Here is a 72,089-nt window from a genome sequence, read left to right as displayed (position 1 = left end):
AAAGAAGATCCAGGTAATTGGAAAGACATTACATTCATGGATTACAAGAATTGGTATTGTTAAAATTTCAAAACTGTCTAAATTGATCTACAGATTCAGTGTAATCCCTATTGAAAATTTAATGGCATTCAAACAGAAATAGAAAAAAATAATCTAAAATTCATATGGAATCACAAAAGATCTCAAATAGTCAAAGCAATATTGAGTAAGAACAAAGATGGAGGTATCTCACTTCCTGATTTCAAAATATATTACAAAGCTATAGTAATCAAATGGAGAAGGCAATGGCAACCCACTCCAGTACTCTTGCCTGGAAACTCCCATGAATGGAGGAGCCTGGTAGGCTGCAGTCCATGGGGTCACTAAGAGAGTCGGACATGACAGAGTGACTTCACTTTCACTTTTCACTTTCATGCAGTGGAGAAGGAAATAGCAACCCACTCCAAAGTTCTTGCCTGGAGAATCCCAGGGACGGGGGAGCCTGGTGGGCTACCATCTATGGGGTCGCACAGAGTTAGACACAACTGAAGCGACTTAGCAGCAGCAGCAGCAGCATAGTAATCAAAACAGTATGGAACTGGCATAAAGTCAGAGAAAGCAGATCAATGTAACAGATAACACAGCCTAGAAATAAACCTATACAGTCTACAAGGGTGCCAGAACACAATGGCAAAAGGATATTCTCTTCAATAAATGGTTGGGAAAACTGGACACCCACGTGCAGAAGAATGAAATTAGAGCTCTATCTGGCATCATACAAAAAATGAAGTAAAATAAATTAAAGTCCTGAAACCATAAAACTCCTAGAAGAAAATGGAGGGAAAAGGCTTCTTCACATTTGTCTGGGCAATGATGTTTTAGATATGGCATCAAAAATTAGCCAGCAAAGCAAAAATAATCAAATGGGTTTGTGTGGAACTAAAAAGATTCTGTCCTGTTAAAAGGAAACAATCAACAGAATAAACAATAATCTATGGAATAGGAAGAAATATTTACAAGCCATGGAGTTGTTTAGGGGTTAGGATCCAAAATATATGAGGAATTCATATAGTTCATGTAACTCAGTGCAGCAACAATAAAGTAACTCCATTAGAAATTAGGCAAGTGACCTGAAGAGATGTTTCTCAAAAGAAGACATGAATGGCTAATATTTATATGAAAAAGGTGTTCAACATCACTAATCATAAGGGAAATGCAAATCAAAGTCACAATGGATATCACCTATTATGAAGGTTAGTGTGAAAAAAAGACAACAGCAACAAATTTTGGACAGACTGTGAAGAAACAGAAATCCCTGTACTCTGTGAGAATACATATTAGTGCAGTAATGATGGGACACAGTATGGAGTTTCCTCAAAAATTTAAACAAAGCAAAACACAGAAGTGCCATATTATTCAGTAACTGCACTTTTAGGAATATATCCAAAGGAAATCGAGTCACTCACTCTTGTTTCAAGTTGTAATTAAACTGTGTTAATCAAAGGAATAAACAATATGTTATTTGCCTTTTTGACCTTTTTCAGGATTTCAGGTCCTGTTAAGTGGTTGACATTAAATAATATCATATTTTTGTAGAATGGCTACATGTGTCACTAAAATCAGAGGAAATACAGAAATAAACTGCTAGCTCTCAAATTATGTAGATTATCAATTACTTCAAGTACACAAAATAGTCTACCTTCTGGCACTAATTCCATAGGGACCCCTTTGTGACAAATGTAATTCTTGCTTATCCTCTGAGAATATTATATTGAGGCTGCTACATATAAAAGCTAGGTCTTTGAGTTTCTTGTTGGCTCTAAATCAGTTTCTTGTATAAGCGACTTAGGGTTGTCATGAAAGTAGAGAAGGGTGGAGAAAAGGGTGATCTCAGTATAACTTTATAAGACATGAGGTTCTGTAAAACACACCATCTTATTTTATGAACTACCTAAATTCAAAGAAGGAGAAATAGTCTTTGAGCAGAGGAAATACACACTTACTCTCAGTGGATGAAATTTTGAAAGAACCAGATGTTAGGAGACATAGATCTTTTCTAAGGATATCATAGAAGTAAGGATTATCTCTCTTTTTAAAATTATTTTGTTGCATAATTTATTCAAAGAAATAAAACATGGGTAACAAGAAAATGGATACCTTGTGTCATCTGGACTCACAGGTTGGTATTTTCAAGCAGATGTCATCCTAGTGATCATATCATGCATGCTTGTAGACAAAAGCACTTTGAAAACTGATGTGTGTATCCATCAGTGTGTGTACTTTTCATCTTTTGCAGTGTTCTATTTTGTGTTTATGCATACAACATATATGAATAAGTCAAAGACACTGTTGTAAACATTGGATAATAAAATTCTCTGTAGGTTATACAATATATGTATTCATGTGCTTTATTGCCCATAGAATCTCATCTGTTGTGTACTCATTGAATCCAAATTACATAAAATTTTCAGTTCATTGTGTTATGATTGCTCTTTCTAATGGAACTTTGTGCTCTTTTTTGATATCTATACCTGTATCTATACCTATGTCTATGTTTTGTATATATTTATATATACACACACACAAATATATATATATATCAGTTCCCAAGACCAGAAGTAATATGTTATTTAGATACCATTCTAGGTACCACTTAAGGAGACTTTCCTTTAGGCACATCTGATCTGATCTGATTGCCATTATTGCTATAGAATTCATATCCCACTCGATAGTTTACTGCATTACAACTTGCTTCTTTATGGTGTGCTTTATAAGGTAAATCGTTCAAAAAGCCACATATGTGCAGTTCAAGAGTTTTTCACTAGAATAAAGTCTTGGTAAATGTAGATGCCTAGAAAACAATTCTTCAGTTAGTGGTATTTGGACCACTTAAGTGCATTTACATGATTTTGGTAAGCATATTAAGGGATAATTATTTGCTTCTTTATGAGTTCACATTATCTTCAGAATAACTTGTTTGAGAACATAAGAACTTGATTGAGAAATCATATTTCTCCTCAAGAGCTGATGGTTGTACAACTCAGGGTAGCTGCCTTGATGGGAGATGGGGGAGAACAGATAACTAGTAACCAAGGGTTTCTCTACAACAAAATAATTTGTAATGGTATAAAGAGTCCTTCTTTTCCTTAACCTTCTTAGCCCCCACCTCCACACCCATCACCTTTATCTGGAGGAGATCCCAAAGGCTTCTTTGCCATGTAGGCTTAGCCCTCCACTAGAACTATGAGAAGCATAAAGCAGTATGATGTATTCAATAACTGATACTTTGGACATCATTAGGGCAATTTACAGAGAGCTTCCCAGGTGGCTCAGTGGTAAAGAATTCCCCCCGCAAGGCAAGAGACACGGGAGATGCAAGTTTGATCCCTGGGTTGGAAGAGCCCCTGGAAGAGGAAATGACAACCCACTCAAGTATTCTTGCCTGGAGAATTCCATGAACAGACAGTCCACAGGGTCGCAAAGAGTCAGACACAACTGAGTGAGTGAGCATGCACACAGGCAGGTCAATTTACCAATCAAGTATGAACAGCTCTGCTTGTATTAGAATGTGGGTTTCTGGAGGAATAAATGAAGGAGCACAAGAGAGCCTATCTCTACAGTGAAATAGCCTGTTTGAAATACTGAGTATGGGAAAATATTGAAAAGCATTAACCTTAATAGACATTCATATATATTCATATACATATATATTTCATGTATATACGTGTGCATATATATTTATAGGCTTCCCAGGTGGCTCTAGTAAAGAACCAGCCTGTCCATGCAGGAGACTTAAGAAACCTGACTTTTATCTCTGGGGTTGGGAATATCCCCTGGAAGAGGATATGGCAACCCACCCCAGCATTCTTACCTGGAGAATCCCATGGACAGAATAGCCTGGCAGGCTACAATCCATAGGGTGGCACAGAGTTGGACATGACTGAAGTGATGTAGCACACACATACACATATACATATATATTCACATATGTATATATATATGTATAGTCCTTGTTTATTTTTTTTCCAAATAACATATAATAATGTCTTTATTTAAAGGGTATACAGTAGAAAAAAACAGGAAAAATCTGACATCATAATACACCATGCTTCATATTAGACACATAGGCAGTGTGACAAATGAGATCCAGAGGTATGGGATATATTATTGTCATTTAAGAAGCCAACCCAAAGGTGTCAAGATCATTCTCTCATTTGGAAATACTCCAACTGATATCACATTTTTACTGCATGTAGCCCTGTGAATTTTTAGTTATCCAGGTTTAATGTGTAACTCCAGAAGCTTGATTGCCTGCATTTTATCTTTCTTTATCTTAAAACAGGAGGTGGAGATTGTTTATTTCTACTACTTAAATCACCTAGGCTGTGGGTTATGCAGTCTTCTAGTGAAACAAGAATTTTCAATAACTCCCAAAAAGTTTTACAGTGTCTCCATTTAATGAATTACAGCCATGGAAAGTCTTCTCACTTGAGAGAAATACTGATTGAGAGATTAAGGAGGACTTTTCTAAGTCTTGCTCCAAAGAACATAGTTTCTGTTTATCACTGACATAAAATCAGCTTGAAGAGGGAAGTCAAAACCCAAGATGGCTTTGGAAGATACTTCTGCATTCTGAGGAATAATATCTTGTATTATTCACCTTGGGGAATCTGAGCATGCTCTTCTTAGACTCCACTTTATCAAGTCATAAATCCATAGTTTAAATATTAACTGTGCACTTTTCACATTGTGATACTGCATTTGGAAAAGTGTGAATATGTTAGCAATATAATTTTCAGGCAACTATCACAGGAAGGAGTGGAAAGGAAATATAAATCCTATGGAACTTGTGGTATGGAGAACTTACGAGTGACAGATGAAAATACACCAAGTCAGGTTATCTACAACAAATTTGGAACCATATAATCATTGGAAAATAAAATATCTTTCATAAAGGTTTTACAGAGGAAACTGAAGCAGATAATTTTAGAATATTCTCAACACAGTCACTTATAAAATTGATGTTTTGCTAAAATGGACAGTGGGGAAGTGAAGATTAAGTCATTGATGTGGAAAAATTGCCTTCATCGCCTCCTGCTTTCTCTTTTGATTTTTAAGTTCCCACCACTGACACTCTTATCTGTTTGCTCCTGCTTCACAGTAATTTTTCTTGCTATTTCCATTCCAAGAATGTCTGATATCCTAGATAGAGTGTGAGCTCCAAAATTTAGATATCAGCTTACATAACTTTTTTATCACCATCCTATTGTGATGTTTTTCTAGTGGAGTGTAATCTCCTTGAGAAGAATGTCTGATGTGTGTTACTTTATTCCCAGTGCCTAGGACATGGCTTGTTACACAGTAACTGCTTAACAAATAGTTGTTGAATTAAATAAATAGAGAAAACTTTTGTTGGAAATAAATGGATAAGATGACCTATATGCACCTATGAAAATATGCAGTGACACATGAATGATCTTTATGTATTTGCAAACACAGTATTTGGTATGATATTACACATTTTATTTCTCTGATCCTAGTGAATTAAAATTCATGTGGTTATGAATTTGAATTGTTTTAGAAACAGATCATTAAGGGTCATCCTCAACTAAATCTCCCATATTTCCACCTTCTGGTTGTGATCATCTTGGCATGGCAACTTTATCTTTAGAAGAACTGATAAAAATCAAGGAAAAAACCATCATGCCTCCTCTCAACACTTCTCATCCCTCTCCTGTCACCTTCTCGCTGATGGGCATCCCAGGACTGGAGCACCTGCATGTCTGGATTGGGATTCCCTTCTGCTCCATGTATGTGGTGGCGGTGGTGGGGAATGTGACCATTCTGGCCGTGGTGAGGACAGAGCGAAGCCTCCACGAGCCTATGTTTCTCTTTCTGTGCATGCTCTCAGTCACTGACCTGGTCCTCTCCACGTCTACACTGCCTCGCATGCTCTGTCTCTTCTGGCTTGGAGCCCAGGACATTGCCTTTGATGCCTGTCTGACCCAAATGTTCTTCATTCATAGTTTTACTGCTATGGAATCAGGCTTCTTTTTGTCCATGGCCATTGACCGTTATGTGGCCATTTGCCATCCACTGCGCCACACCACCATTCTCACCCACACTTGCATCGCTAAAATGGGAGCTTCTGTGGTACTGCGGGGAGTGGCCTTCTTTTCCCCACATCCTGTCCTGCTCAGACAGCTGCCCTACTGCAGGACTCGAATCATTGCCCACACCTACTGTGAGTTCATGGCTGTGGTGAAGCTGGCGTGTGTAGACACAGGGCCCACCAAGCGTTACAGCCTCAGTATGGCCTTTGTCATTGGTTCCTGTGATGGGTTATTCATTGCTGTGTCTTATGTCCTAATCCTTCGTGCAGTCTTTCATCTTCCATCGCGGGAAGCAAGTCTTAAAGCCCTAGGCACTTGTGTCTCCCATGTCTGTGTCATTCTCGTTTTCTACTCCACAGCTGTCTTTACCTTCCTCACTCACCGTTTTGGCCACAGTGTGGCCCCCCATATTCATATCTTCATTGCCAATATATACCTGCTGGTACCACCTTTTCTTAACCCCATTGTTTATGGTATAAGGACCAAGAAAATTCGAGACCATGTTCTTAGTTCTCTAAGGGTAAAGGTTGCTTGATTATACTGAAATTGTTTGCACAGATGGTGTAAGAATAAGGAGGGAAGAATATAAATGACTTATCCCTTTTTCATAACTGACATGATGCCTTTTCCACTGGTATCAGACATCTTATCAGATTTTAATGGGGAAGAATGACCATACATGATAGAAATTTCTCAATTCTAATTAAACTAGTACACTTAATATATTCTGTGTGCCTTTGAATTTTGGGGAGCTTACTTAGAACCTGATGAACTTAAAGGGACTCTCTTCTTTTTATGTTGCTAGTGATCATTTATGGTGTTAACTGGGGTAGTAGTTTATTTTCAAATAGGGAATGATTTTAAAAGGAAGGAAATCCATGAGAACCTCAAAGAATTCCACATAAAGTATCAGTTCAGTTCAGTTCAGTCACTCAGTTGTGTCCGACTCTTCGCAACCCCATGAATCTCAGCATGCCAGGCCTCCCTGTCCATCACCAACTCCCGAAGTTCACTCAGACTCATGTCCATTGAGTCAGTGATGCCATCCAGCCATCTCATCCTCTGTCATCCCCTTCTCCTCCTGCCCCCAATCCCTCCCAGCATCAGTCTTTTCCAATGACTGTAAATATCCATAGAAGAGGCAATATATCAGGGCTGATGTCCTCTGAATACAACAAGTAATTGTGTTTTATTCCTACAAATTGACAAACTGGACAAGCTGTCAAATAGAAATGCGGAAAAGTTCAAAACTGCTATAAATAATCAAGTCCACAGATCTGTAAGCATTGTATTGATCATAGAGTATTCTCTCTCCACCAAGAGTAACATGTGTCTGCAATTATTTTGTTACCTGAACCAACATGGGATTTCTAAACCTTTATCCTGAAAACAAAATTGCTTTATGTTTGATGTTACATACTTGGGAGTTTGCCCAGGGCATTGGCAGCCCACTGAGCTAGATTCAGGTATGCTGGTATTTATATGTAACAAGTCCTTGTTCAGAGACGAAGTCTATTATTACAAATAACTCAATTTAAATTTGTAGTGATTATGCTACTGCTGACATTGAAAATGAAATTATTAAAAGGAATATAAATATTTTACTGGAAAAAATCAAATATTTGTTACTTTTCATTCCTTCACTTCTTGGCTTACAGAAAAAAATGGAAATTACTCTAGAGGTGTAACTGAGCAGTACCTTGTGGGGCCTTCTGGGGTAGACCCTTCCCCCATACCCTCTACTTTAGATCCTCTCAGAAGTACCTAGATAACAGTATCTAATGCACATTTCCTGAATTGCTTTGCTGATGTTAAAACCCCCACCAAATGGAAGAAATTAACTACTTGATGACCACAGGTATTAGCCTCCAGACCTACCAGAGCCTGAGGACTGATAATGTTAACCCTTGTGCCACTGCCCTGTTACCTCACCATCAAGTAGTGAGAGAATTGCTCATGAGCTAACCAAAATCCCTGCAGCTTCTCTCCCTCATCTTGCCTTTGAAAATGGTCTGCAGAAACCCACTGGGGAGTTTTGAACGTTAACTATCCCAGACTCCTGTTTGGTGCCCTAAAATAAATGCTTTCTTCTCCACAACCTGGTGTCTGTAGATTGGCTTTACTGCTTGTGTGTAAGCTGACTCGAGTTTGGTTTGGTAACAGAGGTACTTAGAGTTACATGCTGAACTTCCCTGACCTGGTTTCTCTGTGTGATTTACTACTAAAGTATTATTTGTACTTTTTTTCTTTTCTCACTATTTGCCATCTCTTTAGTCTCAGAGCTTCATAGAGGTTAACATCTAAGTTCTCTATTCCTCTCCATTCCTCTTTGACTCTATTAAGTGCCATTGTTTAAACTTTTATCATTTCCATTATAACATTTCAACAGTTTCCACTGATATCTTCAAGGAACTAACTTTTGATTACTATGTTCAGTACATTCTCTACATTGAGACCATAGTTACCCTCCTAACAATTTAAAACAAGCGAGTAATTGTGTCAGACCCATGGAAGCTCCAGGATGGCAAAGCAGACCTTTATAAATTACCTTTTCTACTGTTTCTTTTATCCTTCTTATATATCACGTATACTCTTTATACTGTTCATTAAAATTCTCACTTTTATTCAAACAGTAGCTTTCGTCATATCTTTGTGTTTTTGCTTCTCTGTCCCATCCTATTTCTCTCTGGAGAGAATGTTTCTCTCTGTCCCATCCTACTTCTTACCTGGAGAGGATTCAGTTATCCTTCAAGATACAGCTTGTGTTTAAAGTCCTCAGAAAGATTGTTTCCTTGACTCAAACTAAACAGAAATTCTTCCTGTCATTATTGTAAAAAATGAAATGATATGTTGTACTTTTGCCACTTCAACTTACAGTATAGTTGGAGGTTAAATGCACTGACTCTAGAATGAGAGGGCCTGGGTTCATGTTTCAGCTTTACCACTTGCTATCTTCATATACCCAGACACTTTGCTAAAACTTTCTGGGCTTTGTTTTCATAATAAAACAGGATCATGACATTGCCTTCTCCATAAAGTTTTAAGGATTGGATGAGTGAAAGCATGTAAGATACATTAAATAATACCACACAGTAAGCTTTCAATAAACATACGTTAGTTAACATTGTGAATTATACAGACATGTATAATTTTTGTATATTGAATGCCTGACTTTGTGAGACATATATGTCTCATTTAAATATATGTATATATACATACACACACACACACACACACACACACACACACGCTTCCCTAATGGCTCAGTGGTAAAAATACAAGAGATGTGGGTTCGATTTCTGGGTCAGGAAGATCGCTTGGAGAAGGAAATATTTTATATATTTTATATATATATTTATATATATATTTAATATAATATATTAAATATATTTATATTATATTTATATTATATATTTATTTAATATATAATATATATTAAATATAAAATTATATAATATTTATATAATATTAATATATATTTACATGTTTGCACACATATATGTAATTAGAATTATATAATTATCACTATAATCATCAGAATGTTAGTCTGATTTCACAAATGAGGAATTTAGACTTAGATTAAGTAATTTTCTCAACATCACCTGTTGATAAAGTGGTGAAGTATATATTTTTAAAAAAATGCAAGTAGTTAATCCCATGGTTAAAGACTATTCTTTATTTACTTTTTATCTCTAACACCTCTCAGTATCCTATGAACAGGTGTGTTCAATGAATGCTTCTTCATCAATGAAGCCATAAGATGTGGAATTCACTTGTCATGTTTCAGAGCTCCTAGTTTTGTGATAGTTATAATTAAAGTACTGAATTAAAAACATAAAGATAGGTTTTAATGATATTTTTGTAAGATAATGGAGAAAAATTCAATGACAAAGGGATCTCTCCCAGGCTTAAGAGAATCTCTAGGGAAATTTAATCTTTAAGAATGTTTGTGATTATGTTGGATGTTTCCAGAAGGTAAATTTCAAAGTCTGGACCTTCAAGTTGTATTTTTTTTAATTAAATTTTATAGTGTAATGGATCATTGAATCTAATTAAAAAATATTTCCTGACAAGGTAATATATTTCTTATATGTTAAACAAGATTGTTTATATGTTAGATTGGGACATATGAACTAAGCAGCTAGCTTTTATAGGTTATCTACCAATGGCTCTCAAATTGCAGATGGTCAACGATAATTGAAAGAGGAAAGGAACAGGCCAAACTGACTCCATCTTGAAAAAGAAGGAAATTCCATCTTGCACTTTCAGTGAACTTTGGACTACATGCCTGGTAGCCATGGGGACAGCATACCTATGGCCGAACTGGCCTCCTGGACTGATCAACACCAGATTCCATACCAAGATTTCCTGTCGCCAAAAAGAATGTAATAATCTCCTATATAGTCAATCACCTTTGTAATCTTTATGGCTCCTATTGGTGTAGGCTACAATATATAACCAGCTGACCCTTCTGATTATGAATCATGGCTGTAACCTGATTGAATCTCCCTTTAACACTTTCCAGCCTAGGTTTAAGGAATTTGGGGATGTGGGCTTGCGCAGTACACTTAAAGTATATAAGGTTTTCACAAAAGTCAATCGGGGTCCCTGGCTAAAGAGGAAACTCTGCCTTGGACCCATCGGTGTAATAAACTGTACTCCACTATCCTCACTGTCTTTCTGAGTGAGGTTGTTTCCTGGGGCGTGTGTCTATAAGATAATAACAACCACACAATTATACAGCCAGGATCCCTGCATTAAATTCTAGTCAATGGGGAGAAGATATACATCTTATTCATATATTCATACAACAAAAGAATATTTATGGAGTAGCTAAAATGTGCCAGGTTGTGATAGATCCTAATGAGAGGTGAGCAAAAAAGAAATCCATATGTCAGGGAGTTTATATTCTGGTTGAGGTGACATGACTTAAGTAAGTAATGTTCAAATGCATAGCTGCATTGGATATCAAGTGCTATCAAGTAGAAACATGGATTTTTATAAAGGCAACTAACATCAGTTTTGATCTGGTCTGGAGAAGGCAATGGCACCCCACTCCAGTACTCTTGCCTGGAAAATCCCATCGACAGAGGAGCCTGGTAGGCTGCAGTCCATGGGGTTGCTAAGAGTCGGACACGACTGAGCGACTTCACTTTCACTTTTCACTTTTCACTTTCATGCATTGGAGAAGGAAATGGAAACCCACTCCAGTGTTCTTGCCTGGAGAATCCCAGGGACTGGGGAGCCTGGTGGGCTGCGGTCTATGGGGTCACACAGAGTCAGACATGATTGAAGCGATTTAGCAGGGAATCAAGGAAAGTTTCCTTTAACAAGACATTTATGTGAGTTTGAATGGGAGATAACTAACTGAGGGAAGCAAGAGAAAATGTTGGGGTGGTGTTAAAGAAAGAGAGAACAGTATATGTGAACATGTGTGGATTTAAGGTAGACTTTAAGATAAGTATTTAGATAGGCAGATTCATCTTACATTTGAAGAACTGAAGGAGGTCCATTCATGGGATGCAGTACAGAGTGGAATGAAGAGTGCTGAGGACAGCTAAGAGAGTTTCATGAGAGCATGGGGTAGGCATACTGAGAATTCACAATTTTATCCTAAAAACAAAAGGAAGACAATGGAAATTTTATGCACGGGAGTGACATAATCAGGTTTGTGTTTTAAAATGATCATTGTGTCTGCAATGAAGAAAATGGATTGAGAGAGAGTAGAAGGAATGACTTGAGAAAAACTTTTAGGAGTTTATTAAGTTTTCAAGGACAATATGATGATAACTTGATCCATGTTAATGGTCATCATGATGAAAAGAATTAAATTGATTTGAGTACCCCGAATATACTTTAGGACTTGGCTTGATGAAGACTTTGACAAGCTCACACATTTTATGACTGTTGCTTACCCTAAGCCTGAAGTTTATAGAGTGGATGATTGATGAAGAACCTTTGTGTATTTATGTGTCTTTGTGTGTGTGTGTGTGGTGCATTAACTGATTTAAAAAATATTTGAAGACTTATGCAATTTGCCAGGCAGTGGGGAAATAGTGAACAAACAGCGCCCCAGTCATTGTCTCCAGGATATTTACATTTGACTGCATCCTGCAACAAAATAGTTGTTAGCAATTTCCTCCACTTTTATATTTACTCTCAAGTTGAGCTTTTGACTTCTGCCAAGAGTTTTTCTGAAACTCAGTCTCTCCTAAACCTAGTATTGTGCATTTTTTTAATAAAGCTCATCTCTTTCTTCTACTTGAATCTACTTTTCTATGTTATTTTTCTTTTTACATATCTCATTTACCAAACAATGTTCTTAATTTAGTCAATTAAATATTTTATTTACTGCATACTTTTTTGCCAGAATTTTATGGATCCCTTTTGTATCTAGGGAATCAAGACTTCTAATTTCAGTTTCAGTTTTGTCTGTGGAGGTCCCAGTGCCACTGGAAATTAAAATGATTTAAACTGTAGGTTTTGAAGCAAGCCATAGTAATTTATATATAATTATAGTTGCATTTGGCCCTGCTTATTGTTGCCCCAGGTGTTCTTTAATTTTCATTCTAAATAATTCTTCAATCCTTACTCCTCCCTGGGCTTCCTAAACCATACCATACCACATGCCACAACACACCGGCAATTAGTTTTACAGTGCTCCTGAACAATTCTTATCCATCTGTACTCTCCTCACTAATTAGCTCTAGGATTTGTTCTCCAGAATAGCAAAGCTAAATAATGTCCCTTGCTTAACAGAGAGACCACTAAGGACTCAGGAGGGCCAGGACAAACCAGCATAAATCTGCCTGTAGCTCAGATGGTCGTCTTGTTCTGGACATCAACAGATCTTCCTCACACCTCAAGAGGACAGTGGCTTTGCTGGTCCCAGTCCCCCTGTGACCAAATTCTCAACCATCTACAGGTACTATGCTAGGAAAAGAGAGAAAAACGGGGCGGGAAAAGAGTACAAAGTCCTGAGATGCACAAAGTCATATAGGATAAAGAGATTCTCAAATCTTTTCATCTAAATACCATAGTCACTAACCCTTGTACAGTTATGGTTGAGATCTGTAATCTTTAGATTGCCCAGTGACATTCATTAGAAAATAATAAGTAGTATCTTCCTAATTTTTAAATCTAAATTTATGCTTCCTTTACTCAGATTAATATTTATATAGTTGTTGCTGGCAGTACTTAAAGCTCAAATAATATCCTAATGCCACCACCACATGGATAATTTTTATTTATACTATTCCTGATAGATGACCATCTAAATTCTACCTGAAAACTCACACTGATACTGAGCTTCTAATTTCACAGGGCTCTCTTTTCTTTTCAGTTTGTGGTAGGTTTCTTTCCCCTACTGAACTAAAATGCACCTTTAAAAATATTTTAGCCTCCTTTATTTGGCCAGGTATCTACGTCTGGTGACACTAAATATATATTTTTCCCCATAGCAGGTAATGAATCAAAAAATCATGGGGGACTATACTCAGTATTTTATAATAAATACTGAGTATTATATATATATTTTATTTTATATATATATATTACATTTAAATGTAAGTGTATAAAATAAAAGTATAATACATATATATAAAATATATATATATATATACTGAAAATATTTATATATATTCAGTTATATATATAACTGAATCACTTTGCTGTACACTTGAAACTAAACAATATAAATCAACTATACTTCAATTTTAAAAAAGGCAAACTCTTTAATATCATTTTGCGTAGAAAATGTCTGTTTCAATTTTTTTATCTGTGTACTTTTAAAACCACCAATGCACTTTCAAAAGATGTTTTTCAATAACACTGAGTAGAGACCTAGAATGCACAGTTCTTGTTTTGAACACATCAAACCTGACAGATTTATGAAAAGTTGTTAGAGGAGGCTACTTTGGGGCAGTTCTATGAAATGTTTAATGCTGACCTCAGTGGCCATAAGCAAAATGAAAACTTTCAAATTACCTTCTCTTGGATGCTGATAAATTGACATGGTGCTTAAAGTACACCGTCTTTTCTATTATCACTGCTAGATTTCTGGGTTCTGGCTTTCTAGTGTACTCAAGCCTTCAGATGAGGTCTCCTATTGTATTAGAGATGGATTGCTGAGATAAGGAAGAAATGACTTTCTGGTAAGGATCCATAAAGTACTGATTAAAGGTTATTTATGGAAACACACGATGGTAAAAAAGTACAGAGGTTGAACATAAGTTTATGGCCCTTCCAACCTTTTCTAAAACGCTTTTTTAGAAAGATGGCTTAGAAATGGAATTTTACAGGCTGCCAAATTATTTGTACTTCATTAGAACCTAGTGATAATAGCTATGGTAAAATAAATACACTTCTAAGGGAAAAAAAAGATTAAGGATAAAATTACAAATTTTATCAGGACCATCACGTATTCCTTCTTCTGGTATCCGTTCAAGACTAGTTATTATCCTTATAATAGTTATTATCCTTATAAACACAAAGCAAAAAGGACTTTATTTTGGGCGCATCTCACTTAATCTTTGTACTTTATTAGAAAAGAAGAAAATTGCATTTGTAGAGCACAGAAACATTAAAAGAATTAGGCCAGAAACATGGTGCATTTTATACAATGTTGGGATTTAATGATGGATTTAATTCTCACAAAAGTTTTGCAAGGTAAAGCTCATCTCATTTTTGGTCACATAGAATCAGTGGCAGGGTTGAAATTGTATCACAGCCACATTTATCTAAAGACCATATTATTTTTACTATACCAAGTTACCTGCTAGGAGACCTGCCTGCCATTTGGCTGTGGCTTGCCTTTTACCAAAGGTGGTTGATACATGAAATACTTAAAGCTTCATAACTCAATTTATGATGTATAAAAGTTGTGTATTTTTTTGCCACTGTGTTTTGGGATCCTAAATATTTAGAGTAAATTAATTGGCAAAAAGACAAATAATCCAAGTTTGTGAAAACAAAAAAAGGACACAGTGTTAATATTACTGTACTTTTTTATTGTGGTATAGTTGTTCTACAATGTTGTGTTGGCTTCCACTGTGCCTCAGTATGTATCAGCTATATGTGTACATGGGCTTCCCTGATCGCTCAGTTAGTAATGAATTGACCTGCAGTGCAGGAGACCTCGGTTCAATTCCTGGGTCAGAAAGATCTGCTGCAGAAGGAATAGGCTACCCACTCCAGTATGCTGGCTTGGAGAATTTCATGGACTGTATATATACATATATCCCTTCCTCTAGAGCCTCCCTCCGACTCCCCCTTGCCATGTACTTTTATTTTTTAAAGCAACTTTGTGCTATGTTTTTTCATCTCTGTATTTTAAGTGTCTGTTGAAGCTTCTATTTTTTCTGTGATTGCCTTTTAAATATTATATAATTGGAATATTTCTAATAAAATGTGAAGTCCAGACCTTAATAGTGAAATTTAGTATTGTATGATTTTTAACCTATAGCTATCATCAAATAATTTGTAAATATGTATTTCTATTTGTTATGTACATTAACATATTTAACAAATATAATCTTATTTATATAAAAATATGTTACCATTAACTTCTTTTTTTAATTTAATTTTATTTTATTTTTAAACTTTACATAATTGTATTAGTTTTGCCAAATATCAAAATGAATCCAATTATGGTTGCTATACAAAAACACATAAATACATATATATATATATAAAATCTTAATATGAAATTATTATCTATTGAGGTATTTTTTACTCTACCTTTGTCCTTCAAAATATCAGTTATTCCTCCAGAAAACCATATTTTTCACATGTAAGATCAGCAAATTTGCTAGGTTATTGGTCAAAAGAAAAAAAAAAAAACACTCCAGAGAAGAATTCTGAAGCACGAAGGCCAGTCTCAAGAAATGAGGACCTTCGGATGATGAAATTCAACTTCTTGAGTGAAAACCATGCTTTCTAGCTCATCCACATCCCCACATCATGCCTGTAAATGAATATATTGGGTCTCCTTTCAGGTCCTGTTCTCTGAGGGGAAAAAAAAAACTCTCCTACAAGTTTATATACATTGAATATTAAACAGGATCAGGTCAACAGGAGAATTTACACAGCTGAGTTGGTATGTTTTTATTGAGAATTTTTGCCTGAGACTGCTTCTCTCTCCTGCAGAGAAAGTAACTGAGAATTATCTCCCTCCTTAACTCCATTAGCTGCAACATTTATTTGTTCATTAGCTGGTAAATTTTGCTTATCGCCATAAACTACTATAGTACCCAGCATTTTAGCTTCAAATGATGCAGTGATTTCAAAATGTCCCTCCTTTCTTTCTCTCTAGGAATTAGACCTTGAGGAGGTCTGGAGAGGGATGTCCTCTTGCAACAACTCCATCCCTCAGCCCTTGATATTTGTCCTGGCTGGAATTCCTGGCCTGGAATCTTCCCATGGCTGGTTCTCTGTGCCTTTTTTCTTGGTGTTTGTTGTTGCTGTCATTGGCAATGCCACCATTTTATGTATCATCAGGGTGGAGAAGAGTCTTCACGAGCCCATGTTTCTCCTCTTGGCCATGCTGTCAGTTGTTGACCTGTCTCTTGTCAGTGTCACTGTGCCCCGCATGCTGGGCATCTTCTGGATGAATGCCAAGGAAATCAGCTTTAATGCCTGCCTCACACAGATGTTTTTCATCCCATCATTTTATGTCATGGAGTCTGGGGTCCTTCTGGCTATGGCTTTTGACAGATTTGTGGCTATCTGGCACCCTCTGAGATATACAACTGTCCTTAGTAACAGCCTGCTTGTGAAGATGGCACTGGCTGTCCTGGCAAGGGCAGTGGCAGTGCTGACCCCAGCACCCATCCTGGTGAAAAGACTGGAAAGCTTCCAAACTCACATCATTGCGTACTCATACTGTGCCTACATGGCTGTGGTGCACATAGCCTGTGGAGACCTCTCTGACCACATTGTCTATGGCCTTATGGTTATTGTAGCATCTGTGGGATTTGATCTGTTTTTTATCATTCTGTCATATGGGCTGATCCTTCATGCTGTCTTTCGGATACCCTCTTGGGAGGCACGGGGCAAAGCTTTCAGCACATGTGGCTCTCATCTTTGTGTCATTGCTCTCTTTTATTCCCCTGTTATCTTTTCTGTCTTGGCCCAGATTTTACGCTATCGTATGGCTCCCCACCTACAGATTATCATTGACAATCTCTACTTCTTGGTGCCTCCCATGATCAACCCTTTGATTTATGGGGCTCGGACCAAGCAAATGCGGGAGTGGGTGCTACGAATCTTCCATTGTGAAGGAGATTGATGTTGGTACCTATAGAGCTGGAAATCATGTTACATTGTAGGTAGAGATAATTCCTGTCAGAATTGGGCTTAGTGAGGAAAAGTATAAACCAAGGCAAGAGAAGGACTTGGTCAGTGTGGGAATGTAGAGGGGCATGTCCTTTCCATCAAGATGTAGTTGTTATGAAACCTTCATGACAAGCAATCCTTCCTAAATGCTTATGTGTAATAAAACAGGAGAACATTTTGTAATTAATTTTACTGTTTATCTACTTCCATCATATAACATAAATTGGAAATTTTTTTTCAAATGAGGTAAACTGAATTTAGGCATGTATCTTAAGACCTATGGATAAAAACAATTATCCAAAGTTTTTGTTGATATAATGATTTTTCTTCCACATTTATGTTTCAGATATTTCACCAACAGAATTATATATCATTGAAAATAATCCTAATTGAAATAAACATGTATAAGTATATCCATGACCATATCAATAAATACTGAGCCCCTTTTTTTGTCTGAAAGGTTTTAATAGAGAAGTGTAATCCTTAGAGAGTTACTCAGTGTCAGAACATAGCACCAATATACAGTAGATTGGACTTGATAGGTAAGATTTTACAAATGGAAAAAAAAAAAAAAAAAAAGACAGCCTTAGTTTTTTTTAGTAACCTTCATTTCCATACTGTTTTTCATAGTGTTCCACCAATTTATATTCCCACCAGCAGTGTATGAGGGTTATCTTTTCTTCATATCCTCACCAACACTTATTATCTCTTGCCTTTTTGATAATAGACATTCTGATTGGTATGAGGTAGTGTCTTTCATTATGGTTTTGACTCATATTCCCCATAGAATTAGTGATGCTGAACATCTTTTCATGTGCCTGTTGGCCATCTGCCATGTGGTCCAGCCATTATAGGTATTTATCAAAGAAATATGAAAATGCTAATTAAAAGCTGCATATGTATCCCATGTTCATCACAGCATTATTTACAATAACCAAGACATGGAAGCAGCCTAAGTGTCTATCAGCAGATGAATGGATAAAGATATGGTGTGTATATATATACATATATATGCATACACATGTACACACATACCTAAAATCAAACACTTTTCAGTTAAAAAAAAAAGGTGAAATCTTTTTATTTGTGACAACATGGATGGATCTTGAAGGTATGCTCAGCGAAATAAGGCAAAGAAAAAAAGAAAAATATCATATTGTTTCATTCATATGAGGAATATAGATGAATAAATGAGTAAATAAAATGAAAACAAAAAGAAACAGAAATACAGAGAACAGAGTAGTGGTTACCAGAAGGAAGAAGGGTGGGTGAAGGGTGAAATGGGCAAAGGTCAACTGTATGATGATGGGCAGAAAATAAGTATTAAGTGGTGAGCACATTGTAGTGTATACAGAACATGAAATATAATATTGTACATGCACATCTTATATAGTGTTATAAACCAATTTTTAAAGAACTCAAAGAAGCTATTTTTTTCTCTAACTTCACTTTTTTCCTTCCACCTATCCAACCTCACAAGTTTTCACAAACCGGAACACCCAGATCTATGTCTTAAACCCTAAGTTATAGTTGTGTCCCAGAAAACATTGCAACAATGTTGTGAACCACTCTTCTCTTCATATGCACCTTAAAAGTAAGTCTTTCCAAAATAATTCCTTATCTCCTTGTCAGCTAGATTGTTCCTCTGTAGCCTTCACTTCTTTTGTTCTTTTGACCCGAGTTAAATACACAACCTTTGAATTACTTATTTCCTACCTTTTATCCAACCAATGACCAATATTTCTTTGCACATCTCCTTTGTCTTTTTTCTGTCTTATATTTTCATTACTTTCAATCTCTGTGCTACAAAATTCTAACTAACCTGCCTATATTCAATTTCTCTCATATTCAAAATTTTCATTGACTCTGCACCCACCTGGAGTCATCTTTTTCAAACAGACGTCTCATTTTGTCCAGATAAAATCTTCAACAGCCTGTTGCTTAAGATAATGGCTTAACTCCATAGCATAGCATTCAAGTTCTACATGACTTGGTTTCAAACTCCATGCCAGGTGCTCTACTTTCACTAAATCACTGAACAGGCATCAGTCTAGCCAGATCTGACTCTTTATTTGTAAAGAAATAACACATTACTGCTGTTTTAGCTCATTCTCTGGCTACTTAGAAAGCATTTTCCTTGATCTTAGTCAAAATTCTTCCCACCTCAAGAGACTTTCTTCAGTTTGTTTTCCTTAATGCTTATCTTCAAACAATATGTGCCAGTCTGTACTGCCAGTTTCTTTGGCGTTCAGTCATCTGCGATTTGTTCTATAGTTCAGTTTTAGTCTGCACTCTTTACCTTTATTTTTAATTAATTTATTTAATTGAAGGATAATTGCTTTATGATATTGTGATGGTTTTTGCCGTATGTCAACAGGAATCAGCCACAGGTATACATATGTCCCTCCCATCCTGAACTCACGTCCCTCCCCACCCTATCCCTCTTACATTGACATTTCTTTAAGGGCAATGGCATGCCCAGAAATTGAACTTTTCACCTCATGCAAACCAGTTCTAAACCCTTGTCTTAGCTTTTTAAAAAACATTATTAAACACCAATTCATAAGCCAAGGGACCTATACATGCAAATCATACCCATCTTCATACCTCTAATGTTTATAATATAGACACCCTCAAATCTGTTTAGAACAAATATCACACAGATGATATTTACTCACATAAGTATATACAAATAGACATGCTATTTCCTTCATATACAGCCTTGCAATCATCTTATTTGTCTATAAACTCTTTTTTTCCTGGAATATGATAACATATGCATATTTGTATTCACCTATACACCTCATCTGAGATATGCATACATTCACAGGAACTTCTGTATACACATATATCTGATGTACACACCAATTACATCATCAGTAGATATGCAAAACCACTATTAACTGCCTATCAAAGCTTCGATGTTATGGTCCCAAACATTTTTAGCATTGTCTCCAATGATTATTTTCAGTGCTTCCCACATTAATCTCATACATGTAGTCTACTCTCAGTTTTTGAATTTTTTTTTTTCTATAGAGATTCCAAGGTAGTCAATACACCTTCACTTTATGTATACAGGAATTAATAGGAATTGATGAGAGAGCCAGGACACACCAACACATCTGTTCCTTTCCCAGACAACACACCTTATTCTGCACAACAGCAATTTTCTCCTCTCTCAATTTAAGAAATTAGGTTCTCGTCTGGCCCATGCTCCACTGTGAAAAAACTTAATCCATTCCAGGTAGTATACCAGAAAAAAAAAGTGGATTGGGAACAGGTATGGAATGGTAAGTTATATAGAAGAAAGAAGCACTTTTCTCTAACTAAATACCCCTCAAACCATCCATTTACAAAAAATAATTATAACCATTGTTGGAATCTGCCAATAATAACATTCTGTAGAATGTGATATATTTCCACTCTATATATTATGACAGACAGTGTCTTTAGAATTAATAAAAGTAAATTAATTGCTGGCAATCATTTCTGATACTTTTGACTCAACCCAGCTAGTGGTAATACTTTTAAAGCTTCTGTGTTTTTCTTATATGGAGAGTTTAGTTCAGTTCAGTCCAGTCGCTTAATCGTGTCTGACTCTTTGCAACCCCATGAATCGTAGCATGCCAGGCCTCCTTGTCCATCACCAACTCCCGGAGTTTACCCAAACTCATGTCCATGGAGTCAGTGATGCTATCCAGCCATCTCATCTTCTGTAACCCCCTTCTCCTCCTTCCCCCAAACCCTCACAGCATCAGGATCTTTTCCAATGAGTCAACCCTTCGCATGAGGTGGCCAAAGTACTGGAGTTTCAGCTTTAGCATCAGTCCTTCCAATGAATATTCAGAACCGATTTCCTTTAGGATGGCCTGGTTGGATCTCCTTGCAGTCCAAGGGAATCTCAAGAGTCTTCTCCAACATCGCAGTTCAAGAGCATCAATTCTTCGGCACTGAGCTTTCTTCACAGTCCAACTCTCACATCCATACATGACCACTGGAAAAACCAAAGCCTTGACTAGACGGACCTTTGTTGGCAAAGTTAATGTCTCTGCTTTTGAATATGCTATCTAGGTTGGTCATAACTTTCCTTCCAAGGAGTAAGCGTCTTTTAATTTCATGGCTGCAATCACCATCTGCAGTGATTTTGGAGCCCCAAAAAATAGTCTGACACTGTTTCCACTGTTTCCCCATCTATTTCCCATGAAGCGATGGGAGCAGATGCCATGATCTACGTTTTCTGACTGCTGAGCTTTAAGCCAACTTTTTCACTCTCCTCTTTCACTTTCATTAAGAGGCTTTTTAGTTCCTCTTCACTTTCTGCCATAAGGGTGGTGTCATCTGCATATCTGAGGTTATTGATATTTCTCCCCACAATCTTTGATTCCAGCTTGTGCTTCTTCCAGCCCAGCATTTCTCATGAAGTACTCTGCATAGAAATTAAATAAGCAGGGCACAATATACAGCCTTGACATACTCCTTTTCCTATGTGGAACCAGTTGGCGATTGTTAAATAAATATCCCATGTTTCTGGTCCCCCATGGGAACAATTTGTAGGTGTGTTTCTTGCATTTTTCCAGTATTCCTAGCAGGAAAAAGCTCTGGTAATCTACAGCAGTAATCTCAGTCATGATTACTTTATTAGCTTCTTCTCTTCACTGTCTTACTTGCTTCCTCTCTCGCAAGATTTTTCATGTATCAATCCCCAGTTATACCACATACACTAAAATTCTAGCTTTGGTTTGCTTTGGGGAGAACTCTTGACAGGGCCATTCTAATGTCATACTTACCTGTTTATTGTTTGAGCCCATCATGAGGTAATAAAACTTTGATCTTTTATTCCTTCTCTAAGAAATAGTATAGGTCATTACTTTGATCAATATGAATAACCTCAGATATGCAGATGACACCACACTTATGGCAGAAAGTGAAGAAGAACTAAAGAACCTCTTGATGAAAGTGAAAGAAGAGAGTGAAAAACTTGGCTTGAAACTCAACATTCAGAAAACTAAGATCATGGCATCTGGTCCCATCATGTCATGGCAAATAGATGGGTAACAGTGGAAACAATGACAGACTTTATCCTTTTGGGCTCCAAAATCACTGCAGATGGTGACTTCAGCCATGAAATTAAAGACGCTTGTTCCTTGGAAGAAAAGTTATGACCAACATAGACAACATATTAAAAAACAAAGAAATTACTTTGCCAACATAGGTCCATCTAGTCAAAGCTATGGTTTTTCCAGTAGTTGTGTATGGATAGGAGAGTTGGGCTATAAAGAAAGCTGAGCACCAAAGAATTGATGCTTTTGAACTGTGGTGTTGGAGAAGACTCTTGAGAGTCCTTGGACTGCAAAAAAATCCAACCAGTCCATCCTAAAGGAAATCAGTTATGAATATACATTGGAAGGATGATGCTGAAGCTGAAACTCCAATATTTTGGCCACTGATACAAAGAACTGAATCATTGGAAAAGATCCTGATGCTGGGAAAGATTGAAGGCAGGAGGAGAAGGGGATGATAGAGGATGAGATGGTCAGATGGTATCACCGACTCAATGGACATGAGTTTGAGTAAACTCCAGGAGTCAGTGATGGACAGGGAGCCCTGGTGTGCTGCAGTCCATGGGGTTGCAAAGAGTCAGATATGACTGAACAACTGAACTGAACTTACCTTGGTCATCAAGGGGAAGGACACAAACAGCTGTGGTCGATGACAAACCTGAGCTAAGACTTATTGGTGTTCATGTGGTGGCATATATGCTCTCAAGCTGTAGACACTGGACAGGAAGGTCTGATGTGAAAATGAGACTAAGGGAGAGATGGCTTAAACATCAGAGTATTAGGTTTTCTTGTAATATTTTTTGAGCTGTATGGATAAAAAGAGTGGGGAAAAAAGAACATGTTCCATGTGCATCATCAGAGAACTGGCTCAGATTAATGGACAGTATCTCAAAATTTGTCAGGGTCTCCTAATGACCTTTTGGAAAAAAATAAGTTCATAATGAGTTGCAACAATACAGACAGAAAATGAACTCCTTCTAAAGCCATGACAAGCAATGCTAGTCAATGGGAACTTTGAAAAGAGGAACTGTTCACCTACCCAATAATAAGGACTGTGTTTGGGCTGTTAAATGGTGTCAAGTATCATATTACTTGGATATTAATATATAACTTCATAATGCAGAATAATTTGTATAATTTTGATCACCCCTGAGGGGCTTCCCTAGTAGCTCAGCTGGTAAAGAATCCACCTGCATTGCGGGAGACCTGGGTTTGATCCCTGGGTTGGGAAGATCCCCTGGAGAAGGGAATGGCTACCCACTTCAGTTTTCTGGCCTGAAGAACTGGTGAAGGCGTATTTGATTCTGCTTTTCATGAATCAAATGCTCAAGGAAGTTAGATTCACACATATCTGCACATACTCCTCCATAACTACCTAAGTTATAGTGTTTTAAAAACTAAGTTATGTTTAACACAATTTCATCATTTTAAATGAAACATTATTCAAATCTCACATTTGCCATGACTGTCTATATGAGATCCTCTCTGATTCCCTAAAAAAATCTAAAGTAGTTGCTTCTCACATGTGAACCGAAATCTTTTGTTCTTGTCTTAACATAGCTTAAGTAAAATTAAATTAGATTTATTCTTTTTAAATAATGGATATATCTGGGTCAATCTTGCACATCCAAAAGATTAAATGCCTATTGATATTACAGGAAGATACAAGGAATCTTATGTCTTGTTTCCTTGTAAACAATAAAAGAAAGGGAAAAAAGAGAAAAGAATAATGGAAGGAAGGCAAAAAGATAAAGGAAGAGAGGAAGGGAGAGATGAAGGGTTGATAAGAAGTTATGAGATACATATATATATTTTTTTTACCTAAGTTTATCTCATAGTCTGATTGTTCCTCTTTTGGGAATATGCATTCTTTAGTGGAGATCATTATGATGTAAAAATCTCATCAAAATAGACATGGTATAAGAAGTTTTCATCTTAAACCTAAAAATATATTTTTTCCTGTATAATATTATTTTTGGATTACTACCGGGAGTCATGCTTCATAATACAAATCTGAGCAACTTATTTGCGGATCTCCATGGTCTTCACACCATAGACAATGGGGTTAAGGGCAGGGGGAACAAGCAGATAGATGGTAGATAAGAATTTATGAATATAGGTGATACATGTCCAAAACGGTGGCTGAAGAAGGAAAAAAAAGCAAGGATGTAAAACTCTAGATGACAATATGGGAAGTGCAGGTATTGAATGCTTTGAGTCGTGCCTCCTTCTGATGAAAACAAGAAACAGCTCGAAAAATAAGAATGTAGGAAATGAAGACAAAAATCAGGTCAAAACCCAGAATTGCAAAGGCCACAAAAAGCCCATATGATCTGTTAATGTGCGCATCTTCCACAGCCAACTTGACCACAGCCATGTGCTCACAGTAGGAATGGGCAATAACCACCGATTGGAAAATTTGCAGTCGTTTTAGTAGAATGAGTAAAATCCCAACAAGCACTGTTGTCCAAATTGCCACCATCAGTACCATCTGGACTAGAAAGAGAGGTGTGAGGATGGATGCATGCCTCAAAGGATCACAGATGGCAATATAGTGGTCAAAGGCCATGGCTAACAGTATGCCAGATTCCAAGCCCTGCAAAGTGTGGATGAAGAAGAGTTGGGTGAGGCAAACATCAAAAGCCGTGGAAGAGGAGCCAAACCAGAAGATAGCCAACATCTTGGGAGCAATGGCTACACAGAGTCCTAGATTGGTGGCTGCCAACACTGCCAAGAGGATGTACATGGGTTGGTGAAAACTGTGTTCTGTTGCAATAATGATTATTAAAACAATGTTCCCCAGCAGGGCCACCAGGCACACACTAAAGAAGGGAAATCCAATCCAAAACTGTACATGCTATAGTCCAGGGATCCCAATCAGGATCACTGTCTTCGGGTTCAGATATGACATGTTAATAGATCCCATAAGGCTCATGAATCCTTTCCTCACCACTGATCCTGATACCTCTTCACAGACAAATTATGGATGGGAAGGAAGAAGGGGGTTCTCTTTGTCGTTCCTTGTAGATCATGAAAAAAATGGATGGAAATATGGGCACATGGCATTAAATATTTGGAAATCAGCTTAAATCAGCATGATAATAGGATTCTTGAATACATTTTCCAAATGCCAGTATGATATTTATGGAAAAGGAAGATGAGTCCAGTGTTTCTCACCTAGAAATTGTAGAAGTCAAAATTATGATTCTTAGAGCATTCACCTTACTAGTTTTTTTTTTCTGTTTCTTTTTTTTTTATTTATTTTATTTTATTTTTAAACTTTACATAATTGTATTAGATTTGCCAAAAACTAGTTTTTGAAGTGGTCTCAGATGGTGCTACAGATGACAACATTAATTTTTTTGTCTATATCCACTTCTAAACTCCAGACATCTTTCAGATTAGGTGAAATTCCTCTCTGACAATTGAAGTCGTAGACTAGCTCCTCAAACTCATAGCCCCGTCTATTTTGTTTAAAACTAGAATCTCCAGAAAGTGGCAGTTTTTCCCAGGTTTCACATTTACTGTGGTTTAGGGAGTAAACTTGGAGAAGGCAATGGTAACCCACTCCAGTACTCTTGCCTGAAGAATCCCATGGACAAAGGGGCCTGGAAGGCTGCAGCCCATGGGGTCGCTGAGGGTCGGACAGGACTGAGCTACTTCACTTTCACTTTCATGCATTGGAGAAGGAAATGGCAACCCACTCCAGTGTTCTTGCCTGGAGAATCCCAGGGATGGCAGAGCCTGGTGGGCTGCCGTCTCTGGGGTCGCACAGAGTCGGACACGACTGAAGCGACTTAGCAGCAGCAGCAGCAGGAAGTGAAATACCTACTCACAAACCTTGGAATTGACTCTCAGGTGAGACAGTGAGGAGGTTTGTTCTCTCCAGAAAAAAATGGTTGGCCCTTGGGCCGGTTCTTATCCAGTTTTGGAATTTATGGAAGTGGTGTCCTTTTATCAGTAGTGGAGGAAAACTTGAGTTACTGAAAAAATTCTGGCCCATTAGCTTCAAAATGGATGTGTAAGCAGACTGGGATAGAAGATGATGTAAATCCTTACAGATCTTAAAGAAAACAAAGTTGAGATGATAAATGAAAAGTCAGTTGAATAAAAGGCACCGTAAATTAGGATATGATGGTAACATATAAAAATTGACCTATTGGGTAACCCCTGTAGCTTAAATATTTTAGTTATGATCATCTGTTTCAGATGTAAAAGGACAGAGTTGCCTGTGGGCCACTCTACTGTTTATAATGGAGCTCAGCCTAACCTAGATATTTTCTGTCATTTTAGTATTTTCTGTTGGCAATGAAAATCATTTCTGATATTTTTGATCAAATTACCTTGCTTCACACCCAACCCAAACTTCTGGTATTTTTATAATTTCCCTCTTCTCTTTCTTTAGAAATCTACTCAAAAAACTTAAGGCGACTTTATATACCCTTTTTTCTTTTTCATTAATTATTATACAAACTTAAAATCATCCACAAGTTTTATTCTGTGTATGATTTTTGTCATAGGCAAATACACTGAATAGAGAATACCACTCTGAATGGGATTTTATATATTTTTATTTGATAGGAAACTAGAGGTATTACTGCTGTAATATACAAATATATTTATTTATACTTTGTAAGTATAAAAATGTAACATGTGGTTTTCTATATATTATATACATACAATTTATGCTTGATGTTTATGCATATTATGTTTGGACATCTTAAAAAAAACCTTTCCGGTTGGGGAGAGGCTGTCTCTGTCTGTCTGGGTGATAGCAAAATGCCTAGCCAGGAGCAAATCTTTGGTCTGCAAATTAACTAGTCCATGCTTCCTTTCTCTGGCCCACAAACTCCAGGAGGCAGTATTTTTCTGTGTTGAACAACCAGGGGCAACAGAGATCATCTCTATATTCAGAATCCAGAAAAATTTTTCAAAGCAGTGAATCCTAACCTGTTCACCCTTCCCTGTCATGACTTCCCCATGGGAATCCCAATTAAAGCCTTGTTTTAAGCACCCAAGTTCTTCCCTGCCCCCCACTTCCTCCTCCTGTTTTTTGCCTCCCACTTACCCTGATTACTCTCCATTTGGCTCTGCAAGACCTGCTATGCCTCTTGTCTCTATTAGGACCTATTAGTATAATAACTATTGCTTTCCTGAGCCTGTCTCTTTTCTCTTGTGGCCATACCTGGTTGACTATCTCATAAAAATATAAAATATAATATGTAAAACATGGTATAGAAATTCAGAAATATGACATAGTATCTAAAATGCTGATTCTAACATTTACCTCAAGAGGAATCTTATCTAGTTCTTTAAGATAACTCAACTATAAACAGAAATAATGTGCGTGAGTGCTAAGCACTTCAGTCGTGTCCAACTGTTTGTAACCCATGGACTGTAGCCGCCAAGCTCCTCTGTCCATGGGATTCTCAAGGCAAGAATACTGGAGTGGGTTGCCATGCCTTCCTCCAGGGGATCTTCCTGATATAGGGATTGAACATGCATCTCTTAGGTCTCCTGCATTGGCAGGTGGGTTCTTTACCATTACTGCCTTGGGAAGCCCAAATAGAAATAATAATATTGCTTAATTCATTGAATTAGTGGGAAGGCTAAATGAATTTATATACATAAAAAATTCAACACCAAAGGGGGAGAAAATAAACACTCAGTCTCTGGTAGTTCATGCTGTCAGAACCTGTAGAGAACTTCTGTGTGACAGAGACAATTTACTGATTCTTGAGGAAGTGTAAAATTAAAATACACAAATAAGGAAAAATTATAAATAAAGAATTGACTAAAATTTCTTGAGACAATAAATTTTCTGGAGCTGAATAACCTTCCTCAAGTCAGTCCATAAGATTGGACATTTATGTAAGCAAGTAAAATGATCATGGTTACAATAGAAAAATTACTTCCCATTGATGTATAGAACTAGGTGGAGTCAATAAATTTCACTTATTTAAATTGATGTTTCCACTTCATTGGAGAAATAATCGTATCCTCCTTTAAATTATTCCAAGTAGATGGAAAACACAATTAGGAAAACCAGTTTTCTAAAAAAGTTTATATTAAAAATGCTTCTAGGACAGCAAAGGCATGCATTCTATGCAATTTTCTCTCTATGATAATCAAAGCAGACAATGTTCATTCCTGATCTCTAAATGAAAGAGAAAGAAAAAGGAATAGGAAGATACCTTCAATGAAAGTAGTATAAAGTCTAAGAAACAAGAGTCAAAAATATGAGACTTCAATGCACTCAGATAAAGAGAAGACTGTATTTCAGGGGATAGGATATGAGCTGTGGTTACAATGAGAAGACCAGACATCAAAGCTATTAAAGGTAACAGGATGCCTCTATCTTTCACCGTCTCTTCACATCTTATAAACTTTGCTGCTTAAATTGAAAATATACATGCATGCACACACACACACAGACAACTTTCCAAACCATAAACTATATCTTCTTATTTTAATAAAACAAGCAGTGTTAGAGTGCTTGTAGGTAAACATTGGTTGAGGAGTGTGAAACCGTATTTTGATGTTGTCCTGACACTAAGTAACTGGTACGTGTCAGTTCTGAGTTTTCCTCACATGTAGTTAAGAGGCTGATACTAGATTACTGTTTCATCTCTTATGTCTCTAAATGACATGAATCTCTTTCATTTCTCCTATCAATGATTAAAAAACAAATGAACAAAAAAACTTGGATCAGAGTGGGGGAAAAGTGGCATGCCAAAAGAAAGTTTGTTACTGAGAGATATAGTATTAAGATCACCTGATTCTCTTTTCCACTTCGTTTTAAAATTTTCTAAAGTTGAAAACAATGAACAATACATAGATTCCAATTCATGGAGAAGAAACTCACCAGGAAAAACAGATAGCTGGCTAGTATGTAAATCAGTGGAACAGCTCTTTTCTGACAGGATTTGAACTTGGAAATGTATTAATAGCTATCCACTCACCCAATGAGAATTGTGGCCAATGGAGAATCACCTGAGAATTTCTGTGTGCCCATCTGAGTGCCCAGAGTTTCTGGAGAGTAGCTAAACTTCAATAACAGCTTCAGTAATGGTAGTGGAGTTCAATCTAGGCGATGTTCTAGGGGCTACAAGGGTAACGTCAATGCAACAGCACACTCAATATGGTAATATCCATGCACCCACACCACAGCATCTTTGGCTACAACTGTTGCACAACTCTACCCAGTATTAGAATGTAACCAGAGTTCTTTGCTGTCACCTAATAAGAACTATTGGGAATACAGATTCACAAAACTTCCAAAATGGGAGACCCTAATGTGGAGATTTAAAAGTTCCAGGTGCAAGATATGCATCACACTTTACTATTTTATGACTGAAATATGACTGTGTTATAAGACTTGATAAAACCCTGATTTTAATAATGGTATCAGTACATGTTACTTATTCTAAAAGTGATAAAAATGATATTGTTCTATGATTTGATGTATTAAATTCTTTTTTAATACTCCTAGGGAACTTGCTTGTGATACTTGATATTAAAATCTGCTGAGGACTTAGATGAATTATTTGGGCAAAGCAACAGCCTGATTGTTAAGGTTATAGAGAGGATATCAGTGGCCTTCTAAATGATACAAATGTTTTTCATCAAATACATGATCTGTTATTATTTATAAGATTATGACCAAAGGACACAAGATATAAGAAGGCATTTTCCTTAGGTTAACTTTATAAATCTAAACTTTTAGAGAATTCTACAGATGGACCCACAGCTGCATTGAAAGAAAGAAAAAAAGGAAAGAGAGAGAAAAAAAGGAAGGTATGGAGGAAGGAAGGAGAAAAGACAAAAGGGGAAAAACACAATCCTGATTGGTAAATTACACTGGGAGTAGACCTTCTCTAAAGAAATTTTAGTTATGTGGTAAACAGGGCCTTGGGCTTTTCTTGTTTAGTATCTGTAGTAACTCAACTCCTCCTTCCTTTCCCTGAAAGCTATTCTCATGCGATCTGAAAAAATATATTGGATATTGTGGATTATAGAGTGTCAAAACTATAGTGAATCTGTATTTACCATACTATTCTTTCTCCTTGTAGAGCATTTACTTTAGAAAATTGTTAACCATTAAATTATTTTCTTTCTCTTTTGAGATCTAAGTTATTTAAAAGTCTCTGAGAGTTTGACAGCATAGAAATGTCTTTCTCAAGGACCTGGTAACCATCCCCTTTGAAATATATTCCTCAAGGAAGGCAGTGCATCTCACACCTAGTCTCTATGGGGAGGTAGGAACCTAACCTTGGTATGTCTGTGCTCTAAACTGTAAAACAGCCTCTAGTCATGGAGACAGCAGAAGATTTACTTTTTGTGATCGATACCCAATTAATAAATGCAGTTCCCTTGCAGTACCCCAACCCCAAATTTTCAAATTCTCTCACCTTGGATTTCAAGGCTATTGAGTATTCACTTTTGGTCTGTACTTCCTCTCCCTATTGCTGGCAATAGTATCAGAACAAAATGAACTTCTGTTTGTCTATTCCATCTTCTGGGATTTTTTAAAACAGATATTAAAGAGAATTTTAGGGGATCATCTATGTAGGTAAGGACACTTTGAGCACTGCACTCACTGAAGACGTGACCCTGCTTGTATGCTCTGTTTATAGTTGCACATGCCCACCACTTTATTCATGTCATGCAGCCTGTGCTACAATTAAGAATTGTCTTAATTCAGCTCTAAATTTACTTTTCCTTGTTTGTGAAAATGTGCCATGGCTTCCCCATCCCACCCCCACCCTCCCCCTCCCCCGCCCCCGCCTTTTTTTCCCTTTTTACCAGCCGGTACAGTGATAAACTTTGTCAGTTGAGGGCACTAGTGAGGCACTGTGGGAAAAGAGAGTTTTGCTTCTAGATTCAGAGTCAGATATGACTGAGCGACTAACACACACACAAATTCAGATATCCTGGCAGATGGAGATTTAGTTCTTAACTCTAATCCTTTGAGTTTCCCTGCTGCTTCAGACGGTAAAGAATTTGCCTGCAAAGCAGGAGACCCAGGTTTGATCCCTGGGTAGCAAAGATCCCCTGGAGAAGGGAATGATAACCCACTCTAGTATTCTTGCCTGGAGAATTCCATGGACACAGGAGCCTGGCGGGCTACAGTCCATATGATTACAAAGAGTTGGACATGACTGAGTGACTAACAACATCTTATGTACTCATTTCAAAGACATAGTTTGGTTGCCATCTCTAGTCTCCAACAGGCTCCTGCAACTCTTGCCAACTGTTCCAGGGCCCAGGTTCTACAGTGCATGAAGTAAGCAGCACCTAGCAGCCGGCAGCTTCCTCAGGAACCCATGAGCAGCTTTTCCAGGCACCCTCTAGAAGATGGATATCTGGCAGGTTCCACTGGATCAGCATCACAGGAACATTCAGTGATCTAAGTCTGTGCCTTCTCTAATGAGGTCTGAATTTCAGATCAGAAAAGGGAGGCTCCCCTCTTAGGTACTCTATCTCAGTCCTTCCTAGGGGTAGTGGCAGTCTTATATCTGCTGTTTCTACATCCTTTAGAATTCTCTTCCTTTCTTACTAGCCTGTCCCTGATTAGTTCAATCCCCAGTTAAAGTGAATAATTATTTAAATTAAACTTTCTCTGTCAAACACTGTGTGGTTTTTTGCTTATGATCAGGCTCAGAAAGATACATAGACAAAGCTGCACTGTGAGGAGATAGAATTTGATATGTGTGTGCATCTTTTATGGCTAATTTGGAATATTTACAAAATGGTGTTAAATTATATTAGTAGTTGAATTCAAGTCACTGCCACTTGATATTTGCAATGAATTAAATCCTTCAAATTTGCAAATTTGTCCTGTTTAAGTATCACCTCACACTGTATTTATTCAAGTGACTGGTTAGAACAGCATGATATTCTCTTTCCAAATAGATTTCTAGAGTATTTAAGTTTTTATAATGAAATGGTCAGTATAGTTTTTTGCTTATTGCCTGTTTGTTAACTCATATTTATTATGTTATTGCATTGCTTGATCAAAAATTGAAAAATACAAAAAAAAACCATGAATCACTTTTAGAATTAGGCTGCTTTTCAGGATATAAATACACATTTGCCTGGAAACTCATGGATAATTTTCATCATCAGTTCAGTTCAGTCACTCAGTGGTGTCTGACCCTGCACTGCAGCATGCTAGGCTTCCCTGGCTCAAACTCATATCCATCGAGCTGGTGATGCCATCCAACCATCTCATCCTCTGTCATCCCCTTCTCCTCCTCCATTCAATTTTTCCCAGCATAAGGGTCTTTTCCAATGAATAAGTTCTTTGAATCAGGTGGCCAAATTATTGGAGTTTCAGCTTTAGCATCAGCCCTTACAATGAATATTCAGGACTGATTTCCATTAGCATTGACTGGTTTGATCTCCTTGCAGTCCAGGGGACTCTCAATAATCTTCTCCAACACCACAGTTCAAAAGCATCAATTCTTTGGCTCTCAGCTTTCTTTATAGTTCAACTCTCACATCCATACATGATTCCTGGAAAAACCATTGCTTTGACTAGATGGACTTTTGTCGGCAAAGTAATGTCTCTGCTTTTTAATATGCTGTCTAGTTGGTCATAGCTCTTCTTTTTTTTTAATTTTTTTCTTTTTTTAATATAAATTTATTTATTTTAATTGGATGCTAATTACTTTACAATATTGTATTGGTTTTGCCATACATCAACATGAATCCGCCACGGCATCTTTTAATTTCATGGCTGCAGTCACCATCTTCAGTGCTTTTGGAGCCAAAAAAGATAAAGTCTGTCACTGTTTCCACTGTTTCCCCATCTATTCGCCATGAAGTGATGGGACCGGATGCCATGATCTTAGTTTTCTGAATGTTGAGTTTTAAGAAAACTTTTAAGCAAAAAGTGTGATTTTTGTCATATATAGCACAAAGAATTGCAACATTGAAAAGATTTATAAAACCCAGTAGTAGCTTCCTTAAGCTGATTTGGGATAGATAGTTATACTGAAGGATTTGATTATTATTAAAATGGATATAAGGATATGCATTTGGTATTTCTTCATTAATGGTTTGCTATGTAACTGAATAATCTTTTATAAACATCAATTAAAGACAAGGACTAAGAATTACGTCATGGAAAATGATGGAGTAAGAAACTCAGAGAATCAAGCTACTCTACTCAAACAACTATGAACTTTCAAAAACTGACAGAATAAACATTTTTTAGAATGTCAAGATCTAATCAAAATATGACAACCACCAGGGACCTGCTTAATGAGGAGGGGAGAAAAGCAGCTGAATTGTGGAAGAAAGTTTTATGGCATTTTTGGTCATTCACTTACCATCTTCCATTTCACAGTTCAGCAGTAGCTGTGGGAATGGGGGCCCAAATTTCTGGTGCACCTTGCAAGTGCCAGGAGATAATATAATACTTCTAAAAACACTGTAAGTGTGCATGTTGACCTATCTGTTGGTTCACTGAAAAACCAGCACAGAGCATCACTTTTTTTCCCAGCCACTTAGACTAGAGTAGCTTTATGGGAGGAAGTGGAGCTTGTCAAAAAGATTTAAAGACAAACACTGCCTTATGTCCACCTAGAGTAAAGGACAGGAGTTAAGACAAACAGCAGACAGTTCCAACACCCCAGAAGGATATGAAGGAAAATGTTTCTTGGGGTTATATTGGCAGGCTCACAAGGACCACTGTATATATCATGGAATGTGGTAGGTAACACGTGTTCAGGACTGGATACTCAGTCTGTGTGGCTGGACTTAGACTATCAAAGCTGAATAAAAATATAACAAGAATAAAATTTCAGACCAATATCCTTAATTAATATAGATGCAAAATTTCTCAGCAAAATACTAGCTAACTGAATCCAGTAGCATAATAAAAGATACACCATGACCAAGTTGGGATATATTTCAGGAATGCAAGTGTGGCTCAACAACAAAAATCAGTATGAAACACCACATTAATGGAAAAAAGAAGCAAGCAAACAAACAGAGAAAAACTACACAAAAAACAAAAACACATGGGCATCTTAGCTTGTGCAGAAAAACATTTAACAAAGTCTAACACCCTCTCATGATAAAAGTGCTCAGAAAGCTAGAAGTAGAGGGAAAATTCTATGGCTAACTTTATGCACAATGATAAAACACTGAAAAATTTTCCCCTAAGATAAGGATACATGAAAAGGCATTCACCATCACTAATCACTAGTGAAATGCAAATCAAAACCACAATTATCATTATCTCACATCTGTTAGAAGAGCTATTATCAGAAAGTCTAAAGATTACAAGTGTTGGTGAGGATGTGGAGAAAAGGGAACCCGTGTGCACTGTTTGTGAGAATGTAAGTTGGTATTGCCATTATGAAAAAAAATATGGTGGTATTTTTTTAAAAAATTAAAAATAGAGCTACCATATAATTCAGCAGTCCTTCTTCTGGGTACATATTCCAAGGAAATAATATCTGTATCTCATGGAGCTATCTGTACTCCCATGTTTATTGTGTCATTATTCATAGTAACCAGGATATGGAAGTAACCTAAGTGTCTATTGAAAGATAAATGTGTATATAAAAATATGATACATAACTATGTATTATGCCTTAAAAAAAGAAGGAAATCCTGCCATTTGTTACAACATAAATGTAGCTGGAGTACTTTACTCTAAGTGAAATAAGCCAAATACAGAAAGACAGATATGATCTCATTTATATATTGAATGTTTTAAAAAAATCAAACCCATAAACTCATAGTAACAGAGAAAAGAATGATGGTCACCAGAGGCTGTACCAAAGTGGGAAAAGAGAGCTTTCGATCAAAGGGTATAAACTTGCAGTTGTAAGACGAATACATTTGAGAAACCTAATGCACAACATGGTGAACTATAGTCAATAATAATGTGTTGTACACTTGATTGTTAATAAGGTAGCTCTTCAGTGTTCTCCCCTCACACACACAAAGTAACTGTATGAGAAGATGGATATGTTACTTTTCTTGTGGTAATATTTTCAGTGTGTGTGTGTATGTGTATGATTTTTAAATTGCATGTGTTTGTATATTTAACATCTATTCTATATATACAATTTTTCAAAAATAATTGAGAAAAATTATAAACATTCAGTTGTTTTACAGATATAAAATTGCATATCTTTACAGATACTCAGGTTTTGTATGTTTTGCTTTACAATTTTTGTAATTTATATCTTTCAAGAATTGGGCTTATTTTGTTTACATAGTCAAATTCATTGGTAGTAATTTATTTTCAGTATTTCATTATTAATATTTTAATGTACATAGCATGTAGAAATAAGACTTTGTTCTTTCCTTGTGTTGGTGATTTATATTCTCTCTCTCTGGCTTTTTTCCTGTAATTTGCTTCATGTTTTATTAATTCATTTTCTATCATAATAATTTCCATCTTTCAACTTATTTATGTTTAATTTGTTCTTGTTTTTCTCACTTTTCAATAATTATATAATGCACATTCATTTCAGAATATACAAAATAGACCTTAAACTGGGCCATAATTCAAGTCTTAACACATTTCAAATGTTTAATATTGTGAAAAGCATATTCTCTGAATACAATATAGCTAAATTAAGACTTAAGCATATTATTCAAGGTTTTAAATATTTGGAAATCATGCAGCTCATATCTTCACATGCTAACAAGATTATGCTCAGAATTCTTCAAGCTAGATTTTAGCAGTGAACCAAGAACTTCTGGATGTAAAAACTGGACTTATAAAAGGCAGAGGAACCAGATATCAAATTGCCAGCATCCATTGTTTCATACAAAAATCAAGGCAATTCAGAAAAAAAAAAAAAGAAAAGAGAAAAATCTACTTCTGCTTCATTGACTACATTAAATACTTGGTGTGGATGACAACAAACTGAAAAATTCTTAAAGAGATGGAAATACCAGACCACCTTACCTGTCTCCCAAGAAACCTGTATGCAGGACAAGAGGCAACAGTTAGAACCTTGTATGGAACAACAGGATGGTTCAAAATTGGGAAAGGAGTATGTCAAGGCTGTATATTGTCACTGTATATTATATATTGTACATCATGAGAAATGCCAGGCTGGATGACTCACAAAACAAAATCAAGATTGACAGGAGAACTATCAGTAACCTCAGATATGCAGATGATGCAACTTAAATGGCAGAAAGAGAAGAGGAACTAAAGAGCCTGGATGCTTGGGGCTAGTGCACTGGGACAACCCAGAGGGATGGTATGGGGAGGGAGGAGGGAGGAGGGTTCAGGATGGGGAACACATGTATACCTGTGGCGGATTCATTTTGATATTTGGCAAAACTAATACAATTATGTAAAGTTTAAAAATAAAATAAATTAGGGAAAAAAAATTTTACAAAAAAAAAAAAAAAGCCTCTTGAAGGTGAAAGAGGAGAGTGAAAAAATTGGCTTAAAACTCAACATGCCAAAAACTAAAATCATGGTATCCAATCTCATCACTTCATGGCAAATTGTTGGAGAAAAAGTGGAAACGGTGGAAGATTTTATTGTTTTGGACTCCAAAATCACTATGAATGGTCACAAAATTAAAAGATGCTTGCTCCTTGGAAGAAAAGCTATAACAAATCTAGACAGCTATCAAAAAGTTGAGATATCACTTTGTGACAAAGTTCCAAATAGTCTAAGCTATTGTTTTTCTAGTATTCATGTACAAATGTGAGAGTTGAACCATAAAGAAGGCTGAGAACTAAAGAATTGATGCTTTCCAGCTGTGGTGCTGGAGAAGACTCTTGAGAGTCCCTTGAACAGCAGGGAGATCAAACCAGTCAATCCTAAAGGAAGTCAGCTCTGAATATTCACTGGAGGACTGGTGCCAAAGTTGAAGCTCCAGTACTTTGGCCACCTGGTTTGAAGAGCTGACTCATTGGAAAAGACCCTGATGCTGGGAAAGATTGAAGGCAGGAGAAGAAGGGGATGACAGAGGATGAAATGGTTGGATGGTATTCCAGTACCAAAAGTTCAAAAACTAAAATCAAAGAATGATCTCTTATGAAGAACTAAATTAACTACAAATTAAAAATAAGGAAAGGAAAAGGAAAGATTATATTAGAAGAGAAATATATTAGAGATAGAGAGATAATATCAGTGTTAACCTGAACACTTTGTATGTCAACTTAGCTGTCTTGGAAATAAATGCTTTGAAGTTAGAGCATGATGATATAAAACCCCAACAGTTAACAAGAAGAGTCTGAACTCTTTCCCTTTGTAGGAAATAAAAATATTCTCTACATGTCCAGAGGCATTTGATAGATCACTGCTGGGATCCATGATTCAGAAGCAAAACCTGTGTCACATGCTTACAAATTACCTTATTTTTTACCCCATAGACAATAGGGTTCAGTGCAGGTGGTACAAGAAGGTAGATGGTAGACAGAAGAATATGAGTAGAAGGGACAACGTGTCCAAAACGATGGCTGAAGAAGGAGAAGAAGGCAAGAATATAAAACTCAAGGAAAACAAAAATGTGAGCTGTGCATGTGTTGAATGCTTTGAGCCGTGCCTCCTTTTGGTGTAGATGTAAAACAGCCTGGAAAATAAGGGTATAGGAAATGAGGATGAAAATCATATCAAATCCCAGAATTGTAAAACCTACCAAAAGACCACATGTATTATTGACACGGATGTCTTCTGCAGCCAGCTTAACTACAGCCATGTGCTCACAGTAGGAGTGGGCAATTACAGTGGAATGGAAATGGTGCAATCTTTTGATTAGAATGGGTAAGCGACCCACCAACACTGTAGCTCGAATTGCCACTATCACCATCATGCGACCCAGAACTGAAGGTGTGAGAATGGATGTGTGCCTCAGAGGATCACAGATGGCAATATAGCGGTCCAGTGCCATGGCCAACAGAATACCAGACTCCATGCACTGCAAGGCATGAATGAAGAACAGCTGGGCTAAGCAAGTGTCAAAGGCCATGGAGTAAGACCTGAACCAGAAGATAGCCAACATCTTGGGAGCAATGGCTGCACAGAGTCCTATGTCAGTGGCTGCCAACACTGCCAGGAAGATGTACATGGACTGGTGTAGGCTGCATTCCATAGGGATTATGATCAGTAAAATGATGTTTCCCAAAAGAGCCACCAGGCACACAGCAAAAAAAGGAAACCCAATCCAAAACTGCATATGCTGTAGTCCAGGAATTCCAATCAAGATTACAGTTCTGGGGTTCAAATATGACATGTTAATGGATGCCATAGAGGTTGGTATTCTGTCTTCTCACCACTGATTATGATAAGTGCAGAAGAAAACTTGGATAGGAAGTCAGAATTTTTCAGGCTTCACTTTCGTTCAATCTTTATCATTCAACCATACCAAGCATTCGTTCAGTGCTTTGGATAGCAGTTTGGAGAGAATTTTTTGAGGTTCTATAATACATACACATGACAGAAGCAAGCAATCATACAGCAGCTTTATCAGAACTGGAAAATGCAAGGTTCAGTATTCTTGATATAGCTCTTAGCTCTTGTGGAAATGAAAATTATGAAATGGAGATCACCAATCTTTGGCATCTTCCTTGAGTTCTCATCTTGTTTGCCTGAAAAGTCAGCATTCAGAGTTCCTTCTTTATCTTCTTCCAAATGCCATCCTATTTTCACAGCAGTTGGTTATTCTTCTGGGTGGCTTGGAGTCCCAGAATAAATCTTGTTTCTGTTGTCCTTTGAGTGTTAGTACTTAATCCTATGGGAACCTTCAGTATTAGCCACCCTGCTTCTGGTCCCAGTGAGTGAGTTGTTTATTCCTAGAGTTGGTTCTCAAATGGAATTTGTCAGAATAGATTTCACCTTCCTTAAATTATCTCATTCAATAAATATCAAGCAAACTACTGTTTTGGGGGACACTAAATGTGACCTGGTAGGCAAATTTGAAGACAATGGTCTTCTCTCAGACACAGACAGGTAAAGTTGGTTCTCTAAGTAAATTAAGGCTCATTTATGTTTAGGGTTGATCTGTTGAGCAGAATAAGGAAGAATAGAAGTGTGGAATAGGCTGTTTTTTGTTGTTATATTACATAATATTATTTTTTATTATACATTATATGTACATGCAGGATCTGGCTAGTTTAGACACACTCTGAAGTTAGATTAGCAAAATAATGGTTTGTTCCTAAGGTTCAGGATCAGTGGATCCCTAGATTTCTTGAGCTCTAAAATCACATATCCTGCTTTACATATTAGACTTTCTAGAGTGCTCCAGTCCATGGAGTTGCAAAGAGTTGGACAGGACTGAGTTACTGAACAACAACAATATATTAATGACTATAAGGGACAAAAATAGTAGGAGATCCTTGATTATGATTCTTTATAGAGCTGGCTGCTGCTAAATATAACAATATTCTCTATCTTATGAGACCATTGTTTAGAACTTGTATCTCATGACTGATACTTGAAGGAGAGGAAAGGGGATTTGATTTACCTACTGGTTCCCATTTGCAATTTGTAGAAGGATCACCTCCAATTATACTTTCTGATTAATGGTGTTGATAGTTATTACCCTGGGAATGCGGTTTGAAGGATGGCATAATTTGAAGCTCTACAAGGTTGTGCTTGAATGAATTTATCCAGTCTACCAGGGATTGATCATGTCAGATCAGTTGGAACAAGGGACATATGAGGGACAGTGGTTCTGGAGGATGCTAAAGAAGCACAAAATATAGTTTTATTTTCTAGGTTTTAAAAAATTCTGAACTTGTAATATATTTGTGGGTTATTTTCGTCTCCAAACCTAAGTTCTCTGAGTGTCTTAAATTGAGACACTTGACTGCCAAGTATTGGCAATTTTGTCTTTAAATTTATATATGAAAAGATACAGAGAAATTAAGCAAACACTTACCTTTACAGGTAATAAATTACAGGTAAATGTACCTTTACAGGTACCTTTGAGCTTCCCTGGTGGCTCAGACAGTAAAGAGTCTGCCTGCAGTGCAGGAGACCTGGCTTCGATCCCTGGGTTGGGAAGATCCCCTGGAGAAGGAAATGGCAACCCACTCCAGTACTCTTGCCTGGAAAATCCCATGAACGGAGGAGCCTGGCAGGCTACAGTCCATGGGGTCGCAAAGAGTCAGGTACGACTAAGCAATTTCACTTTACCTTTACAGAAACTTTTAAGCAACTGTTTTATAGTAGTGATAATAATAATATTAATAATTGATCATAGTTGTAGTAATTTAATTACAGTATCTATTATGCATATATAAAATTTGAAGTAAAGATCTGATCCATACAGTGTGCGATAGGAATTAAATTTATTAATTTAGTTGATGAACCAAGCCAAAATCTATGGAAAAAAGAGAAAACTCTTTTCTGTATGTGAGACTTTATGTGGGAATTACACATCTTTTCTAGGTATCAAATTTTATGAAATGATATATTTTTCTGTGATTTAAAAAAAATGAAATATTTTAAGTGACTATTTAATAAGAAACTATTCTTATTCATAAATTCTCAAGAGTGTTATTTTATATGGAAAAACTAGTTATTCAGTCTATTCAATAAGCTTTCCTCATTCAACAAATATTGAAGAACTTTCCTATTATAAATTAGGCATTAACTATAGTTGCTAGCGGAGAAGGCAATGGCATCCCACTCCAGTACTCTTGCCTGGAAAATCCCATGGATGGAGGAGCCTGGAAGGCTGCAGTCCATGGGGTCGCTAAGAGTTGGACACGACTGAGCAACTTTACTTTCACTTTTCACTTTCATGAATTGGAGAAGGAAATGGCAACCCACTCCAGTGTTCTTGCCTGGAGAATCCCAGGGTCGGGGGAACCTGGTGGGCTGCCGTCTATGGGGTCGCACAGAGTCTGACACGACTGAAGCAACTTAGCAGCAGCAGCAGATCCATTGGTCAATATATAACCTATCTCCAGTAGGAATGGGAACAAAAGAGTCACTCCCATGCCTATCCCCAGCAAATAAGTTAGAAACTTCTGGCCCACAATCTCTTAAGGGAAAACTCTGAAAATAAACCCACATCTCCACTGGCCATGGGTTTTAGGACTATAATCTCAAAGTCTTCTAGAAAAGGGTTGGAATTCTGCTCCATAAAGGAGGAAGTAGAAGAGAAGCAGACACGAGAGAAACACTCCTGCTTGTGTATGAGCTTCCAGGGTTCTTAGAGGTTTTAAAGTATTTTTCTGTTTCATAACATTTTTAAAACATTCTATCAACATTAACACACTTCTTGGATTTCCTACTTCTTGCTATTTCACACACCAGTAGCATGTTTCTGTAAATGGCATTTCTTTATTGTGGATGCTCCATACCAACTACATAAATGTGTTAAACTTTTCTTTTCATAGATTTGTGTTTTCAGGTTTTTCATTTATTATTGTAAAATAAACACAGCATAAAATTTATTGTGTTAACCATTTTTGACTACCCCACGTAGTCAAAATGGCGGCCGAGACAACAGCAGAGAAGCGTGGCCAAGATGGACCGCGCAGAAACGTGTCCGAGAGGAGGTACCCCTCGCCCAAGATCAGGGGCGGCAACCGAGACTTCCAGGCTGCGACGGTGCAGGAGCGGCCAAGAGGACCCCACGTCTGAGGTCAGGAGCAGAGGCCAAGATGACCTAGCCCACGCCCAAGGTCAGGGGTGGCGGCACGAGAGGAGCTACCACACGCCGGAGGTCAGGGGCGGCAGCCGAGAAGAGCAACCCCACGTCCAAGAGGGGAGGCTGCATGGGCGCAGGAGGCCTGGGAGGAGCTACTCCATGTTCAAGGTCAGGAGGGGCGGCGATGAGGAGACACCCCTGGTCCAAGATAAGGAGCAGCGGCTGCACTTTGCTGGAGCAGCCATGAAGAGCTACCCCCAAGTCCAAGGTAAGAGAAACCCAAGTAAGATGGTCAGTGTTGTGAGAGGGCATCAGAGGTCAGACAAAATGAAACCATAATCACAGAAAACTAGTCAATCTGATCACATGGACCACAGCCTTGTCTAACTCAATGAAACTAAGCCACGCCGTGTGGGGCCACACAAGACGGACGGGTCATGGTGGAGAGGTCTGACAGAATGTGGTTCACTGGAGAAGGGAATGGCAAACCACTTCAGTATTCTTGCCTTGAGAACCCCATGAATAGTTCAGTTCAGTACCTCAGTTGTGTCCGACTCTTTGTGACCCCATGAATCGCAGCACGCCATGCCTCACTGTCCATCACTAACACCCAGAGTTCACTCAAACTCATGTCCATCAAGTTGGTGATGCCATCCAACCATCTCATCCTCTGTCATCCCCTTCTCCTCCTGCCCCCAATCCCTCCCAGCATCAGGATCTTTTCCAATGAGTCAACTCTTTGCATGAGGTGGCCAAAGTATTGCAGTTTCAACTTTAGCATCAGTCCTTTCAATGAACACACAGGACTGATCTGCCTTAGGATGGACTGGTCGGATCTCCTTGCAGTCCAAGGGACTCTCAAGAGTCTTCTCCAACACCACAGTTCAAAAGCATTTCCAAGGCAAACCATTCAATATCACAGTAATCCAAGCCTATGCCCCAACCAGTAACACTGAAGAAGCTGAAGTTGAACAGTTCTATGAAAACCTACAAGACCTTTTAGAACTACACCCAAAAAAGATGTCCTTTTCATTATAGGGGACTGGAATGCAAAAGTAGGAAGTCAAAACACACCTGGAGTAACAGGAAAATTTGGCCTTGGAGTACAGAATGAAGCAGGGCAAAGGCTAATAGAGTTTTTCCAAGAGAACACACTGGTGCTAGCAAACACCCTCTTCCAACAACACAAGTGAAGACTCTACACGTGGACATGACCAGATGGTCAGCACCGAAATCATGTTGATTATATTACTTGCAGTCAAAAATGGAGAAGCTCTATACAATCAGCAAAAACGAGACCAGGAGCTGACTGTGACTCAGATCATAAACTCCTTATTTCCAAATTCAGACTTAAATTGAAGAAAGTAGAGAAAACCACTAGACCATTCAGATGTGACCTAAATCAAATCCTTTATGATTATACAGTGGAAGTGAGAAATAGATTTAAGGGACTAGATCTGATAGAGTGCCTGATGAACTATGAATAGAGGTTCATGACATTGTACAGGAGACAGGGATCAAGACCATACCCAAGAAAAAGAAATGCAAAAAAGAAAAATGACTGTCTGGGGAGGCTTTACAAATAGCTGTGAAAAGAAGTGAAGTGAAAAGGAAAGGAGAAAAGGAAAAATATAAGCATCTGAATGCAGAGTTCCAAAGAACAGCAAGGAGAGATAAGAATGACTTCCTCAAAGATCAATACAAACAAAAAGAAATAAACTACAGAATGGGAAAGACTAGAGATCTCTTCAAGAAAGTTAGAGATACCAAAGGAACATTTCATGCAAACATGGGCTCGATAAAGGACAGAAATGTTACAGACCTAACAGAAGAAGAAGATATTAAGAAGAGGTGGCAAGAATACACAGAAGAACTGTACAAAAAAGATCTTCACAACCAAGATAATCACGATGGTGTGATCACTGACGTAGAGCCAGACATCCTGGAATGTGAAGTCAAGTGGGCCTTAGAAAGCATCACTACGAACAAAGCTAGTGGAGGTGATGGGATTCCAGTTGAGCTATTTCAAATCCTGGAAGATGATGCTGTGAAAGTGCTGCACTCAATATGCCAGCAAATTTGGAAAACTCAGCAGTGGCCACAGGACTGGAAAAGGTCAGTTTTCATTCCAATCCCAAAGAAAGGCGATGCCAAAGATGCTCAAACTACCGCACAATTGCACTCATCTCACACGCTAGTAAATTAATGCTCAAAATTCTCCAAGCCAGGCTTCAGTAATATGTGAACCCCGAACTTCCAGATGTTCAAGCTGGTTTTAGAAAATGCAGAGGAACCAGAAATCAAATTGCCAACATCTGTTGGATCATCGAAAAAGCAAGAGAGTTCCAGAAAAACATCTACTTCTGTTTTGTTGACTATGCCAACAAAACATGTGTGTGGCTTTGACTGTGTGGATCACAATAAACTGTGGAAAATTCTGAAAGAGATGGGAATACCAGACCACCTGACCTGCCTCTTGAGAAACCTATACGCGGGTCAGGAAGCAACAGTTGGAACTGGACATGTAACAGACTGGTTCCAAATAGGAAAATGAGTACATCAAGGCTGTATATTGTCACGTTTCTTATTTAACTTACATGCAGAGTACATCATGAGAAACCCTGGACTGGAAGAAACACAAGCTGGAATCAAGATTGCCAGGAGAAATATCAATAACCTCAGATATGCAGATGATACCACCCTTCTGGCAGAAAGTGAAGAGGAACTAAAAAGCCTCTTGATGAAAGTGAAAGAGGAGAGTGAAAAAGTTGGCTTAAAGCTCAACATTCAGAAAACGAAGATCATGGCATCCGGTCCCATCACTTCATGGGAAATAGATGGGGAAACAGTGGAAACAGTGTCAGACTTTATTTTGGGGGCCTCCAAAGTCACTGCAGATGGTGATTGCAGCCATGAAATTAAAAGACGCTTACTCCTTGGAAGGAAAGTTATGACCAACCTAGATAGCATATTGAAAAGCAGAGACATTACTTTGCCAACAAAGGTCCGTCTAGTCAAGGCTATGGTTTTTCCTGTGGTCATGTATGGATGTAAGATTTCGACTGTGAAGAAAGCTGAGCGCCGAAGAATTGATGCTTTTGAACTGTGGTGTTGCAGAAGACTCTTGAGAGTCCCTTGGACTGCAAGGAGATCCAACCAGTCCATTCTGAAGGAGATCAGCCCTGGGATTTCTTTGGATGGAATGATGCTAAAGCTGAAACTCCAGTACTTTGGCCATCTCATGTGAAGAGTTGACTCATTGGAAAAGACTCTGATGCTGGGAGGGATTAGGGGCAGGAGGAGAAGGGGACGACAGAGGATGAAATGGCTGGATGGCATCACTGAGTCAATGGACATGAGTTTGAGTGAACTCTGGAAGTTGGTGATGGACTGGGAGGCCTGGCGTGCTGCGATTCATGAGGTCGCAAAGAGTCGGACATGACTGAGCGACTGAACTGAACAATTGTTGAGTGTACACTTCAGTGGCACTAAGTCTATAACAATTATTCAATCATCATTACCATCTGTCTCCAGAGTTCCCCCCTACCCCATCATTCTGAGCTAAAATTCTGTATCTATGATCCTCACCCTTCAGCCCCTGGCTGCCCCATTGTATTTATTGTCCCTGTGAATTTGACTAATCTAAGTTCTTCATAATATGTAGAATCATATAATATTTGTCCATTGGTGGTTGACTTATTTCACTTAACGTGTTTTAATATGTGTCAGAATTCCTTCCTTTTTAAGGTTAAATAATATTCCATTGTATGTATATATCACATTTTGTTTATCCATTCATTTATGGACTGGACCCTGAGTTGCCCCCACATTTTGACTTCTGCTATGAATATACATGCACATATATCTGTTCTGTACCTTACTTTCAATTCCTTTGGATCCAAACCCAGAAGTTGAATGGTTGGATCATATGGTAATTATGTATTTAATTTTCAGTGTGTTGCCATACTGTTTCTATATTAATTGGACAGTTTTATTTTCCCATTAACAATCCCCCAGCCTTCCAAATTCTCTAGTTCTTACATTGTTCTTTTTCTGCCCTTTTCTTTTTAATTTTTTTTCCTTTTCTTCCTTTTCTTTTTCCTTCTGTCTTTCCTTTTATAGCCCATTTAGCAGGTGTGAAGAGATATCTGATTATGATATTTATTTCTATTTCCCTAATGATTAAAGATCTTGAACATTTTTGTGTGGTTATTAGTAACTTGTATATCCTACTTTAAGACCTTTACAATATCCCGTCTTTCAGTCAATGAACATGGGTTATCTTCTGATTTATTGGTATCTCCTTTAATTTCTCTCAGCAAAGATTTGCAGAGTTCAGTATACAGATTTTTCACTTCCTTGGTTAAGTTTATCCCTAAGAAATTTATTCTTTTTGCTCTTATCTCCAAACTATTTTCAACATGTACTTTACTGCACTATTTTGGATATTTTTTCACTGTAAATCAAATTGTCTTCTTAGTTTCATTTTCAGAACATTGTTAATGTATAGAAATGTATCTGATTTTTTTCTCCTGTATCTTTACTGATTTTTTGTTTTTTCTCTTTTTTGAGATTTTCAGAGTTTTCAACATAGTAAGATCAGGTCATTTGACAAAAGTGATATTTTCACTTCCTTTCAGATTTCAATTCCTGTTTATTTCTTTTTCAAGTCTAACTTATGTAGAAAGGACTTCCAGTACCATGTTGAATATAAAGGTTGTCTTTTTTGGCCATGCCATGTGGCTTGTGAGATCTTCATTCCCTCACCAGGGATTGAACACATGTCCTTGCCAGGCAGTTAAAGTGCAGAGTCTTAACCGCTGGACTACCAGGGAATCCCTTTTTTTCTTTTTCTTTTACTCTGTCTTTATCCCGATTTTAGAGGACAGGCTTTCAGTTTTTTCACCTTTGAGCATGATATTATCTGAGTTTTCCCCAGATATGGCCTTTATTACTTCCCTACCTGCAGCTTCCTATTTCTAGTTTGTTGAGTGTTTTATCATGAAAGAGTGCTGAATTGTAGGGAAAAAAAGTTCTGCATCAGTTGATATAATCAGGTGTGTGTTCAGTTCCTTTATTCTGTTAATGTGTTCTATGGCTTTGATTTTCATACATTGAACCATCCTTGCACTCCAGGAATAAATGTCACTAGATCATGGTGTATAATCCATTTACATGCTAATGAATTTGGTTTGTTAGTGCTTTGTTGAGGATTTTTGTATTGATATTATTAGCACATATTGCTCTGTAGTTCTTTTATTATACTGTCTATTCTGCTTTTCCATAGTTCATCAGGCACTCTATCTATCAGATCTAGGCCCTTAAATCTATTTCTCACTTCCACTGTATAATCATAAAGGATTTGATTTAGGTCATACCTGAATGGTCTAGTGGTTTTCCCTACCTTCTTCAATTTAAGTCTGAATTTGGTAATAAGGAGTTCATGATCTGAGCCACAGTCAGCTACTGGTCTTGTTTTTGTTGACTGTATAGAGCTTCTCCATCTTTGGCTGCAAAGAATATAATCAGTCTGATTTCAGTGTTGACCATCTGGTGATGTCCATGTGTAGAGTCTTCTCTTGTGTTGTTGGAAGAGGGTGTTTGCTATGACCAGTGCATTTTCTTGGCAAAACTCTTAGTTTTTGCCCTGCTTCATTCCATATTCCAAGGCCAAATTTGCCTGTCATTCCAGGTGTTTCTTGACTTCCTACTTTTGCATTCCAGTCCCCTATAATGAAAAGGACATCTTTTTTGGATGTTAGTTCTAAAAGGTCTTGTAGGTCTTCATAGAACCATTCAACTTCAGCTTCTTCAGTGTTAGTGGTTGGGGCATAGACTTGGCTTACTGTGATATTGAATGGTTTGCCTTGGAAACGGACAGAGATCATTCTGTCGTTTTTGAGATTGCATCCAAGTACTGCATTTTGGACTCTTTTGTTGACCATGATGGCTACTCCATTTCTTCTGAGGGATTCCTGCCCACAGTAGTAGATATAATGGTCATCTGAGTTAAATTCACCCACTCCAGTCCATTTTAGTTCACTGATTCCTAGAATGTGGACATTCACTCTTGCCATCTCCTGTTTGACCACTTCCAATTTGCCTTGATTCATGGACCTGACATTCCAGGTTCCTATGCAATATTGCTCTTTACAGCATCGGACCTTGCTTCTATCACCAGTCACTTCCACAGCTGGGTACTGTTTTTGCTTTTGCTCCATCCCTTCATTCTTGCTGGAGTTATTTCTTCACTCATCTCCTCTTGAGAAATCTGTATGCAGGTCAGGAAGCAACAGTTCGAACTGGACATGAACAACAGACTGGTTCCAAATAGGAAAAGGAGTACATCAAGGCTGTATATTGTCACCCTGCTTATTTAACTTATATGCAAAGTACATCATGAGAAACCCTGGACTGGAAGAAACACAAGCTGGAATCAAGATTGCCAGGAGAAATATCAATAACCTCAGATACGCAGATGACACCACCCTTATGGCAGAAAGTGAAGAGGAACTAAAAAGCCTCTTGATGAAAGTGAAAGTGGAGAGTGAAAAAGTTGGCTTAAAGCTCAACATTCAGAAAATGAAGATCATGCCATCTGGTCCCATCACTTCATGGGAAATAGATGGGGAAACAGTGGAAACAGCATCAGACTTTATTTTTCTGGGCTCCAAAATCACTGCAGATGGTGACTGCAGCCATGAAATTACAAGACGTTTACTCCTTGGAAGGAAAGTTATGACCAACCTAGATAGCATATTCAAAAGCAGAGACATTACTTTGCCAACAAAGGTCCATCTAGTTAAAGCTATGGCTTTTCCTGTGGTCATGTATGGATGTGAGAGTTGGACTGTGAAGAAGACTGAGCGTCAAAGAATTGATGCTTTTGAACTGTGGTGTTGGAGAAGACTCTTGAGAGTTCTTGGACTGCAAGGAGATCCAACCAGTCCATTCTGAAGGAGATCAGCCCTGGGATTTCTTTGGAAGGAATGATGCTAAAGCTGAAACTCCAGTACTTTGGCCATCTCATGTGAAGAGTTGACTCATTGGAAAAGACTCTAATACTGGGAGGGATTAGGGGCAGGAGGAGAAGGGGACGACAGAGGATGACATGGCTGGATGGCATCACTGACTCGATGAACGTGAGTCTGAGTGAACTCCGGGAGTTGGTGATGGACAGGGAGGCCTGGCGTGCTGCGCTTCATGGGATCGCAAAGAGTCGGACACGACTGATCAACTGAACTGATTCTGCTTTTCTTATCGGAATAATGCTGGTCTCAAGAAATGAGTTTGGATATATTCCTTCATCTTGAATTTTTAAAAATATTGAGGAAGACTGCTGTTAATTCTCGTTAAATATTTAGTAAAATTCATCAGTGAAGCCATCTTGTCCTAGGCATTTTGGGTAGGGAGGATTTTGATCACAGATTGAATTTCCTTACTAGCTATGCTGCTGGGTCGCTTCAATCGTGTCGGACTCTCTGCGACCCCATAGACGGCAGCCCACCAGGCTCCCCCTTCCCTGAGATTCTCCAGGCAAAAACACTGGAGTGGATTGCCATTTCCTTCTCCAATGCATGAAAATGAAAAGTGAAAGTGAAGTCGCTCAGTCATGTTTGACCCTCAGCGACCCCATGGACTGCAGCCTTCCAGGCTCCTCCATCCTTGGGACTTTCCAAGCAAGAGTACTGGAGTGGGGTGCCATTCTATAGGTCAATTTATACAGTCTATTTACTCATGATTCAAGTCTTCTGATTTTCAATTTATAAAATTATTTCTATTTAATATAGAGTATCTATTTTTTAATTTTTTATTCCTGTAAAATTACATGTTATATACCCTCTTTCATTTCTCATTTTAGTTATTCTAATTATCTGTTTTTTTCTCCTTTTTTTCTTTATCAGTGCAACTATGTTCATCAGTTTTGTTCATATTCTCAAAAAACCTAAAACATGGTTTCCATTGATTTTTATTTATTGTTTTTCTACTCTCTCTTTTTTCCCACATCTCCTCTAAATTTATTATTTCTACCTTCTAATAACTTCAGGTTTAGTGTGTTCTTCTTTTTCTCAATTCATTTTGGAAACTCAACTGTGTCTGACTCTTTGCAGCCCCGTGGACTGCAGCATGCCAGGCTTCCCTGTCCATCACCTTCTCTTGGAGCTTGTTCAAACTCATGTCCATCTTTTTCTAATTTGTTATAATAAAAACTTTGGTTCTTTTAATAAGAGTTTATAGATATGCATTTTTCAATTAGCATTGTTTTTGCTGCATCCTATATATTTGCACTATTGTGTTTTCATTTTGTTCTTCTCAATATTTGCTAGTTGTTCTTGTTTTATCCCTTAACTCACTTATTGTTTGAGTATGTTGTTTCATTTTCATATGTCTGTGGAATTTCTAGTTTTTCTTTTGCTATTGATTTCTAGCTTTATTTTGATTGAAAATATGTTTAATATGATTTCAATCTTTTTACATTTAGTAAGAATTATTATTTTTTTTTTAGTAAGAATTATTTTGTGTATGATCTGTACTAGAAAATGTTCCATGTGCACTTGAGGGAGATGTATATTCTGCTGTTGTTGATTGGAATGGTCTGAATATGTCTCTTAGGTCAAATTAATCCATAATGTTGTACAAATCCTATTTTTCCTTAGTGATCTTATGTCTGGTTGTTTAAATAATCTTTGAAACTGGGATATTGAAGTTTCTTATGATTATTGTAGAGCTTTTGTCTCTTCAATTCAGTAAATTTTTGTTTTATTTCTGTAGGAGCTCTGATCTGTGGTGCATATATGTTTATAATTGTTTTATCTTTTTGGTGAAATGAGCTCTTTTCACTAGATAATCAATGTTTTCTATAAAACTTTTTGACAAAGTATTTTGTCTGATATTAATATACTGTCTTTACTTTCTTTTGTTTAAATTTGAGTGGAAAATATTTTATTATTATTATTATTATTTTGCCATGCCACATGGTATGTGGGACCTTAGTTTCCTGACCAGGGTTTGAACCCACACCCCTGAATTGGAAGTACAGTCTTAACCACTGGATTGGCAGGGAAATCTCTCTTCTCCCCATTTTTATCTTTCAATCTATATATGGTATATGTGACAGAAAGTAGAGCATATTTTTATATGTGTATTTGCCATCAATATATCTTCTTCCATGTAGGTCTGTTAAAATCTTTGTACATTTTTAATTGAGTTGTTTGTGTTTTCATAGTTAATAAATTATTAGATTTCTTTGTATATTTTAATAGCATTTTTATGTAAGATTTTTGAAAATATTTTCTTCCAATCTGTGGTTTGTTTTTCATTCTTGACAGTGTCTTTCATAGACCAGAAATTTTTAATTTAAGTGAAGTCCAATTCATCAGTGATGTCTTTCATGCACATGTTTGATATCATATCTAAAAGTCATCAACATACCAATGTCCCCTAGATTTTTTCTTTTATTCTTCAAAAATTTTATAATTTTGCATTTTACCTTTAAGCCCCTAATTCATTTTCAGCTAGATTTTGTGTGTGTGTGAAAATTGTAATGTCTATATTTAGATCTGCGTGAAAGAGTTGAGCTGTCCCACTTTTGTAAATATATTAAACATATTCTTATAAGAATTTGAAAAAATACTATATGTGCTCCATTTTATTTTATTTATCAAAGATCAGTTGACTGTATTTATGGGAGTTTATTTCTGACCTTGATCTTTTGTTTTATTCGTCTACTTGCTGTGTGTACACTACTTCCACACACTTTTTTAATTATTGTAGCTTTGTAGTGAGTCTTGAAGTTGAGTGGTGTTGGCCCTTCAGTTTTTTCTTCTTAATTATTGTGTTGCTTTTACTAGGTCTTTTCCCTCTACATATAAACTGTAAACTTAGTTTTTTCTATACCCACAAAATAACTTTCTGGGATACTGATTGGGATTGCATTGCATCTATACATCAGGTTTGGAGAAGGCAATGGCAACCCACTCCAGTGTTCTTGCCTGGAAAATCCCATGGACAGAGGAGCCTGATAGGCTGTAGTCCATGTGGTCACTAAGAGTCAGACATGACTGAGTGACTTCACTTTCACTTTTCACTTTCATGCATTGGAGAAGGAAATGGCAACCCACTCCAGTGTTCTTGCCTGGAGAATCCCAAGGATGGCGGAGCCTGGTGGGCTGCTGTCCATAGAATCACACAGAGTTGGACACGACTGAAGAGACACAGCAGCAGCAGCAGCATACATCAAGTTAGAAAAATTGACAGCTTGACAATATTGAAACTTACTACTTATAGACTTGAAAAATCTTCCAACTAATGTATTTTGTTTTATATATATATATATAAATTTACAAAATACATATTGTATGCATACATACAATACCATAAATATACATACATACAGTAAAATATATATAAATATACTATATATATTGTACTTTCCCCTCATACAGAACTCATACATATAAAATTTTACCTAGGTATTTTATTTAAGTACTATTATATATGGTAATGTATTTTAATTTAAATTACAACTTTTTTATTGCTGTATGTAGGAATGAGATAGACTTTTGTATATTAACCTTGTATCATGAAACCTTGCTATAACTGCTTAATTACAGAAATTTTTGTCAATTCTTTTGGATTTTTCTACATAGACCATTGAAATATCTGTGATCAAAGACAATTTTGTTTCTTCTTTCCCAAACTCTATTCCTTTTCTTTTCTTTCATTATTGCATTTGCTAAGACTTTCAATATTAAGTTGAAAAGCAGTAGAGAGAGGGAACAACCTTGTTCCTGATCCTAGTGAATATGTTTTGAATTTCACACTGTAAATTGTACTGTTAACTATAGTTTTTTTCTTTTTTTTTTTTTTAAGATATTCTTCATCAAATTGAGTTAGTTTTCCTCTGTTTCTGGTTTTCTGAGAATTTTGTATCATTAATGAATTTTGGGTATTGTGAAATGCTTTGTCTGCATATATTCTTGATTTGATCATGTGATACTTTTCTTTATCCTTTTTCTTTGTCTTGGAACAATTTGTATTGTTTATGGTCTATAATTCTTTTTATACATTGTTGGATTTGATTTGCTAATATTTTCTTTAGATTTTTTTTTATCTGTATATAGCAGATGTTGATCTGTAGTTTGTGTGTGTGTGTGTGTTTTTTTTTTTTTAATAAGGTGTTTGGATTTGGTATTAAGGGAGTGCTGACCACACTCCAGTGTTCTTGCCTGGAGAATCCCAGGGATGGGAGAGCCTGGTGGGCTACTGTCTATGGGGTCACACAGAGTCGGACATGACTGAAGTGACTTAGCAGCAGCAGCAGCAGACCACACAGAATGAGCTAGGAAGTGTTCCTTTCTCCTCAATTTTGTGGACTAGTTTTAGGACAGGTAGTAACTTTTCTTTAAATGTTTGGTAGAATTCAATTGTGAAGTCATTTGGTCCTGAACTAATGTTTGTTGAGAATTTGTAAATATTGATTCAGTTTCAGTATTGATAATTGGTCTGTTCACATTTTCTATTTCAGAAATTATACATTTCTAGGAATTTGTCCATTTCATCTAGATTGTCCTTTTTATTACCCTACAGTTGTTAGTAGTAATATCTTATAATACTTTGTATTTCTGTTGTACTCTTTAATTTTCCTTCTTTATTTCTGACTTATGCATTTGAGCCCTCTTTCATTTTTTCTTGATAAGTCTGGTTATAGATTTATCAATTTTGTTTATTAGAACCAGCTCATAGTTTCACCAATTCTCTCTTTCCTTTGCCTCCATTCATTTCTTCTCTGGTCTTTATGATTTCTTTCTTTCTACTAACATTTTTTGGAGTTTTTTTTTTTTTAATGTGTGTTTTTGTTTGGTTTTGACTTTTGTTGTTCCTCATTTTCTTGTTTCTTTAGCTGTAGGGTTAGGTTGCTTATTTGAAAATTTTCTAGTTTCCTGAGGTAAGCTTTTATCACCGCCAACTTCCCTCTTAAAACTGCTTTTCCTGTGTCCCATAGTTTTTGATTCATTTTGTGTGTGTGTGATTTTTTTTCTTCATTAGGCATTTTTAAATTTTTCTCTCATTTTTTTTCTTCAGTGATCCATTTCTTGTTTAGGCATTGAAACTGGAAAGGTATAAGCTACAGCTGGAGCTAGTTGTGCTGTGGGATGTTCTTTCTGCTCAGTGACTGTTCCCACCCTATCAGGGTTGGAGGTTAATTCCAAGTTGTTTACACCCAAGCTGTTCCTATTCCCTTTTAATGTTTGTTTTTCCCTCTCTTTGCACTCAGACACATAACCCAGAGATGGAGGAGTGGTGAAGCTATTGGGGCCCATGCTGTCTTTTGACTCATGTTGGCTATACACAAAGATCCAAACTGTACTCTTTATGCATGCGTGCATGTATGCTAAGTCTCTTCATTTGTGTCCAACTCAGTGCAACTCTATGGACTGTAGACCACCAGGTTCCTCTGTCCATGGGATTCTCCAGGCAAGAATCCTGGACTGTGTTGCTATGCCCTCCTCCAGGGGATGTTCCCAACCCAGGGATTGAACCCATATTTCCTGCATCTCCTGCACTGCAGACTGATTTTTTATTGCTGAGACACTGGGGAGGATAATGCTTTCTGTGCAGTTTTCCATAATTGTTTTCCTCACTTTGATCAGTCTCAGCCTCAGGTGCAAGCCCCTTTGGCCCTCACAGCCAATTACTGCCCCCAGCCTCTACCACAACTGCCTCCACCTGGTTATGGGTCATAGTTACCCACATCCAGTGCTGCTCTGTGACGTGGAGTGATTAGGGCCAGAGCGTTCACTCACCTTGATCTGGAGCACATGCCAAGGTGGCCTTGAGAAACATGGCAACCCATAGAGCAGACTTCCCTCCATCTTGCCTTCCAGGCAAGCTAAGTGCACACACGCTCCTCACACATGCTTCCTACACACTCCCATTAGTGCCAGTTATTCTCCAACCAGCCAACAGGGCTCTTCTCCCTTTCACAGGACCCCAGGACTGGGCTACCCAATCTGTGGCATTTACTGCCTAACTCCCATGGTAGGTGTCTTATCCATATATTCTCCCTAATACTCTGTGTTCTTTCCCAGGAACATGGTCCCAGCCCCATCACTTTTCTTCCCTTCCTATGTGATTACATGAATCTTTGATACAACCTTGATTGTGAAGGAGTCTAGCCAGTTTCCAGTTTGTTTTCAGTGAGAATTGTTCCACATAAAGATGTATTTTTGATGTGTTTGTTGAGGGAGGTGAATTCTCGTACTCTACCATCTTGATCCATATCTAAATTCTGTTATTTAAATTCTCTCTTTCACTCTATGTGTTTTGACTGGGGAGTTTAAACCATTAACATTTAACTGTTCATAAGAAGGACATATTCTTGCCATTTTCATTGTGTTTGTATGTATTTTTACTCTTTTTTGTTCCTTGTTTCTCCCTCACAGTCTTTGTATTCAGTTGATATTTGTAGTGACACCTTTTGATTCCCTTTCATTTCATGTACATTTTATAAACATTTTCTTTATGGTTCCTTATTTCTATATATAAAGGAGATATACATATCCTTATATTTGTAAAAGGATTACATATAGCCTTTTAAAGTTATAGCAGGATATTCATAATTAATAATAATATATCTTCAGTTCAGTGGCTCAGTCATGTCCGACTCTTTGTGACTCCATGGACTGCAGCATGCCAGGCTTCCTTGTCTATCACCAACTCCCAATGTTTACTCAAACTTATGTCCATCGAGTTGGTGATGCCATCCAATCATCTCATCCTCTGTCATCCCCTTCTCTTCCTGCCTTCAGTCTTTTCAAGCATCAGGGTCTTTTCCAGTGAGTCAGTTCTTGGCATCAGGTGACCAAAGTTTTGGAGTTTCAGCTTCAGCATCAGTCCTTCCAATGAATATTCAGGACTGATTCCCTTTAGGATGGACTGGTTGGATCTCCTTGCAGTCCAAGGGACTCTCAAGAGTCTTCTCCAACACCACAGTTCAAAAGCATCAATTCTTTGGCACTCAGCTTTCTTTGTAGTCCAGTGCTCACATCCATGCATATCCTTACTGGAAAAACCATAGCGTTGACTAGACAGACCTTTGTTGGCAAAGTAATGTCTCTGCTTTTTAATATGCTATTTAGCTTGGTCATAACTTTTCTTCCAAGGAGCAAGCATCTTTTAATTTCATGGCTGTAGTCACCATCTGCAGTGATTTTGGAGCCTAGAAAAATAAAGTCAGCCACTGTATCTACTGTTATTTTGGAGCCTGCCAAAATAAAGTGGGTCACTGTTTCTAGTGTTTTCCCATCTATCTGCCATGAAGTGATGGGAACAGATGCCATGATCTTAGTTTTCTGAATGTTGAGTTTTAAACGAACTTTTCACTCTCCTCTTTCAATTTCATCAAGAGGCACTTTAGTTATTCACTTTCTGCCATAAGAGTGGTGTCATCTCCATATCTGAGGTTATTGATATTTCTCCCAGCAATCTTGATTTCAGCTTGTCCTTCATCCAGCCCAACACTTCTCATAATGTGATCTGTATATCTTCAAAGACATATAAAAGCTTTTCTTCATTAGAGTTTAGCAACCACAAATTACATCTTTATATATTATGTATCCAGTAACATGTATTTATAATGTTTGCATTTTTTGGCTTTTAAATCCTTTAAAAAAATTGAAAAAGAAGAAGAACAACAACAACAAAATTAAGAGAAGAAATCATAAATATCCCAACAGAAATAAATGAAAAAGAAATGAAAAAAAAAAAAAAACAAGAGTAAAGATTTATACAATTAAAAGCTTGTTCTTTGAGAACATAAACAAAATTTACAAACTTTGGCCAGACTCATCAAGAAAAAAAGAAAGAAGAGTCAAATCAACAAAATTAGAAATGAAAAAGGAGAGGTTCAAGTGGACAGTGCAAAATACAAAGGAACATAAGAGACTATTATGAACAACCATATAGCAATAAAATGGATAACCTGGACGAAGTGAACAGATTCTTAGAGAAGTTCAACCTGCCATGACTGAACCAGGGAGAAAGAGAAATTATGAACAATCCAATTATGAGCACTGCAATCAAAGCTGTGATCAAAAATCTACCCAAAAACCAAAAGCCCAGGACCAGATGGCTTCACAGGTGATTTCTATCAAACATTTAGAGAGCTAATGCCTATCCTTCTAAAATTCTTTCAAAGAATTGCAGAGGAAGGAACACTTCCAAAGTCTTTCTCTGACACCACCATCACCCTGAAACCAAAACCAAAGACAACATAAAAAAAGAAAACTACAGGCAAGTATCACAGATGAACATAGATGCAAAAATCCTCAACAAAATTTAAGCAAACATAACTCAGCAACACATCAAAAAGTTCATACACCATAATCAAATTGGGTTTATTCCAGGGATGCAAGGGTTCTTCAATATACGCAAATCAATGTGATATACCATATTAACAAACTGAAAGATAAAAGTCATACGGTAATATCAATAGATGCGGAAAACGCCCTTGACAAAATTCAGCACCCATTTATAGTTAAAATTCTTCAAAACATGGGAATAGAAGGAACCTATCTCAGCATAGTAAAGGCCATATATGATAAGCCTACAGCAAACATTATTCTCAATGGTGAGAAACTGAAAGCAATCCCCCTAAGATTAGGAACAAGACAATGGGGTCCACTTTCACCACTATTATTCAACATAGTTCTGGAAGCCCTAGCTACAGCAATCGGAGAAGAAAATAAATAAAAGGAATCCAGATTGAAAAAGAAGTAAAGCACTCACTGTTTGCAGATGACATGATACTGTACATGGAAATCCCTAAAGATATTATCAGAAAAATTACTAGAGCTAATCAGTGAATTTAGCAAAGTTGCAGGACACAAAATCAATACACAGAAATCACATGAATTTCTATATACTTACAATGAAAAATCAGAAAGAAAAATTAAGGAATCAATTACATTCACCATTGCAACAAAAAGAATTAAATATCTAGGTATGAACTTATCTAAGGTGACAAAAGAACTGTACACAAAATTGTAAGACACTGATGAAAGAAATCAAGGTCGACATAAACAGATGGAGAGATATTCCACGTTCCTGGGTAGGAAGAATCAATATTGTGAAAATGACTATGCTACCAAATGCAATCTACAGATTCAATGCAATCCCTATCAAAGTATCAATGGCATTTCTCACAAAACTAGAACAAAAAAATTCAAAATTCATATGGAAACACAAAAGACCCCAAATAGCCAAAGCAGTCTTGAGAAAGAAGAATGGAGCTGGAGGATTCAACCTTCCTTACTTCAGATTATACTACAAAGCTAAAGTCATCAAGGCAGTATGGTGCTGGCAGAAAAACAAAAACTTAGACTAATGGAGAAAGAAAGCCCAGAAATAAACCTGCACACCTATGAGTACCTTATTTTTGACAATGGAGGCAACTATGTGCAGTGATGCAAAGACAGCCTTTTCAGTAAATGGTGCTAGGAAAACTGGACAGCTACATGGAAAAGAATGAAATTAGAACACTTCCTAACACCATACACAAAAATAAACTCAAAATGGATTAAAGACCTAAATGTGAGACCAGACACTATAAAACTCTTAGAGGAAAACATAGGCAGAACACTCAATGACATAAATCAAAGCAAGATCCTCTATGACCCACCTTCTAAAGTAATGGAAATAAAAACAAAAGTAAACAAGTGGTATCTGATTAAACTTAAAAACTTTTGCACAGCAAAAGAAACTATAAGCAAAGTGAAAAGGCAACCCTCAGAATGGGAGAAAATAATAGCAAATGAAACAACTGACAAAGGATTAATTTCCAAAATATACAATCAACTCATACAACTCAATACCAGGAAAACAAACAACCCAATCAAAAAGTGGGAAAAAGACCTAAACAGACATTTCTCCAGAGAAGACATACAGATGCCTAACAAATACATGAAAAGATGCTCAACATCACTCATTATTAGAGAAATGCAAATCAAAACTACAATGAGATATCACCTCACTTAGGTCAGATTGGCCATCATTAAAGAGTTGACAAGTGATAAATGCTGCAGAGGGTGCGGAGAAATTGGGAACACTCTTGCAATGTTGGTGGGAATGTAAATTGATACAGCCACTATGGAAGACGGTATGGAGATTCCTTAAAAAACTAGGAATAAAAGCATCATATGACCCAGTAATCCCACTCCTAGGCATATACCCTAAGGAAAACAGGGTTGAAAAAGACACACGTATCCCATTGTTTATTGCAGCACTATTTATGATAGCAAGAACATGGAAGCTACCTAGATGCCCATCAATGGATGAATGGATAAAGAAGTCATGGTGCATATACACGATGGATTACTCAGCCATAAACAGGAACACATTTGAGTCAGTTCTGATAAGGTGGATGAACCTAGAATCTATTATACAGAGTGAAGTGAGTCAGAAAGAGAAAGATAAATATCGTATTCTAACGCACATATGTGGAACCTAGAAAATGGTTCTGAAGAATTTATTTACAGAGCAGCAATGGAGAAACAGACATAGAGAATAGACTAATGGGCATGGGGAGAGGGGAGGAGAGGGTGAGATGTATGGAAAGAGTAAGAGGAAACTTAAATTCCCATGTGTAAAATAGATAGCCAATGGGAATTTACTGTAGGTATGGCTCAGGAAACTCAAACGGGCTATGCATAAACCCAGAGGGGTGGGATAGAGAGGAAGTTGGGCGGGAGGTTCAAATGGGAGGGGATATATGTATACCTAAGGCTCATTCATGTTGAAGTTTGAGAGAAAGCAACAAAATTTTGTAACACAATTATCCTTCAATAAAAAAATAAATTAAAAGTAAAAGAATAATAAAAATTTAATTACAAACTAGAATTGTGATAATACTGATTTTTAATATTTGTATACTTATATTTTATCCTTATTGAAGGGATTTTTGGTGTTCAGATGGTAAAGGATCTGCCTGCAATTCAGGAGATCCAGGTTGAATCCCTGGGACAGAAATAACCCCTGTAGAAGGGAATGGCTATCCACAGCAGTATTCTTGCCTAGAAAATCATATGGACAGAGGAGCCTGGAAGGCTCCTAGGGTTGCAAAGCTCATAGTGTTGCAAAGAGTTGGACACTTGTGTTTACTAAAGAACTTTATATTTTTATATAGGTTTCAGTTCGTTTTTAGCTTCCTTTCATTTGAACCCATGAAATTAAAAGACACTTACTCCATGGAAGGAAAGTTATGACCAACCTAGATAGCATATTCAAAAGCAGAGACATTACTTTGCCAACAAAGGTCCCTCTAAGTCAAGGCTATGGTTTTTCCTGTGGTCATGTATGGATGTGAGAGTTGGACTGTGAAGAAAGCTGAGTGCTGAAGAATTGATGCTTTTGAACTGTAGCATTGGAGAAGACTCTTGAGAGTCCCTTGGACTGCAAGGAGATCCAACCAGTCCATTCTGAAGGAGATCAGCCCTGGGATTTCTTTGGAAGGAATGATGCTAAAGCTGAAACTCCAGTACTTTGGCCACCTCATGTGAAGAGTTGACTCATTGGAAAAGACTCTGATGCTGGGAGGGATTGGGGGCAGGAGGAGAAGGGGACGCCAGAGAATGAGATGGTTGGATGGCATCACTGACTCGAAGGATGTGAGTCTGAGTGAACTCTGGGAGTTGGTGATGGACAGGAAGGCCTGACATGCTGTGATTCATGGGGTCTCAAAGAGTCAGACAAGACTGAAAGACTGAACTGAGCTGAACTGAATTTGAACACAAAGGACTCCCTTTAGTGTTTCTTATACAGACCATCTAGTGGTCATGAACTACCTCAGCTTCTGTTTATCTAAAAATATATGAAGTTTTTCCTCATTTTTAGAAGGTGGGTTTGTAAGATATTTAATTCTCTATATATTTTTTTCAACTTTAAATACATCCTTTCACACTCTTCTGGCCTGCAAGGTTTATGTTTCAAGTTGACTTTGGAACAAAGTTGATGTATTCAATGAGTATAGAACATGTTCTGTGTCTTTTCAGTTTCCTTCAGGGCTGGTCCTGTTAAATGATTGATAAATTATATTAAAATACGGAGGGATGGCTATATCTGTAGCTGTAATCCTAAGTAAGTTCACAGGTTAATTGCTGTCCCTGAAATTAGGAAGTTGTAATCCTCATCAACAATACATCCCCTTCTTCCAGTGATTCCTTAAGGAACTGTTTTTTGTCAGAGGTCATTCCTGCTTATCCGCTGAGATTGCCATACTTAAGCTGCTACATATAGAAGGTACATGTCTAGATTGCTTCTTGACCTTGAGGATGATATAGTGAAAGAGACAGTCTGGTCTCAGTGATCAAGGAAATTTTGAATAACACTGAATGCCCTTAAATGACATCTTATTATTTTCCAAATGACCTAGATTCAAGGGAGAAGATATAATTCTTTAAAACAAAGGGAATCCACATTTTTCAACCTCCATGGATGAAATGAATTTAAAAAATATAGCTTTTCTAGGGAGCAAAGATCTTCTTTTAAGGATATTATAGTAGTGAGTGTTAGCTCTCATTTTGTCCATATTTCATACTGCATGAATCTGTTGAAGGAACAACAATATGGATATCTCATGATCTTTTGACTCTACTACAGGTTGGCATTTTTAGGGAAATGATATCGTAGAGATAGTATTGTGTGTATAAAAAAAGTGTTTTTCAAACAAGTGTATGTATCTGTGAGTGTATATATTTTCCAGTTCTGTTCTTGCACTGCTTTGTATTGTATCTATACCACAACATATGCTATTGAGTGATAGCCAACCTGTTCTAGAGATTGGGTTGTAAAATGTCCTGTTTTTTTATGTGATTGTTTAATCATAGACTATCATCTCACTTGAATGTCTTTTGTAGTCTTTGATTCCACCTACACTATTTAATTCCACCTACACCTATTTTAATTCATTACATCATGATTATCCTTCCTAATAGAACTTTGGTTATGCCCCTTTACTTTGTCTTTGTTTGTGTTTATGTGCATGTGTGTGGAGATAGGTCAAACAATAGATAGATATGACTTATCTGTCTGTACCTATATATTCAGTTCCGATAGGATGAAGTCATATATTATTCACATTCTAGTCTAAGTGTCATCTACTCAAGAAGACTTTTCTTGACTTACTACACTTAACTTTATTCCTTGCTATCATTTCTATGTAACTTGTCCTTCCCTCCCCTCTGGTTTAATTTTTTGTCTTATAAGTTACTTGCATAAAGCTAAAGAGTAATTTACACATTTAAAGCTAAATAATGGAAAAAAAAGCCATATTTGCATTATCAATCATTTTTCACTGTAATAAAGCCCAGAAATATAAAAAAAATATAAAACTTCAGAGTATTTTATTTGTAGGATTAGTCACACAGAGTGGCAAAGGAAAGGGTGAAGTCATAGACTGACTTACTGATTCTAAAAGTTATGCCAAAGAATTCAGTATCATATGGAAAGACACAGAGACCATTCATTCTATTCCTCCCTTAAGCCTCCTTTAAATAATTTCCTGAAATTTCCATATGGCCTCTGCTTGGTCACTTTCACTTATGAAAAATTCAGTGACATGGGAGGAATACTGAATGAGAGCTCAATGGAGAAGCACAAAACTGCACAAAACTGAAATATTTGTTCAATTAAGTACAACTGTGACTACAGATGAAACCTTTTACTGGAAACAAGGGGACAAAGCAATACATAGGTCCTTGAGATAATATGAAATGATATAAGTATTATCTTTGTGTACTTCAGAAACCACAATACTTTGGCATGTTCACAGTAATTTGGCACTCATTTTATTAATCTGAATCTCAGGCATTTAAATAAGCGTGAGTGAATTTGAATTGTTTTTTAACAATAGTCATTAAGAATCTTCCTGAAATATTAATAAATCTCTGTGTTTTCAACATCTGATTGTGGTCATCTTGGCATGGCAACTTTATCTTCAGAAGACCTGATAAAAATCAAAGAAAAAAACCATAATACCTCCTCTCAACACTTCTCATCCCTCTTCTGTCACCTTCTTGCTGATGGGCATCCCAGGACTGGAACACCTGCATGCCTGGATAGGGATTCCCTTCTACTCTATGTATGTAGTGGTAGTGGTGGGAATGTGACCATTCTAGCTGTGGTTAGGGCAGAGAGAAGCTTCCATAAGCCTATGTTTCTCTTTTTGTGCATGCTGTCAGTCACTGACCTAGTCCTCTCCACATCTACACTGCCTCACATGCTCTGTCTCTTCTGGCTTGGAGCCCATGACATTGCCGTTGATGCCTGCCTTACCCAAATGTTCTTCATTCATAGTTTTACTGCTTTGGAATCAGGCTTCTTTTTGTCCATGGCCATTGACCGTTATGTGGCCATTTGCCATCCATTGCGCCACACCACTATTCTCACCCATACTCGCATCACTATAATGGGTATTATTGTGGTGATTCAGGGAGTTGCCTTCTTTTCTCCACACCCCATTCTGCTCAAACAGCTGCCTTACTGCAGAACACGAATCATTGCCCACACCTACTGTGAGTTCATGGCCATTGTGAAGCTGGCGTGTGTGGACACAGGGGCCACTAAGTGTTATAGCCTCAGTATGGCTACTATCATTGGCTCATGTGATGCGATTTTCATTGCTATATCCGGCGTCTTCATCCTCCACTCTGTATTCTACCTACCATCCCGAGAAGCTAGCTTTAAGGCTTTAGGCACATGTGGGTCCCATGTCTGTGTTATACTTGTCTTCTACTCCACCACTGGTTTTTCCATTTTCACTCACCGTTTTGGGAAAAATATACCTGCACATATCCACAATTTTATTGCAAATACGTATCTTTTGGTACCCCCTTTCCTCAACCCCATTGTGTATGGAGTAAGGACCAAGAAAATACGAGAACACGTTCTTAAGACACTAGTGGTCAAAGTTGTCTGATTGTAGTTGGATCAATAAAAGAAATGGTTCAAGAATAAATGAAAGTACAAGAGATTATGTAAGAATTGCTCCTACTCCCACAAACTGAAATACGTTTGCCACCTGAAATCTTTTATTTAATAGATGTCTATAAATTCTAAAATTTCTAATTCAACAGGTCATTTTAGCTTTTTCATTATTAAAATTGGAGAAGAGATTGATGTCTTCCTGTGTCTTTTGGAGGATAACTACAGAGACTTAACAATAAAGAAAGGGTAAAAAGATAAGTAAACTAGTTAGGCTGCCAGCGTTCAAGTCCAATATCATGTGCCTGGCTAATTTTACTGCTATTTAATTCTTCATCTCAGTTTCCTGATATTTAAAAATGAAAAATAATAGAACCTACTTCATATGATTGTGTGATGATCAAATGAGACATGTAAAGAAGGTCAGTGAAGTGGCACACAGAAAACACTCTGTATGTTATTTTTATCCTTCCCCAGTAATTATAATTTCTTATGTTCTCCACTTTTTGTTTGTTTAAAATGTTTTAGGGAATTCCCTTTATATCTTATTTAATATGTCTGCAAATTTATTGTATTTTTTGTGTTTATATAATGAATATGTTTGATTCTATTCCCTGTTAGCCAAATTTTTGCTAAATATAGAAAATATCTTGAGAAAAAATATATATTTTTTAATTTTCTGTGATGTATGTTGCTTAATATTATATCATATGTTGAAGACCTTACTAAAGTCCTGAAGAATAATATAATGTTATTGGAGTGCAATAGAATAGTTATGAGAATATAGCAGTTGTTTTTCATTTCTTCTTTTGATACAATCATTTAGTCATTCATTCATTCATTTGTAAAATGTGTTCAGTAAATGCCTTTTTAATTGGATTAGATTTAAATGGGCTATTTTTTCCAACACTGAGACTTATTCTTACATCATTAATAAGTAATGCTCTTTTTTCTCTTTTTCTTGAAGAAATTTGCATGAAGAATCCATAATTAATAATACATAATTAAGTTATTTAGAATCTTTTGATACCAAATACATTTGGCAACATTGTAAACTACCTCACTTATCTGTGAATACAGGGTTTCTACAGTTTTCTCTGATTGCTCAGGGCATCCTTTCTCTTCTTGTTTTATCAAATGAATTAAGGAGATAGGATCAAATTAGGGTGCGATCAACTAAATTGTAATGACAACAGCAGTCTCTATTTTGTTTTATAGCACTTACATGTTCTCATATATGCTATTTTTTCTCAAATACCTTTTCTTTGAAATATCATTGTTATAACCTTCCCACTCCTGTTTATAGAACAGCTCATTGTACAACTGAAAGAAGCCTTATGTTTCTCTTTGTTAATGTTTATTTTTATGTTAATACTAAGGAAAAGTACATAAAGATTGATCTATCAATATCAACACTCATGTTTTTAGAGTTATTATGGGATGTAACTAAAGGACAATTCACTGGTAGCTTGTGTGTTAAAATTTCCAGAAAATAAAATTTATCATTTTAACTATTTTAAACTGTAGAGTTCAATGGCATTAGTACATTCTGTTGAGTAAAAAAAGATGTACAACTTGAGAGTTGTGAGTTAAGTTTTATTTGGGGCAAAATGAGGACTGCAGCCATGGGAGGCAGCATCTCAGATAGCTCTGAGAGACTGCTCCAAAGAGGCAGTGGGGGAAGGTCAGTATATAAGGTTTTGGTGAAGGGGAGTGTTATACCATTAGGCACTTTTTTTTTTTTACAGAAGTCTTTCTTCTAGTCACAAGGATCTGATGTCACCATGAAAGGATTTAGTGCTTTTTTAGACATGAGGAGATGTAAGGATTGAGATCATAAAATCTGTTTCTAAAAACATCCAAGTATCTAAAGACCTGTCCCACCAGATTCCCTGGAGAACAAAGTGCCTCACTCCTCCCTGAACTCAGGGGGTGTTGAAGGTCAACAGCTGCAGCAGCACATGGTTCAATCTCTATAGAGGCAGGTGACAAATGCCCTTGTTGTTATTGTTGTTCAGTTTGTTGGCCAATGCTCTTGGCAAGTGCCAATTTGTAGTTGATAATTCATTTTGCTGTGCATTCAGCTTCAGAGCTTTTTACCTTTCCCCAGTTCAAACTGCACATACAGGAAAACACTAGCTCCCATTCCCTCTTCCTCACATTCTCTGACTATTATCATTCTACTACTGTCTCTATGAATTTGGCTACTCTATGTAAGGAACAAGTCAATATTTGTCCTTTTGTGACTGGCTATTTCACTCAGCATACTGCCTTCTAAAGGAATATGTGCCACCTAAAAGTTGACAGTTACATTTTATTTGGCAGGGATGTTAGGACTTGAGCCCAGTAGACAGGATCTCAGGTGGCTCTGAGAGAGCTAACTCTGAGGAGGCAGGGGAGGAATCAGGCTATATATAAGTTTGTATCATGGGGCAGGTAATCTTAATACTAAAAGACTATTGTTAATTAAGAGAAAACCCCTGGTAGCTCAGATGATAAAGACTTAGTCTGCAATGCAGGAGCTGCTAAGTCACTTCAGTCATGTCTGACTGTGTGCGACCCCGTAGATGGCAGCCCACCAGGCTCCCCCGTCCCTGGGATTCTCCAGGCAAGAACACTGGAGTGGGTTTCCATTTCCTTCTCCAATGCATGAAAGTGAAAGTGAAGTTGCTCAGTCGTGTCCGACTCTTAGCAACCCCATGGACTGCAGCCTACCAGGCTCCTCCATCCATGGGATTTTCCAGGCAAGAGTACTGGAGTGGGGTGCCATTGCCTTCTCCAGCAATGCAGGAGACCTGGGTTTAATTCTTGGGTTGGGAAGATCCCCTGGAGGAGGAAATGGCAACCCACTTTAGTATGTTTGCCTGGGAATCCCTATAGTCCATAGGGTTGGAAAGAGTTGGACGTGACTGAGCAAGTAACACACACAAGAGAAAACCAAATTTCTCATATCAAGAGATACAGTGATCGTCTATGTATAGAAGGATGCAAGTGTATGGGCTTACTGAAATAATTTCTTTCATATGCATCTAGCTTATCTGGGGCCAATTCTGCTTTATTTATTGTTCACATACTAAAAACTTGTTTACCAGAAGAGATGGCAAATGTGGTGGATGGCCACCTTTCACATCCCTCCAGATCCTCAGGGGAGAAAGTAGCTGATAACTTCCAAATAAGTGGCTTTATTTCACCTGGGCTCAGAAATTTGCATTTGGAAAAGACTTATTACTGCAACAAGGAGGGATGTGAAAAACAGGCATCTACCACATTTGCCCTTATCTTCTGGTAAACAAGTAATTAGTATGTGAACAATAAAGAAAGCAAGATTGACCCCCAGATAATTGGATGCATATGAAAGAAACTATTTCAGCAAGCCCATACACTTGCATCTTCCCATACAAAGAAGATCACTAAAACTCTTCATATGATAAATTCGGCTTTCTCTTTTGTGTGTTAGTTGCTCAGTCATGCCCAACTCTTCCAACCTAATGGACAATAGGGATTTCACAGATGAAAATACTGGAGTGGGTTGCCATTTCCTCCTCCAGAGAAGCTCAGATCATGAACTTCTTTTTGCAAAATTCAGACTTAAATTTAACAAAGTAGGGAAAACCTCTAGACCATTCAGGTATGACCTAAATAAAATCCCTTATGATTATACAGTGGAAATGACAAATAGACTCAAGGGATTACATCTGATAGAGTACCTGAAGAACTATGGATGGACGTTCATAACATTGTATAGGAGGTGGTGATCAAACCCATCCCCAAGAAGAAGAAATGCAAAAAGTCAAAATGGTTGTCTAAGGAGGCCTTACAAATAGCTGTGAAAAGAAGAGAAGCAAAAAGCAAAGGAGAAAAGGAAAGATAAAAGCATCTGAATGCAGAGTTACAAAGAATAGCAAGGAGAGATAAGAACGACTTCCTCAAAGATCAATACAAACAAATAGAGGAAAACTACAGTATGGGAAAGACTAGAGATCTCTTCAAGAAAATGAAAGATACCAAAGGAACATTTCATGTAAAGATGGGCTCAATAAAGGACAGAAATGATATAGACCTAACAAAAGAAGAAGATATTAAGAAGAGATGGCAAGAATACACAGAAGAACTGTACAAAAAATATCTTCACGACCAAGATAATCACGATGGTGTGATCACTCACCTAGAGCCAGACATCCTGGAATGTGAAGTCAAATGGTCCTTAGAAAGCATCACAACGAACAAAGCTAGTGGAGGTGATGGAATTCCAGTTGAGCTATTTCAAATCCTGAAAGATGATGCTGTGAAAGTGCTGCACTCAATATGCCAGCAAATTTGGAAAACTCAGCAGTGGCCACAGGACTGGAAAAGGTCAGTTTTCATTCCAATCCCAAAGAAAGTCAATGCCAAAGAATGTTCAATCTATCACACAATTGTGCTAGCAAAGTAATGCTCAAAATTCTCCAAGCTAGGTTTCAACAGTACATGAATTGAGAACTTACAGATGTTCAAGTTGGATTTAGAAAAAGCAGAAGTGAAGTGAAGTTGCTCAGTTGTGTCCGACTCTTTGCGACCCCGTGGACTGTATCCCACCAGGCTCCTCCATCCATGGGATTGTCCAGGCAAGAATACTGGAGTGGGTTGCCATTTCCTTCTCCAGGGCATCTTCCCGACCCAGGGATCGAACCCAGGTCTCCCACGTTACAGGCAGATGCTTTAACCTCTGAGCCACCAGAGAAGCCCAAGAAAAAGCAAAGCAACCAGGTATTAGATTGCCAACATTCATTTGATCATGGAAAAATCAAGAGAATTCCAGAAAAACATCTGCTTCATTGACTACACTAACACCTTTGTCTATGTGGATCACAACAAACTGTGGAAAATTCTTCAAGAGATGGAAATACAAGACCACCTTACCTGCCTCCTGAGAAATCTGTATGCAAGTCAGGAAGTGATAGTAAGAACCAGACATGGAAGAACAGACTGGTTCAAAACTGGGAAAGGAGTACATCAAGGCTGTTTATTGTCACCTTGCTTATTTAACTTACATTCAGAGTACATCATGTGAAATTCTGGGTGGGCTGGATGAACCACAGGCTCGAATCAAGATTTCAGGGGAAATATCAATAACCTCAGATATGCAGATGACACCACCCTTATGGCAGAAAACCAAGAGGAACTAAAGAGCCTCCTGATGAAAGTGAAAGAAGAGAGTGAAAAAGCTGGCTTAAAACTCAACACTCAAAAAATGAAGATCATTGCATCCGATCCCATCACTTCATGGCAGATAGATGGGGAAACAATGGAAACAATGAAAGACTTTGTTTTCTTGGGCTCCAAAATCACTGCAGATGGTGACTTTAGCCATGAAATTAAAAGATATTTGCTCCTTGGAAGAAAAGCTATGACCAACCTAGACTGCATATTAAAAAACAGAGACATTTCTTTGCTGACAAAGGTCCATCTAGTCAAAGCTATGGTTTTTCCAGTAGTCATGTATGGATGTGAGAGTTGGACCATAAAGCTGAGCACCAAAGAACTGATTCTTTTAAACTGTAGTGTTGGAGAAAACTCTTGAAAGTCCTATGGACTGCAAAGAGATCCAACCAGTCCATCCTAAAGGGAATCAGTCCTGAGTATTCATTGGAAGTACTGGTGCTGAAGCTGAAGCTCCAATACTTTGGCCACCTGATGCCAAGAACTAACTCATTGGAAAAGACCCTGATGCTGGGAAAGATTGAAGGCGGGAAGAGAAGGGGACGACAGAGGATGAGATGGTTGGAGGGCATCACCAACTCAGTGGACATAAGTTTAAGCAAGCTCTGGCAGTTGGTGATAGACAGGGAAGCCTGGAGTGCTGCCGTCCATGGGGTCACAAAGAATTGGACATGATTGGGTGACTGAATTGATGAACTGACTGTTTACTGGTAGAGCACTGAGCAAAAATCTTTTCATTTCACTGTCTTTGAGGTTCACCTAAATTCTATCATATGTTTGAATTTCCTTCCTTTTTAATATTATAATGCTCTTATGAACATGTGTGTACAAATGTCTGTTCCAATCTTTGTTTTCAGTTCTTTGCAATATATACCAAAAAGTGGAATTGTGAAATCAATGGCACTTATGTTAATTCTATTGCAATCATGCTTCACACAGCAGCTGCATTTTTTTTTTTTTTGCATCGCTTCTTGGGCTTCCCAGCTGACACTAGTAGTAAAGATCCTTCCTGCCAATGCAGGAGGCACAAGAGATGCAGGCTTAATCCTGGAGTCTGGAAGAATCCCTGGAGGAAGGCATGGCAACCCAGTCCATTATTGTTGCCTGGAGAATCCCATGGACAGAGGCACCTGTAGGAGACTATAGTGGCCATAGACCAAGAGAGTATTGCAGAGGTCGGACACAACTGAAGCAACTTAGCAACACACAATAGTTAATATGGCTGAGGATCTTTTCGTGTGCTTATTGGCCATTTGAAAATATTCTTTAGACAGATGTCTGTGCAAGTCCTTTGCCCATTTTTTAATACAGTTATTTTTTGTTGAATTTTTAGAGTTCTTTCTGTATTTGGGAAATGAATTGCTTATCAGATATATGGTTTACTACTGTTTCTCTAATTTTCTGGTTGCCTATTAACTCTGGTGATAGTGTCCTTTGATATAGAAAAGTTTTCAATTTTGGTGAAGATCAGTTTCTCTAGTTTTACTTTTGTTACTTTTGTTTTAGTGTCATATCCAAAAATTATTGTCAAATCTAGAGATATAGAGTCTCCCAGTGGAAGCTAAGGCCATGGAAGTCTCTGACAGAATCTGGAACCATAGAGTAGATGCAGCTGAGGAAAGTGAGAAATAGGGAGAAGTTTTTTGGCTTTTCCCTCCTTTCCCGAATATCTTCCTGCCCATCAACTCTTTGAACAAACTTAGAGTAAATATAAATTATCTGTGATCCTGGGACACATAGCTGGTAAAGTTCACCTGTTGCAGGGAGGAAGCCAATTCTAACTCCATGTTAGAGACTGTTTCTTGGACTTGCTTTTCCTTGCTTTAATAATGCCTAATAGCTTGCCTCAGATGACCCTGCCCCAATGCCTGACTGTAAACTAAAGTGCCTTTGTTCAGTTCATAGAGAGCTAATCTGTCCCTGCCCTGTGAATATAAGAGATAAGCACACCCCATCCAAAGGTTGGCCATTCCCTTAGAGATATTTTGCAAGACTAAAGACCCTTTACTTCCCAGCAGCCTCTGCCTCTCCATTCTGTCTTTTGACTTTATTTCCGTGTTGCTTTCTCTCTGACTCTACAAAAGAACCTGGCATCCAGACCCTGATGAGATGGTTATTTTGAGGCACTAGCCTACCATTTTTTCAGTCAGCTGGTTCCCCCTTGTCTCAGCACCTTGTCTCTCGGATTCATTGGCCTATCGTACAGAGAGCAGAGCTAGCTTGGACTCAGTAACACACTGCTCCTGATATTTATAGAACAGAAGAAAAGGATGCAGAGGAACATCTGTAGGAAAGCATATCAAATCTTTGCATAACATTCCAACCAAAACTGAAATAGGGATGCTCCTGTACATGAAAATAATGCATATCTTTTATTTGATCAAATAGATAAGTCTAGGGGGATGCAGATATAGGAACATGGCTAAGTGATGTCATGGAGTTCTAATTGTTTTTCAGAGGTAAATCTGATTCAGGTGAATTACTTAAGAATACCCAGAGGCAGGTGGGGATATTACAGTGCTTACCCTGATTAATTCATAAACATGTTCCTCTATATCTTCAACTTCTTCTAGCTCTCATCACATAGGTTGTAAGAAAGCATTTAGTTCACTGCACTTGCGTGTACTTTAGGCACAATAAATTATCCTATTAGTCCTGTAGTAGAGGCCATATTCTATTGATTTTTAAGCTCAGAGCTCAGGTAACAAGGAGACCACAAAACTGAGTCCCTCCAAGAGACCAAATTGTGCTTGGAGACACTTGGAGAGATTAGTGAAACTGCCTACAACCAGACAGCATTCTCAGGAGAGGCTCTTTATAGGATA

General features: G+C 37.4%; 3 protein-coding genes and 2 pseudogenes across 3 annotated transcripts; 3 read left to right on the top strand and 2 right to left on the bottom strand.

Moving 5' to 3' along the window:
- The first annotated feature begins 5,657 nt into the window (after positions 1–5,657).
- LOC133261323 (olfactory receptor 52M1-like) lies at positions 5,658–6,627 on the top strand. Its single transcript, XM_061439818.1, has one exon. The coding sequence runs from the start codon at positions 5,683–5,685 to the stop codon at positions 6,625–6,627; it is 945 nt and encodes a 314-aa protein (XP_061295802.1). The 5' UTR covers positions 5,658–5,682.
- A 9,807-nt stretch (positions 6,628–16,434) lies between these two features.
- LOC133261322 (olfactory receptor 52K1-like) lies at positions 16,435–17,379 on the top strand. Its single transcript, XM_061439817.1, has one exon. The coding sequence runs from the start codon at positions 16,435–16,437 to the stop codon at positions 17,377–17,379; it is 945 nt and encodes a 314-aa protein (XP_061295801.1).
- Positions 17,380–24,508: 7,129 nt separating this feature from the next.
- On the bottom strand, positions 24,509–33,937 carry LOC133261009 (olfactory receptor 52A1-like; annotated as a pseudogene).
- Positions 33,938–37,767: 3,830 nt separating this feature from the next.
- LOC133261321 (olfactory receptor 52A5-like) lies at positions 37,768–38,730 on the bottom strand. The gene has a single exon (XM_061439815.1). It carries the CDS (start codon positions 38,728–38,730, stop codon positions 37,780–37,782), a length of 951 nt encoding a protein of 316 aa, XP_061295799.1. The 3' UTR covers positions 37,768–37,779.
- A 3,197-nt stretch (positions 38,731–41,927) lies between these two features.
- LOC133261007 (olfactory receptor 52M1-like) lies at positions 41,928–64,060 on the top strand (annotated as a pseudogene).
- The last annotated feature ends 8,029 nt before the right edge of the window (positions 64,061–72,089 follow it).

Source organism: Bos javanicus, chromosome 15 (assembly GCF_032452875.1).
Source record: "Bos javanicus breed banteng chromosome 15, ARS-OSU_banteng_1.0, whole genome shotgun sequence".
Classification (NCBI taxonomy): domain Eukaryota; kingdom Metazoa; phylum Chordata; class Mammalia; order Artiodactyla; family Bovidae; genus Bos; species Bos javanicus.
Note: the sequence above shows the minus strand (reverse complement) of the source record. Positions and strands in the feature narration are given on the sequence as shown.

Coding starts and splice junctions, on each gene's coding strand:
- LOC133261323 (XM_061439818.1), top strand. CDS start 5,683: ATGCCTCCTCTCAACACTTCTCATCCCTCTCCTGTCACCTTCTCGCTG.
- LOC133261322 (XM_061439817.1), top strand. CDS start 16,435: ATGTCCTCTTGCAACAACTCCATCCCTCAGCCCTTGATATTTGTCCTG.
- LOC133261321 (XM_061439815.1), bottom strand. CDS start 38,730: ATGGCATCCATTAACATGTCATATTTGAACCCCAGAACTGTAATCTTG.